Source organism: Hyperolius riggenbachi, chromosome 5 (assembly GCF_040937935.1).
Source record: "Hyperolius riggenbachi isolate aHypRig1 chromosome 5, aHypRig1.pri, whole genome shotgun sequence".
Classification (NCBI taxonomy): domain Eukaryota; kingdom Metazoa; phylum Chordata; class Amphibia; order Anura; family Hyperoliidae; genus Hyperolius; species Hyperolius riggenbachi.
The window spans coordinates 241,525,838-241,597,926 of NC_090650.1; positions in this window are offsets into that span (position 1 = coordinate 241,525,838).

Below are 72,089 nucleotides of genomic sequence, written 5' to 3' on the forward strand. Positions count from 1 at the left end.
CGGCATACAATTTCACTGGAGAGACATAGATAGGAGGATTGTTTATTTTATACACATAAATGTATTTACCCCAATATTATTCTCCGTTATACTGTGCAATATTATTTGTTATTTGATGTGGCTGATGACCATTATTGTATGTGTCATTTTTGCTGTGCCAGCAAGCCTGTATCCCTTGCTATGTGTTTTATTTGGTTTTAAAGGGATAAGTCCCTAATAAACGTGTTCATATTTTGTTGGTACCTAGTGTATGACAATTTATTATTACTATTATTTGCTATATGGATGGCTTTCTCTTTTGTTTTGCGTTGTAACATTAATCATCCATGGCACCTTTTTATCTAATGTGGCTCATTTGCTGTTATTTGATTTTAAGATACATTCATACAAAATAAGTTTAAAAAGCTCAAAGTAACAGCGCATTATACTGTATATAGTGACAGCGTTGATTAACCCCTACCTAACTAAATAACCCCTTGTGTCACCTATACTTGGCCTTAAGATTCATGGACACATATGTATGGCTGCTGCCCATAGCAATTGGATGCGATAACTAAGGTGATGCTTTAGGGACCCAACTATGTATAGGTACATAGCTATGATGTTTCCTTGCATTCTATCTGTACAGCATTAGGGTCCACAAACTGTTTACCATAGTGATCACATCCCGTCGCTACAGGCACACAGACTGGTGATAATGGTATGCTGCGTGCTCACCTAGTCATGAAATGTGGCATGTATGGTATCATTTTAGTTGGAATAAGCCAAATAAGTTTTATAATTTCAGCTCTTGTCATATGAAGATTAGCAAGGTGAAAAGGAAAACTTTGCATTGTTTGCAAGTTTCCCCTGGAAAATGCTAATAAGATTAACACAAAAAAGGAATAAAAAATGGTACCCAAAGAAAGATAGACCCCTCCCCCCCCCAAAAAAAAACAAAAAACTAAACAACAGAAAACATATATATATATATATATATATATATATATATATATATATATATATATATATATATATATATATATGTATATATATATATATATATATATATATATATATATATATATATATATATATACATATATATATATATATATATATATATATATATATATAAACACTGGCTTGCAAAAGTATTCGGCCCCCTTGAAGTTTTCCACATTTTGTCACATCACTGCCACAAACATGAATTAATTTTATTGAAATTCCACGTGAAAGACCAATACAAAGAGGTGTACACGTGAGAAGTGGAGCAGAAATCATACATAATTCCAAACATTTTTTACAAATAAATAACTGCAACGTGGGGTGTGCGTAATTATTCAGCCCCCTGAGTCAATACTTTGTAGAACCACCTTTTGCTGCAATTACAGCTGCCAGTCTTTTAGGGTATGTCTCTACCAGCTTTGCACATCTAGAGACTGAAATCCTTGCCCATTCTTCTTTGCAAAACAGCTCCAGCTCAGTCAGATTAGATGGACAGCGTTTGTAAACAGCAGTTTTCAGATCTTGCCACAGATTTTCGATTGGATTTAGATCTGGACTTTGGCCGGGCCATTCTAACGTATGGATATGTTTTGGTTTAAACAATTCCATTGTTGGCCTGGCTTTATGTTTAGGGTCACTGTCTTGCTGGAAGGTGAACCTCCACCCCAGTCTCAAGTCTTTTGCAAACTCCAAGAGGTTTTCTTCCAAGATTGCCCTGTATTTTGCTCCATCCATCTTCCCATCAACTCTGACCAGCTTCCCTGTCCCTGCTGAAGAGAAGCACTCCCAGAACATGATGCTGCCACCATCATATTTGACAGTGGGGATGGTGTGTTCAGAGTGATGTGCAGTGTGTGCAGTGCACGACTAATAGATGTCCTATAGACAGATTCCCCCACCTGAGCTGTAGATCTCTGCAGCTCGTCCAGAGTCACCATGGGCCTCTTGACTGCATTTCTGATCAGCGCTCTCCTTGTTCGGCCTGTGAGTTTAGGCGGACGGCCCTGTCTTGGTAGGTTTACAGTTGTGCCATACTCCTTCTATTTCTGAATGATCACTTGAACAGTGCTCCGTGGGATGTTCAAGGCTTTGGAAATCTTTTTGTAGCCTAAGCCTGCTTTAAATTTCTCAATAACTTTATCCCCGGCCATGTCTGGTGTGTTCTTTGGACTTCATGGTGTTGTTGCTCCCAATATTATCTTAGACAACCCCTGAGGCCTTAACAGAGCAGCTGTATTTGTGCTGACATTAGATTACACACAGGTGCACTCTATTTAGTCATTAGCACTCATCAGGCAATGTCTATGGGCGACTGACTGCACTCAGACCAAAGGGGGCTGAATAATTACGCACACCCCACTTTGCAGTTATTTATTTGTAAAAAATGTTTGGAATCATGTATGATTTTTGTTCCACTTCTCACGTGTACACCACTTTGTGTTGGTCTTTCACGGGGAATTCCAATAAAATTGATTCATGTTTGTGGCAGTAATGTGACAAAATGTGGAATCTTCAAGGGGGCCAAATACTTTTGCAAGCCACTGTATATATTTAGTCCTCGGTTAACGAATGAGATAGGGACTGTCGGCTTGCCCTTAATCTGAATCCGTCCTTAAGTAGGGACACCACCTTTGCCCCCATTTTTAAAGCAGAGTAGGCTCAGCGGAAGGCAGATTTGGGACATCTCACCTGTTCCACGGCGGTAGAAGGTCCCAGTGTGCTGCCCGGAAGCTGCGTGGCCCGTCCTCTCTCTCCGTCCACTGTTTCCCCGGCGGCTTCTCATGCATCGCATAATAACGCATCAGGAGGCGCCGGCACTAGGGGGCTTTTCCTGATTGTGTCATTATGCGACGCATAAGAAGCCGCCGGGGAACAGTGGAGGGAAAGAAAGGATGGGCCGCGCAGCTTCCGGGCAGCACACTGGGACCTTCTACCGCCGTGGAACAGGTGAGATGTTCTCTATCTTCCTTCCGCTGTGCCTACTCTGCTTTAAAAACGGCAGCAGAAGAGGTAGTCCGCGGTTGCGTGACGTCATTGTGGCGGGTTGGCGGGCGTCCGTATCGGCGGGTCGTTCGTAAACCGGGGACTACCTGTATACTGTGTGTGTGTGTGTGTGTATATGTATATATATATATATTTATATATATATATATATATATATATATATATATATATATATATATATTGTATATATATATATATATATTGTATATATATATATATATATACATATTGGGGTTCTCCAGTGCTGCCTGCATGCTGTATAACCACGCCCACCTCTAACACTGTTAAGCATATAAATGAGCGGAGCTCATAGTTCAGTTAATAGCTAGTAGAAGGCGAGGTGTTTTTTTTTTTGTTTGTTATACTTTTGTTTATTGAAAGCTTTTGAAACATACAAAAGTTTGAGTTTTAAACACTATAAAGAAGTAATTTCAATAATAAACAGGGATAATCACATATATTGACTCTGGTTCATTAATAAACAGTTTATGGGTAGTCAATTGTTGAGAGACATTGAGTTCCATGAAGGTTAGGGATTTAACGAGACCGGGTTAGGGTATATAAATGCCTAACCAAGAACTGGAACACATAGATAATCCTGTTTAATTTATCGGGTAACAAACATACAGTACTACAGAACAAACGGATATAACCTAGTTTAAAAGGTGTAATGATTCTGTTAACCTAAAAATTGATGGGCGGGTGGGGGTAAGCTGAGAGGAATCACACCAAGGATCGATGGCTATTGAGGTGGAGGCCTATAAGTAGCAGGTAGGAGAAGAACATCAATGACCTACAGGTGATATATGGATTGAGGTAAATGGAAGCAGGGGCTTAAAGGGTGAGAAAATGGTGAGATGGGAAGCAAAAAAAAATGTGATGAACTAGTTTTGTCAATACAATAAAGGGAGGTGGGCTCATCTGAAGTAGTAGAGCGGCTACTACAAGTTAGGGGGGGGCATGAGATCAGGGGAGATTGAGGACCAGGGATTCCAAACCTTGTGGAAGTGGGATTCAGTACCTCTTAAGGATGCAGTCATTTGTTCCATTTCTTTGGTCCATTCTATATTGAGCTTGACATCTAATAAAGTTGGGGGAGCAATGTTTTTCCAGAGTGTAGCTATTGCCAGGTGTGTAGCTGTCAGAATGTGAGAAATCAAATGTATGGTGTGCCTGGGGTTGTCTGGAGGGGGTTTACCTAGAACCATATAAAGGGGATCTAGGAGTACTAGTATTCCCGTTTTTGTCAGAATGAGTTGTTGGACATTTGACCATAGTGGGGAGATCAGAGGGCAATACCAGAAGATATGCTCTAAGGTGCCTTTTTCATTTCAAAGCCTCCAGCAGAGATGGGAGGTACCTGGGAATATTTTCAATAGCCTATCAGGGGTGAGGTACCACCTAAATATAATTTTGTAGATATTTTCTCTTATTTGTATACACATAGAAGAATGTTTAGCATTTCCCAGATCTCTTCCCAGTTATCTAGCTGTATAGGTTGAGAGAGGGCCGAGGCCCATTTGGACACATATGGGTGATCAGGGGTGCAGAGACCAGATTTAGTATGTAATAGGTTGTAAATCTGAGAAATCAGACCTTTTTGGTAGCCCTGGGATTCACATATATGTTCAAAGGGAGTTAATGATGGTATAGAGGGTAAGTCCCGCAGTATGGATTGAAGGAAGTGTCATATTTGGTTATGTTCCAGCGTATATAGAGGTGTGGAGGGTAATCTATCTTCTAGAGTAGACCTTGGTAGGATTAGCCCTGTGAGTGGGTCCTTCCAGTCATATAGATTAAAAAGTTTTAGACTATACCATCTATACATGAAATCTTTAGACATTCCAGGGCAGAAAGCAGGGTTACCTAGGATTGGCGTTAGTGGGGGGGAAGATTTTAGATTAGCTGTGGCAGACGTTGAACGCTAGATTTGGAGAGTAAAGTTTACAGTGTGTAGAAGTGGAGCTGAGGATAATTTAGATGGGGAATTTGACCATATCAGAGAAGCTAATGAAGTAGGGAGTAAGCTAACTGCTTCAATAAAACCCCATTTAGTATGTACTTTAAGTTTGGACCATTCTCTCAGCTGGCGTAAATGAGCTGCTTGGTAGTAATATCGGAGGTGAGGTAACCCTCAACCTCCCTTTTCTCTAGGAGAAAGGAGGATTGAGGTACGAAGTCTCGGTCGTTTATGGCTCCAGACAAATTTAGAGAAAGCTGATTGGAGTTTCGACAGCTGAGAGGAGGGGACCAATATTGGGAGGGTTTTGAAGAGATAAAGCAATCTAGGGAGTGTATTCATTTTTAAGGTGTATATTCTTCCTATCCAGGAGATCTTATAGGCGGTCCACTTATGAAGATTTTGCAAAATTTGTTGAATAGGGGGGGGGGGGGGGGAAGTTATATTTATAGAGAGTAGAATACGTGGTTGTGAGGTGTATGCCTAGATATTTCAGGGTATGGATTTGCCATGTGTAGGGATAATGATGTTTTAAAGAGACCAGGTGTTCACGTGGAATTTGAATGGGTAGTTGTTATGCCAGCAAAGGATGCGGATAGCGGCGCAGCCTTCGCTTCCGCATCAGGCATCACGGCGTCTCCCGCCGTGGCGTCTCCGGGCCTCTCACTGGCATCTGGGAGGTCCGGGCTGAGTGGTGGTGTGGGCACTTATTCATTGAGGAAGCGTGTCAGCTGACCCGGTGGTCAGCTGACAGTTTTCTGCTTCCTGATTGGCTGGGCTTCTGGGCGGCGCTGGTGAGTGCTCCTCAGTATTTTAGGAGCTGCCTGTCATTTGCTCCTTGTCTGCTGTTGCAAATACTTAGTGTTAGCACTCAGACCTTTGATAGCTGTAATTTGTAGCATTCCATACCATTGTATTTCTTATTGTGTTTGAACTCTGCCTGTTATTTTGACTATTCTTCTGCCTGCCGATTCTGTACTTTGCTTATCTGATCTGTTGCCGATTTCCTGCCTGAAACCTTTGATTCTGCTCTCTGCCTCTTGATTTTGTACTCTGCCTATCTGATTGTTGCCGACCCCGGACCGACCCTGACTCTGATATTGCCTCCTGATTTTCTACCTTCCCTCATCTGACCTGTTACTGACCTTAATACACATATACTGATTATTACTAGAAAAACACAAAATGGATTGATTGAAGGATGCCTGTTTAAGCTGGAGAGCACAGCTCTCCTTTTCTTGTTTTTCATATGTTGTGATTGTGATTTATAAGATATGCACTTTGCACCCTAGCACTTAGCACTTTTTATTCCCTGACGACGGCTCCAATTAGGGGGCTGAAACATGTCGGATTTGTGGTGGGGGGGATCTTTATAGCACTTTAAACAATCTTAGTTGGGAATAGGACGATCAGACATAGGAAAAATACTGACAGGGGTCTGATCATGGAATATTAGTCCATCCCAAATAGTAAATAATGCATATGAAATTTCATTTTAATTGGTCTAATAAAAGTTATATTTTATAGATATATATATGTGGATACTCTAGACAGGAATCAATTTTGTGTTTTTCTGTTACTGACCTTGCCTGTTTACCACTACACTTTTGTCTAACGATTTTGTATTGCCTCTGACCGATCCGTTACCAACCTTGCCTGTACGACCAATCTACCAGTGATAGTTCCTACATTTAAAGGCTATCACGTAGGAGTCCTCCTGTATTACTGTGCACCAAAAAACACATGTGATCACACTCTTATTAAAGTACTGAAGTTTGAGCTAGTGCGCTGTACAGATCTTTACATAACAGCAGACCATTAGTATGGAGGCACAGGTCCAGGCGTTAACTGCAGCTGTCGAGCAGTTAACCGCCACTGTGGCATCACAGCAGGCTCAGATTAATACCTTGGCCAAAGCTGTTAACCAGAGAACTGTACCCCCGTTGCCTCCCTCATCTGTCCGCGAGCCCAAGATGGATCTTCCTGAAAAATGTTCTGGTCATAAGTCTGATTTTCGTAATTTTAGAAATCGATGTCTTTCATACACTGAAATGAGACCCGTGTCATCAGGTTCCGAGTCACAACGGGTTACGCTCATTAAAACACTTTTAAGTGGGGACTCACAGACCTGGACTTACAATCTCCCTGTGGGTCATGAGGCCTTAGGGTCAGTACAGGCTTTCTTTGATGCAATGGCGGTCATATACGATGACCCTGATGTGGCCACCACAGCTGAAAGAAAGTTAAAAAGACTCCGTCAGGGGCAAGGTATGGTAGAGGATTACGCATCCGAGTTTCGGAAGTGGGCGGTTTCTTCTAGGTGGGAATATTACGCTTTACTGGACTGTTTTCTCTCGGGGTTATCTGAGTCAGTTGCTGATATCATGCTCAGCCCCCCTGAACCAAAGACATTTGACGAGGCCATTTCTTTAGCTGTCAAGATAGACCGCAGAGTACAATTCCTATAAACAGAACAGGTCTCGCACCACCTATAGAACAGCCTCCTCCGGTCCCTCGACTTCAACTTCCTCGGATGAACCGATGCAGATTGGTTATTCGAGGTTGTCGGAAGCTGAAAAGTCCAAGAGGAGGAAAGAGGGGCTCTGTTTATATTGTGGGGAAAGAGGTCATTTTGTGCAGAGCTGCAGTAAGAAGGCGGAAAACTTCTCCGCCTAGGGTTAGTCGGAGGTACTACCCTAGGCGAACCTGTTTTACCTCCCAAAATTTCAAAAATTCTGTTACTATGTTCCATTTCATGGAAAGATCAAGTTTTTTCTAGCCAGGCCTTCATTGAATCTGGCTCTGCCACTAATTTCCTAGATTTTGACCTGGTCTCTAAATGGGAAATTCCTATTCTGCCCATCAAGAGACAGATTTATGTTACAGCAATTGATGACTCCCCACTACAGAATCAACAACCTCTCTCGCAAACTCTGTCTCTCACATGTCATGTTGGGGTGTTACATAAGGAGGAATTATCATTTTATGTGTTAAAGCTGTCCACCTCTATGATAGTTTTGAGGCTTCCATGGTTGTGCCAGCACTCGCCGCAGATAGATTGGAACACCAGGCATTTATTGTCCTGGTCTCCCGCCTGTCAAGTTACCTATTTAGATAAAATTACCCTGTGTTCCACTGAGGTTCAGGTTGAAAGGGTTCCCTCTCCGTATGTAAATTATTCAGATGTTTTTTGTCCCAAGGCCGCTGACAAACTGCCTCCTCACCGAGAATTTGATTGTCCCATAGATTTGAGACCGGGTACCATGCCTCCCCAGAGGCATCTGTACAACCTCTCAGGTCCAGAGTAGGTAGCCATGAAAGAATATATTAAGGAGAACCTGGAAAAAGGATTTATCCGTCCGTCCAAATCCCCAGCAGGAGCAGGTTTCTTTTTCGTGCAAAAAAAGATGGTGGTCTCAGACCATGTATTGACTATAGAGCCTTGAACCAGATCACTATTCCCAACCGTTATCCCCTGCCACTGATTGATGATTGATTTATGCAGGTTTCTGGTGCTCAAATATTCTCCAAACTGGACCTGAGAGGGGCGTACAACTTGATTCGAATTAGACAGGGGGACGAATGGAAAACGGCCTTCAACACACCCGATGGGCATTATGAGTACTTGGTAATGCCCTTCGGGTTGTGCAACGCCCCCGCAGTTTTTCAAGACTTTGTTAATGAGATCTTTAGAGAAGTCCTGGGTCACTTTGTTGTCGTATATCTAGACGACATACTGGTCTTCTCCGAGAACCTCAGGGAACATGGAGAGCACGTCAAATATGTTTTGGAAAAACTGAGTGTAACGATTGTGGAATTCTATCCGTGATCAGCGAACAAGACGTGTGTGCTGACACTGCGGAAATCCTCCACAAACGTATAATTTGCTGGAACCCAGCAGAAGGTGCAATGCACCTGTAGAGGGAAATTCCTGTCGACAGGGGGAGCTGTGGAGTGCAGAGGAACAGCTACTCTGCCCTACCACACACGCCAGACAGGAATTGCACGAAGGGACGGAACGCAATCGCAAGAGAGGCGATTGAGAATGAGCACAGAGACAGATTGTATGTGTGTGCACCAAACTAGTCGCCAACCCGCGACGGTGCACACACCACAGCAGATATGAAGTAAGAACGCGATCACGAGAGGTGCGATCGCCAGACGTGACACAAGGTTACAGCAAGGCAGAGCACGAGAGTAGCAAAGGCACAGCAAATCATACAATGAGGAGATACGGAAAATAACAAACGCTAGCTAAACGCGAACACCGCACTCATTCGCAACAGTGCACACGTTTATGCGCGGTCTCCATGTGATAAGCACAATAGAGACAAACACGCCTAACTAACCACCGACCGACAAACATGAAACAGAGGACGCGAGCGCTTGCTTAACGGTTACCTCACCGAGCCTCCAGCAAGCGTTTGTAGCAGACAAGACAGACACACGAAAACATGAATAAGCGAACGATAGGATCCACAGCACTAGCGAAAGTGGCTAGCGCGATCCAGGAAGACAGAAAAGAAGGATCCACAGCACTAGCGCAAATTATTATAGAAAATGTATTAAAGGTTTTTCTACTGTGGTGTCGCCTCTTACCAACCTCACTAAAAAAGGGGCAGATACTTATAACTGGTCAGAGGAATCCAGCAGAGCATTTGTACAGCTTAAGACACTATTTTGTGCTGCTCCCATTTTACATCATGTAGACGTGACCCGTCCCTTTATAGTAGAGTTAGACGCCTCTGAGGTTGGAGTAGGGGCTGTACTGTCTCAGTATTCAGGTTCACAGGGTCGGCTGCACCCATGTGCATTTTTTTCTCGCAAAATCTCACCAGCAGAAAAGAACTATGACATTGGTAACCGAGAGCTGCTGGCTATAAAAATGGCATTTGAGGAGTGGCGACATTGGCTGGAGGGGGCAGAACATGTAATTACAGTGTATACTGACCATACACATTTGGAATATATCCTAGGAGCAAAGAGACTCAACCCAAGACAAGCTAGATGGGCACTTTTCTTTTCACGATTCTGATTTATAATTACTTATAAACCTGGTCACACTAACACTTGCAGAGTGTGACTCTCCGCTTTCAGGCAAGGCATGTCTAACACTGCGTGACACCGTCGTACCTGGCATGCAGCATAGGCCCTGGGGTGCTGGGGCTGTGTAGCTGGAGAGGAGATCATGGCACCAGCCAAGGAGGAGGAGGAGGATGACGACAGCGAAGCGGTGGTAGCAGGTGGAGAGGAGGTGGCTGGAGGCCTGCCTGCAAGCCGTGGAGGTGTGACAAGTCGGTCCGCTGCGCAGCCACGTACTCCCTGCTTGCTGCCATCGGTCACCAGGTTGACCCAATGGGCTGTGTATGTAATGCAGTGGCCCTGCCCGTGCTTGGCAGACCAGGCATCCGTGGTCAGGTGGACCCTTGACCCAACGCTGTGTGCCAGAGATGACACCACTTGCCTCTCAACTGCACGGTACAGTTTGGGTATGGCCTTTTGTGAAAAATAATTGCGGCCTGGTATCTTCCACTGCGGTGTACCAATGGCCACAAACTTACGGAAAGCCTCCGACTCCAGCAGCTTGTATGGTAATAGCTGGCGAGCTAATAGTTCCGCCATGCCAGCTGTCAGACGCCGGGCAAGTGGGTGACTGGCAGACATTTGCTTCTTACGCTCAAATACTTCCTTCACAGACAGCTGGGTACTGCTGTGGGCAGAGGAGAAGGAACCGCTGAAGGGAAGAGGCAGTGTGGAGGAGGGTGGCTGTGAAGGTGCAAGGGAGAAAGTGGATGAAGACGATGCACCTGAAGGAGGAAGAGGAGAAGGAGGGGGCTTGTCTTTTGAGGGGTGCTGCTTTTCCTCAGGTGTTCTTGCCATAGCTGTTTGTGCCTTCTCTCCAGGTGCCTTCGTAAGGCACTTGTCCCTACGTGAGAGTTGGCCTTTCCACGGCTCAATTTTTGCTGGCAGAGACAACAGATGGCTTTGCTCCGATCTGAGACACACACGTGAAAAAATTTCCAAACCGCTGAAACCCCCTGGGGTGATGGCGCTACGGTGGCATCAGCAGCTGACGTTGAAGGGCATGTTGGCTGGCTGGCCATAGCTGGTGATACATGGCGCCGGACACTGCCCCCAGCTGTTTCTGAGGACGAGCTCCCTCTGCTTCTATCATGGAGTCGTCTCCTCCTACTCCTCTCTGACTCCTCCTCTGAACTGTCCCCCTGGTCATCTCCTCTACCGGGAACATATGTGGTATCCGTATAATCGTCATCATAATCCTCCTGGCCACCTCCTCAAGTGCACCAACTTCAGGTGGTCCACCATCATCCCCATCCACACACGTTACGTCCATACTATCGCCACCTAACTCAGACGTATGAGGTGGTGTACCTGCGCCTTCTTTTTGTTGTTGCAGTAGTGGCTGGGAATCAGTGATTTCACCACCACCACCAAATAACTCGTGCGAAGTGTCAAATGCAGCAGATGTGGTGCTTGTTGTAGCGCTGGTGGCTGCGGGAGATGAGGTGTTCTGTGTTAAATACTCAAGCACCTCCTCACAATTTTGGGAAGTGATAGCACGTGCCTTCTTCTGAGCACTGTATTTTGGGGCAGGTCCACACAAAATCACAGCAACACCACCTCGCACAGACCTGCTGGTGCCTAGTGGCCTTCCTCTGGGTCTGCCTCTACCTCTTCCTCTACCTGGTTTGTCCATTTTGTCCATCTCTGGAGGATGCTAGCTATATGCAGTGAGGTGGGTTCTCACTCAACACAACAGCTAGTTAGATGCAGTGAGCTGGGTTCACTCAACACAACGCTAGGTATATGCAGTGATGAGGTGGGTTAAGTAAACACAACAGGTACTGGGTAGTTAGATGCAGTAAGCTGGGTTTACTGAACAGTAAAGGTACTTAAGATGCAGTGAGGTGGGTTCTCACTCAACACAACAGGTAGTTAGATGCAGGGAGCTGGGTTCACTCAACACAACAGGTAGTTAGATGCAGTGAGCTGGGTTCACTGAACAGTAAAGGTACTTAAGATGCAGTGAGGTGGGTTCTCACTCAACACAACAGGTAGTTAGATGCAGTGAGCTGGGTTCACTCAACACAACGCTAGGTATATGCAGTGATGAGGTGGGTTAAGTAAACACAACAGGTACTGGGTAGTTAGATGCAGTGAGCTGGGTTCACTGAACAGTAAAGGTACTTAAGATGCAGTGAGGTGGGTTCTCACTCAACACAACAGGTAGTTAGATGCAGTGAGCTGGGTTCACTGAACAGTAAAGGTACTTAAGATGCAGTGAGGTGGGTTCTCACTCAACACAACAGGTAGTTAGATGCAGTGAGGTGGCCAGGTGGGTTCTCACTCAACACAACAGGTAGTTAGATGCAGTGAGCTGGGTTCACTCAACACAACACTAGGTATATGCAGTGATGAGGTGGGTTAAGTAAACACAACAGGTACTGGGTAGTTAGATGCAGTGAGCTGGGTTCACTGAACAGTAAAGTTACTTAAGATGCAGTGAGGTGGGTTCTCACTCAACACAACAGGTAGTTAGATCCAGTGAGGTGGCTAGGTGGGTTCACTCAACACAAAAGGTAGTTAGATGCAGTGAGCTGAGTTCACTCAACACAAAGCTAGGTATATGCAGTGATGAGGTGGGTTAAGTGCTTAGTGTAGGGCTGGCTACACTAAGCAGGGCTTAGTGTAGCCTGCTGACTGTGATGCAGAGGGTCAAAGTTGACTCTCATAGTGCATTATGGGGCGAATCGAACTTCCGCAAAAGTTCGCCTGGTGCAGGCGAACGCGAACCCCTGGCGAACTGTTCGCTACATCTCTACCCACCACCAGGCAGTTGGAGCAGTTTAAATCTTAATTGAAGGGTCCTCCCACCACTCCTCACTGCCTGTGGGACCTCCCAGGCAGCTGCCGCCACCATCTTCTTCTTAGTGGGAGCCCCAGCAGAAACATCTTTAAATGTCTCGCTGGGCTCCCCATTTATACACTAGGTGGCCCAATGAAAATCATTCTGATTCTCATTGGTTCAATGAGAATCAGGATGATTTTTATTGGACTACCTAGTGGCTAAATGGGGAGCCCCAGCAGGACATTCAAAGATGCTTCTGCTGGGGCTCCCATTAAGAAGAAGATGGCGGCGACAGCAGCAAAGGTCATGGTGAGTCCCGTGGGCAGCGACAAGCGGCGGGTAAATGTTGCGGCCGATGTCAGGTGCGTGGCCATCTTGCGGGGGAGCAAGGTAGCAGTGCCATAGTGTTGATGGATAGCTCCACAGCATAAATGCCTCGCTCCTTATGGCATGGAACACAGGAGCATCGCTCAGGCGAATACCTAGTACCTAGAGTTATGCTCCTTCACGCTAGGGCATTGCTCAGGTGAAACTGGCAATTGAATTTGCCGGTAAATCCTGAGCAATGTGAGTTGATCAGAATCTTGCACATTTTGAGCTTCTTATCTCCTCAAATTGTATATGGCCCCAGGAGTGCTATTTTACAGTTGTTGAAAAGGTTAGTGTTAGCCAAATGGATGAGGACTAGCATGGATTTGCCTAATGAAAATAAGTGTTAAAATCCCATTTTACCATTTATCTTGCTATTCGTTTGACTCACACCAAACTGAAAACACAAACATACAAAATGTACAGCTAAATGCAGACCAGAAGGTGACCTTGTAATTTGCTTTTGGCAAAGGGATATATAAATAAAGAACTCTTAATATTCATAATTATAATTAGATGGGTATTGTATGACAAAGACCAGACAAGGGAATTTATGTCACAGTTCATTGATAGGATAAGGAGCAACATTGATAACAACAACATTTATTTTTATGTGAGATAAAGTTAAGTGTACAGTATATGACCAGGAATATACATTATTTTATAGATCTGCATATAAAGGAACACTGGCAGTTTCACAAGAATTTTATTCTATTTCTTCTTTCTTTAACCAGGGTGATATAAAAAGATTTAATTGTTGCTTAAATGCATTTTATACAGTAAGTCACTTGTCACTGCAAGCTATGATTTGTAATGAACTAATATCCTAAAATGTTAAAATCTCAGCAGTAATTCCATCTACTTATACATTGCTGCTTGGGTGTTAAAATACATTATTGATTAGAATTTTTACATGCTTTGATAATGGTGCACAGATGTTAGGAGTGGGAAGTTAATGGACTGTAGATTAAGTAGATGTAGTGTAGTATTATAAAAGTATTGTTCAATGAAGTTCATAAAACCTCTTTAGCTATAACAAACCATTCAGTCAATATGAAATCAATCATTAATACATATTAAAGTGTTGAAATCATTTACATACTGTAGAATGAACAAGTTGAAAATTTATGTGCTATGCCTTAAAAAATTACTTCATACGGTTAGTTACTTTGCTAAATTTACTTACTAGTTAATGATAGTTTTGTTTCTACACACACACACACACACACACACACACACACACACACACACACACACACACACACACACACACACACACACACACACACACACACACACACACACACACACACACACACACACACACACACACACACACACACACACACACACACACACACACACACACACACACACACACACACACACACACACACACACCTGAATTAATCATGTCCTTTGTTTGAGTTTCAGACTCTAGTAGAATTTCCCAGATTTCGATGAAGAGTCGATCATTTATATTAGGTTTAGTGTTTGGGTTCCTTCAGGTGTTGAATTTGAACACCATTTATATTCCTGGAGGAAAATGTCCCTGGTCCCTGGAGTGCTTGGATAACAGCCAAATGCAATAAAAAAGGTAGGGGGAGACACATACATTTGAAAAGGGGCCTGGAAATAAGGGCACCTGATGTAGCTGAGAAATTTGGTTACAAAGGGGTGCTGGATATAGCCGAGAAATGTAAATTTGGTCCTAAAAGGGTGCTGGATATAACCAGCTAAAGTGCTTTCGATTATAAATGGGCACCGGATATAGCTGAAAAAAGTGATACGCTACCTGATATAGCAGAGACAATTTAGTTTGGTTAAAAACAGGTGCCGGATATTGCTGAGAAAAGTGACTCCGGTTATAAAAAAGATGCCAGATATTGTCAAGAAAAGCGATATAGTCGAGAAAAGTGATATAGTCAAGAAAAGTGATGACTATGACCTAACTTCGCCTCCTGGTGATGCCTAACCCTAAGACTCACGTGGTGGTGCCTAACCCTAAAACCCCCCTGGTGTATCCTGACCCTAAGACCCCTCTGGTGGTGCCCAACCCTAAGACCCCACTGGTGGTGCCTAACCCTAAGACCCCCCTGGTGGTGCCTAATACTAGCCCCCTGTTCTAGTCTTATAACCTCTGACTTCCATTATCTATTCTGCCATGTCCACTTTAATCTCCCCTGCTTTTCCCCCAGGTTCTACTTTAAAATATCCTTCAACCTTCCAACCATCTTCTCTTTAAGTATAGCTGCATTTTCTGCTTTATGTACATGCTGACATAATTGTAGAGCGGGTAACTAACTGAAAAGTCTGCCATAGTTTCCGAGTATACAAACCCCTTTTTATAACCAAGTACTCAGCCTTTCAAGTGGAATTTGAAACTGGAGGCATTTTAGAAAACACCACCTTGAAGGTTTTAAGTTTCACAGGCGTGACCGAGCCTGGTTACAAGGACTGATACCAGCCCAGGAGAATGGAGGCACTCGGGAGGACGATGAGGGACACATCGCTGCTCATGGGGCTGGAGGAAGCCCTGGCTTTTTATTAGTCCATCTCAGGTTTTTTTTCAAAATTTTCAGCCTTATTTCTTCTATCCTATAAGTTCCTATACCTGTTCTGATGTGGTCTGGCTTACTGCAGCCTTTTTTAGTTGTACTGTCTCTGTATTATATCTACTCTTCTTTCCTTTGTCGAGCCTTGTCAGCCCAGAGAGGAATGTGCTGTGATAGGGAGAAGTTATGCACACCTCCCCCACACCCGCTGCTGTGTGCTTTGTTTATTAGTCACAGCCAGCATCTCTGCTCACAGCCAGCGTGTCTGTGACCTTGTGAACAGCTGTGAGTGCAGAAAGATCAGTTCAAAGCCCAGATAAGCAGCAAAGGCAACAAGTGGGAGAAATATTACAGCAGTGAAGTCACGTTTAAGAGGAGCCTCTGCAAACGGGCACCTGCTCTGATGATGTATTTCCTGTTTGGCGACCATCTTCATTGTTTACAAAAACAATGACTAAAACAGTGATTTTATCACCAAGAAAGCAGCAGGAGCAGCGAAAATGTCACAGAGGGGGCTAGGAGAAGACTACAAACAGGTTGGTACTTTTATTTATGTAAGATTTTAACAGTACAGATTCTCTTTAAAGAGAAACTTTTACCCAGGATTGAAATTCATCCCAATCAGTAGCTTATACCTCCTTTCCAAAGAGAAGTATTTACCTTTTCTCGAATAGATCATCAGGGACAGCGACATCTGTGTGGTTAGTATTGTAGTGGTGAAACAACTCTCACAGTGTTTTCAGCAAGGCTTGGTGTACAGAGGCGCCAGAGTAGAATAAAAATGTTTAAAAACCGACAGAGGCGCTCACTTCTGCATCTAGACCCATTGAGTTATACTCCTGTTTGCCTGATGAAGCAGGACCACACCTGCGAAACGCGTTGCACTAAGTGGAGTTAAATAAAACGTTTTTTTTGTATTGATATATTGTGACTCAATTGAGTTCTATATTTTTGAGGGAGGTAAGTCCACCTGAACATCCCCCTCTTTTAGACGGTTTTTAAACATTTTTATTCTACTCTGGCGCCTCTGTACACCAAGCCTTGCTGAAATCTTGATTCCACCCTCGGTGGAGGGGTGCTACCCCGTTTCCTATCTACAGAGAGCGACATCTTAATAACCTGAGTGGGGTCAGGTTCTAATACTCCCCACCTGCATTTGAAGTGGTTGCCTATGGGTAACCCATGTTTGTGAGTATATCTTAATATTTTGCTTTAAACCACAACCAACTTAACAATACTACACCATATTGGGCTCTCGATTTCTCTTTGTTCTTCCAAGCACAACTCTCACAGTGTGATGTCAAGGCCATGGTACTGACAGTTTCCTGTCTGTGAACCTTTGCATTCATTGCATTGTGTAAATTAACTGCTGTTTCCAACTGCCAAGCAAGCAGTATCTCCTTCCCTCAGTCTGCAGAGATCATCTGGCTGGACTAAAGATGTAGCAATCTGTAATACATTTAAGAATGTAACTCAGAGTGAGGAAAGATTTTACAATGGGCAAACACTGAGTAAATAATTTAAGTGAATATATTAAAATATAAGCAATTTTATTCATTTATTTTCAATACAGTCCCTCTTTGTATCTACATGTGCCTGTGCAGAGGCATAACTACAAACCAAGTGGCCCATCAGTAAAAATGTGTAGAGTCCCTGTGGTGGCCCCTGGTCATTTATAACAAATGAATCCATCATAGCCTTCCAAACCATTGTTTACCTCTCCCCTTAAAAATATTTTGCTAGTTATGTTTCTAGGCTAAATAGCTATCAGTGCGGTTGTATAAAAAATTCTTCCCGGCAACCCATAGCAACCCTTTACAAATATTTGTTTGAAACTAGATGAGAGTAGGTCTTGTAACTATTATGTAATGAGTTGTAACTTGTGTTATTAGGGTAATCCTGAAAGTAGCAGCCATTTGCTTTTATCTGTCATGCAAGTTATTCTTTCAGTGTAATTTAACTTGCATCTGCCAGGTTAATCTCTTCTTTCTCTGCAGGCTTGTCACGTGACTGAAGAATGCATGTAATTGGTTGTTCAGCAGCATTTACATAAATCCCTCTATCTCCAACCAGGTGAACGTGCATCTCTTGGGGGAGCCAAGCATCAGTGGCACAAACTCTCACCTGGTATACAAAAGCAAAGCTCAGGTGAATGCTCAGGAGAATAGTCACTATTTATAATGCTCTCAACCCTTGGTGATTGAATTTGCTGTTAATCTTCGTGCAATAGATAAGTAGCTTGCACACTCAAGAAATGTATCACCTGGAATTGGATATGGCCACTAGTGCTAGACCATAACATGCATTAGAAAGTAGTTGCCACTAGTGTTGGACGAACACCTAGGTGTTCAGGTTCGCGAACGTTCGCCGAACATCGCCGCGATGTTCGGGTGTTCGCGCCGAACTCCGAACATAATGGAAGTCAATGGGGACCCGAACTTTCGTGCTTTGTAAAGCTTCCTTACATGCTACATACCCCAAATTTGCAGGGTATGTGCACCTTGGGAGTGGGTACAAGAGGAAAAAAAATATTTAAAAAAGAGCTTATAGTTTTTGAGAAAATTGATTGTAAAGTTTCAAAGGAAAACTGTCTTTTAAATGTGGAAAATGTCATGTTTCTTTGCACAGGTAACAGCTTTTTGTCGCCATGCAGTCATAAATGTAATACAGAGAAGAGGTTCCAGGAAAAGGGACCGGTAACGCTAACCCAGCACCAGCAGCAGCACACGTGATGGAACAGGAGGAGGAGGCGCAGGAGGAGAAGGCCACGCTTTTTGAGACACAACAACCCAGGCCTTGCATAAGGACAAGAAGCATGCGGATAGCATGCTTTTTACCGCCATGCAGTCATAAATGTAATAAAGATGAGAGGTTCCATAAACAGGGACCGGCAACGCTAACCCAGCAGCAGCAGCAGCACATGTGATGGAACAGGAGGAGGCGCAGGAGGAGAAGGCCACGCTTTGAGACACAACAACCCAGGCCTTGCAGGAGGACAAGAAGCGTGTGGATAGCATGCTTTGTACCGCCATGCAGTCATAAATGTAATAAAGATAAGAGGTTCAATAAACAGGGACCGGGCGGCAACGCTAACCCAGCAGCAGCAGACGTGATGGAACAGGAGGAGGCGCAGGAGGAGAATGCCACGCTTTCAGGCGCAACTCAGGCCTTGCATGAGGACAAAAAAATGCGTGCGCAAAGCAATGCAATGAGTAGTTTTCAGGACACAATGGGCTATTCGGAGGAGCTATTCCCACCCCCACAATTTTCTACCTGTGAAAGGTCAATGGAACAGCCACAAATGTTGTGCCCGGATTCACAACCTTTTTCTGTGGAAAATGCACCTCGCACTGAAATGCAAGGCGAGGCCGAGGATGAACATGATGTCAACAACTCAACATGACGCAAAATGGGGGCGGAACAGAAAGCTGCTTTCAATGTTTTGAAGGCCTTAATTGCCTTCGGTGGCCAGTTAGATGCATCATTCATTACACCCAAATCCCAGAGCAATGTGTGCAGGAATTTGAATCGCAGGAGGTGTACCGAGATCATCTGGACAAGTGACCAAGTGACCAAGTGACCAAGTGACAAGTGACCAAGTGACAAGTGACAAAGTGAAAAGTGACAAAGTGACCAGTGACAAAGTGACTGACAAAGTGACAAAATGACAAAGTGACAAAGTGACAAGTGACAAAGTGACAAAGTGACAAAATGACAAAGTGACAAAGTGACAAAGTGACCAGTGACAAAGTGACAAGTGAGAGGTTGTTCTGGGGAGCTCTACTCCACTGCACACAGTCACATATGAGGAGAGGTCTCGTCGGGACTGCTGATCCTCCTCAGCTTGCTCAAAGCCTTGAGGGTTCCTGAAGATCCTCTGCTTGGAGTTCGCCGGGGTTCAGCTTGGTGTCGGGGTCGGCGGCGTCCTCCTCACTCCAACGTGGCAGATCTTCTGTTGAAGGAAAAAAAAACATTTTTTAAAGTCCAGTACCGCTTCTGAAGGACTCACCAAGAGATGCAGGAGCGCTTCAATCTAGCGCACCATCGCTCGCTGGGTGATGTCCCTCCCTACGCGCTGGAATTCTACGCTGCACATGCTAGCACGCTTTTGCGCAGTGCCGAGGCGCATTCCAGCAGCTAGCTACCAAGCTTCTGTGGATCTGATTGGGCCACCATGTTGGATCTCTGCCAAGTCCTCCAAAATTTTGAGCAATCCACGTTGCTTGTGACTGAGCAGTGACAACTCTACAGTCAGCATTACAATACCACTGCTGTGTTTACTGAAGAAATCAATGTTGAAGATGGAAACCGCTGGCATGATGCAAGTGGGGGAATCTGAAGATGAAAACGATCAGCGTGATGATACCAACATCAGGCAACCTGCCTCAGGAAACGCTGGTCCCAGCTATGACAAACAACAGGACGAGGAACAGCTGGAGTTGGAGCAGGAATTGGATGCCCCCACTGCCGAGGGACAGAGCGGTGCACGTTGGACTTTCACAATTTAGCGGGAATGGACAGCAGAAGAGGAAGAAAGTGATGCTGGTGACGAATATGGTGCATCACAACAATCACAACGCTCACAAGAACATGAAGACAGAGGAGTCTGGCAGGATTCTCTGGCACACATGGCTCAATTCATGCTAGACTGCATTGAACGCGGCCCGCGCATTATTCACTATTCATTATTATTCATTATTCTGGACAACACCAATTACTGGGTTTATACCCAGTTAATACAAACACAATGTTAAAAAACTGATTGAAGAAAGTGTCAGACAGGTCAAAAATGGAACAATTCCAGCAGGCCCTTGAGGATGGAGACTTTAGAGAGGAGATTGACATCCTCCTCCTTCTCTAGCCAGTTGTACGCCGACAGACTGACTTCAGCAATCCCAGGAGGACCAGGAGGGCAGCAAAGAACACAAGCTGCTGCTAGTGCCCAAAAGGGAATGGTATTGGCAGTGTCCTTGGAGTGGGAACATTTTCTGACACCCATGCAGCAGCCCACAGAACAGCAATCGGGCAGTTCCACGTCCTCCAACACCAATCGCCTGGAGAAGATGGTCAAGGACTACATGTCAGATGGCGTAGCTGTGTTGAACAATCCATCTGCAGACAGACGGTGAGTGTGACAGCACAGAAGGACCATGGCAACTCACTCATAGTACCACAGTTTGATAGTGCTGCCCAAAAAATTATATGGATCCGTGGACCCGGGCAGTACTGGGAAGTGGGAACGCAGATTTTAGTACCTAAACACACGATACAACATGTTTTCCGGGGTCGGACTCTGAGGCACATACAGATGGTCCCGATCATCATCCTCATCATACAACTCTTCTCCTGAGTCTGACCCACCCACCACCTCTGCCACCCCAACATCCCCAGACACAGACCCCTCATCGTCCTCAACATTAACTTGGGATGCTGGCCTGAGCCCGACCTCCTCCTCCACATCAGGCCCCATCATCTCCTCAATGGCAGCCCTCAATAATCGCTCTGGCGCCGGACCGATGGACACAACATTCTCCTCCGGGGAGGGCTGCTGCTGACCACTGGCTGCTGGGGTGGATGTTATAGCTTGCGTGGGGCATTGGCTGTTGCTGTTGTTGGGAGTGCTGCTCACAGCGGAGGTCTCTGAGGAACTCATGGTGAGCTCATATAGTGGTTGACGTTGAGTGGAGTATTACTGATCCCAGCAATATACACACTGACTGGCAGAGTACGCAATGCTATATAGTAGTTGACGGTGAGTGAAGTACTACAGATCCCAGCAATATACACAGTGACTGGCAGTACAATGGTATGGGTGGGTGAGCAGAGTACTACAGATCCCAGCAATGCTATATAGTAGTGGGGTGACTGAGTGAGCGGCAGTGTACTACTGTTCCCAGCAGACACAAAGTGGCAGTAAACACAATGCTATATAGTGTGGCTGAGCGAGCGGTGTACTACTGTTCCCAGCAGACACAGAGTGGCAGTAAACACAATGCTATATAGTGTGGCTGAGCAAGGTACACAGAGTGGCAGTAAACACAATGCTATATAGTGTGGCTGAGCGAGCGATGTACTACTATTCCCAGCAGACACAGAGTGGCAGTAAACAGAATGCTATATAGTGTGGCTGAGCGAGGTACACAGAGTGGCAGTAAACACAATGCTATATAGTGTGGCTGAGCAAGGTACACAGAGTGGCAGTAAACACAATGCTATATAGTGTGGCTGAGCGAGCGATGTACTACTATTCCCAGCAGACACAGAGTGGCAGTAAACAGAATGCTATATAGTGTGGCTGAGCGAGGTACACAGAGTGGCAGTAAACACAATGCTATATAGTGTGGCTGAGCGAGCGGTGTACTACTATTCCCAGCAGCGACACAATGACTGGGGGGACCCTGGCTAGCGTGGCTGGAGCGCGAACTACCCTGCCTGCCTACCCAAAGCTAAACCCACAGACAAATGGCGGAGATATGACGTGGTTTGGGTATTTATTTACCCGAACCTAGTGACAGTTCAGCCAATCAGAGCGCGTTCGGGTCCGAACCACGTGACCCGTTCGGCCAATCACAGCGCTAGCCGAACGTTCGGGGAACGTTCGGCCATGCGCTCTTAGTTTAGCCATGTGGCCGAACGGTTTGGCCGAACACCATCAGGTGTTCGGCCGAACTCGAACATCACCCGAACAGGGTGATGTTCTGCAGAACCCGAACAGTGGCGAACACTGTTCGCCCAACACTAGTTGCCACCCACGTGCTGTTACACTATAATATCCAACAAAGGTACTTACTTTTGTCTACTGACTTTTTTGACTATTGACTGACTTTTTTGACTATTGTAAAATTTTGCACAATTTTCACGAAATTTTGCGTAATTTTGTGCCGAATTTAGAGGTTAATAGCAAAGCCCACGTACATGCTATTGCTAACAAAATTGCAACATATGTTAAGCAGAATAGTGGGTATAAGTCACAATTTTTACAAAAGACCTTGTAGTTTTGGGGAAACCGATGTTAAAAATGCAAACAAAAATGGTTTTTAAACTGTCATTTTTTAGTTTTTAAAAAACATTTTTTACTTGCATTTTTAAAATCGAGTTTCTCAAAAACTATAAGTTCTATTTGCAAAATTCTTGTTTCGTCTTGTACCCACTATTCTCCTTAATATATGTAGCAATGTTTGTGTAAAGATGGCTCGAACCTCCGATTTTAGGTTTGCGAACCTCAAACGTGAACTTCTGCAAAAGTTCGGGTTTGCGCGAACTTTGCGAACCCGCAAAAGACTTCAATGGGCAGGCGAACTTTCAAAGCTTCAAACAATAATTCTAGCCAGAAAAGTGATGGGAAATATGTTTCAAGGGGTCAAACACCTGGAGGGGGGCATGACAGAGTGGGATAAACACCAAAAGTCCCTGGGAAAAATCTGGATTTGATCACAGCAGCGTTTTAAGGGCAGAAATCATATTGCATGCTAAATTGTAGGCATAAAGTGCTTTAAAACATCTTGCATGGGTATACATCAATTAGGGAGTGTAATTAGAGTTCTGCTTCACACTGACACAACAAACTCACTGTGTAACGCACCGCAAACAGCTGTTTGCGTAGTGACGGCCGTGCTGGACTGGTGCGCACCGTGGCCAGAGTGTAGGCCATGGCGTTTTTCAAGCCCATATGGTAGCTCAATGATACCTTTATTTTCATTTAATCAGCCTGCCAGCTCTGATTGCTGGCTGGCAGGCTGTTTGCAGCAGCCCCCTGTGTTGTCTGCAGGGAACGCACGCTTCTGCTAATCTTGTAAGGAGTGAGATGATGCTATCCGGCATCAGCCGGTCCCCAGAGAGCCACGCTCCCACCACTAGAGATGTTGCGAACCTCCGATTTTCGGTTCGTGAACCGGGTTCACGAACTTCTGCGGAAGGTTCGCTTCGCATAAAAGTTTGCGAACCGCAATAGACTTCAATGGGGAGGCGAACTTTGAAAAATAGAAAAAATTATGCTGGCCACAAAAGTGATGGAAAAGATGTTTCAAGGGGTCTAACACCTGGAGGGGGGCATAGCGGAGTGGGATACATGCCCAAAGTCCCGGGGAAAAATCTGGATTTGAGGCAAAGCAGCGTTTTAAGGGCAGAAATCACATTGAATGCTAAATTGCAGGCCTAAAGTGCTTTCAAACATCTTGCATGTGTATACATCAATCAGGTAGTGTAATTAGTGTACTGCTTCACACTGACACACCAAACTCACCCTGTAACGCACCGCAAACAGCTGTTTGTGTAGTGACGGCTGTCCTGAACTGGTGCGCACCATGGCGAGAGTGCAGGCGATCATGGTTTTCAAGCCCATATGGTCGCCGGGTTGAGGTAGCTCATTGATAGAACAACAGTGACTGTCCAGCTGATTGAATTTGGTGAAGCAACGACTTTATTATCTTGGGTGTGCCCCCCAACACTTTCATATAGCTGGTGGTCATTGCTTCATTGTAATACGCAAGCCCCTTCACCGCAGCAAGGTAACGATCACGAAGGGGAATTGACACATGTACATGCCTTTTGTTTTGTTGTTGCAGCCCCAGTGCATCCAGAAAAATTAGGCAGGCATGTACACGCACCAGAAAAATTATTATTCTTTTTGTTCAGGAATAGAGATGGCCTGAACGTTTCGTCGGCAAACGGTTCCTGGTGAACTTCCTTGATTCACGTTCGCGGAGAACCGCAAACTTTTTCGGAAGTTCGATTCACCCACATAGTGCATCATTAGGGTCAACTTTGACCCTCTACATCACAGTCAGCAGGCACATTGTAGCCGCTCAGGCTTCACTCCCTCCTGGAGGCCCCCCCCCTTATAAAAGGCAGGCAGCGTCAGGCATTGGACTCACTCGTGTGCCTGCAGTAATTAGAGAAGGGAGAGCTGCTGCAGACTCTCATAGGGAAAGCTTAGTTAGGCTCTTGTAGGCTTGTTAGCTTGCTCCTTGCTGATTCTTATTGCTAAAAAAGCACCCCACAACAGCTCTTTTGAGAGCTAATCTTGTTCTTGTGATCTATTTTTTTTGTGTGTGTGTGGCCCAGTTGCATTAAATACAGCCCTGTCAGTCAGTCGCAGCTGGCCTTTGGCCCCTTGGTGGTAATTACTACTGTGCCAGGTGCAGATTTGTAATACCCATCACTGCATATAACTACCTGTTGTTCACAGTGCACCCACTTACCTACGTGAGCGCAAGCAGTGTCACTGTGCCTGTCCGGTACCTGTCTGAGTGTGACAGGTGCACATTGTAATACCCATCACTGCATATACCTACCTGTTGTTCACTTCAGTGCACCCACCTACCTATGTGAGCGCACGCAGTGTCACTGTGCCTGTCTGGTACCTGTCTGTGTGTGACAGGTGCACATTATAACACCCATCACTGCATATACCTACCTGTTGTTCACTTCAGTGCACCCACCTACCTATGTGAGCGCACGCAGTGTCACTGTGCCTGTCCGGTACCTGTCTGTGTGTGACAGGTGCACATTTGTAATACCAGTCATTGCATAATTGTTCACAGTACCTGTATGACCGCACTCTGTGTAATATACCACTCCGAGCATACCTGTTAACTGCACCTGTGTGACAGCTGCACATTGTATTGTAATACCAGTCACTGCATACCTTTCACTGCATCGGTGACTGCACATTATATTATACCTGGCAGTCAGTGCATACCTTTCACTTGAATGAATAGCAGACTTCCCCTCCATAACAGATTCTCGTGAAAGGATTTAAAATTGATTTGTCTCATATACAGCAGGGCCTTAAAAGTCCTCCTGTATTTTTATTTTTTGTCAGTACCTCGGGACTTGCATGCCATGCCTGCTGCCTTCCTTGGATGTGGGGTAGTAGTCGTTTCTCAGGCTCCAACTCCGGACCGGAATCGAACCCTGACTCCCCAGCCGTACGCTTTCTTTAACAATGGTAGAGAAAGAACCATCGACAGTATGAGCAGCAATGGACTACTGGGTGTGCAGGCTTGACCTGTGGCCAGAGTTGTCACAATTTGCAATCCAACTTCTGTCTTGCCCTGCCTCAAGCGTCCTGTCAAAAAGGACCTTCAGTGCAGAGAAGTCACCTAAGTCACAAAAGTGTTAAGTACCTCACCTTTTTCAAAATAAATGAGGCATGGATCCTGGAGGGCTATTGCCCGCCCAAAGACTAAGTCAGTCCCCACACACAGCTTCTCTGCCTGCATGCCGTGTGACTGGCTGCCTGCCCCAAGACTAAGTTGCTCCCCACACAGCATCTCTGCCTGCAGGCCACTTGACTGCCTTCTCTGCCACCACCAACAGAGTCCAGGACTCCAGGCGGATTCCTGAATTTTTGCCGCTATAATAATTTTTCTGGTGCGTGTACATGCCTGCCTAATATTTCTGGCTGCACTGCAGCTGCAACAACAAAACAAAAGGCATGTACAGTACATGTGTCAATTCCCCTTTGTGATCGTTACCTTGCCACTGTGAAGGGGCTTGCATATCACAATGAAGCAATGACCGCGGCTATATGAGTGTCTCGGGGGGTGGCACACCATTGCTTCATTGTGGATAGACCAAATTCGATCAGCTGGACAGTCACTGTTGTTCTGTCATTGAGCTACCTCAGTACTCTAATTACACTCACTGATTGATGTATACACATGCAAGATGTTTTAAAGCACTTTAGGCCTTCAATTTAGCATGCATTGTGATTTCTGCCCTTAAAACGCTGCTTTACGTCAAATCCAGATTTTTCCCCGGGACTATCCATGCAAAAACTCAGATGTTAGACCCCTTGAAACATCTTTTCCATCACTTTTGTGGCCAGCATAAATGTTTCTAGTTTTCAAAGTTCGCCTCCCCATTGAAGTCTATTGCAGTTCGCGAACATTCGCAAGTTCGCAAACGTTTGTGGAGGTGCGTGAACCCAGTCCGCGAACCTGAAATCGGAGGTTTGGGCCATCTCTATTCAGGAGTCCACCTCGAGTCCTGGACCCTGTTGGTGGTGGTGGAGTCTTGGACTCTGTTGGTGGTGGTGGAGAAGGCAGTTAAGCGGCCTGCAGGCAGAGATGCTGTGTGGGGACTGACTTAGTCTTGGGGCAGGTAGTCACATGGTGTGCAGGCAGAGATCCTTTGTGTGTGGGGACTGACTTAGTCTTTGGGCAGGCAGTTGCCCTCCGGGATCCATGCCTCATTCATTTTAATAAAGGTAAGGTACTAAACACTTTTTTGACCAATGGCGGCTTCTCTTCTCACTGACAATGCCTCCAGCTGCACTGAAGGTCCTTTCTAGGACACTTGAGGCAGGGCAAGCCAGAAGTTGGATGGCAAATTGTGACAGCTCTGGCCACAGGTCAAGCCTGCGCACCCAGTAGTCCAGGGGTTCATCGCTGCTCACACTGTCAATGGTTCATTCTCTACTATTGTTAAAGAAAGGGTACAGCCAGGGAATCAGGGTTCGATTCCGTTCCAGAGTGGGAGCCTGAGAAATGGCTACCACCACACATCCAAGGAAGGCAGCAGGCACGGCATGCAAGTTCTGACTCAGGGAGGTAGTGATGGAAAATAACTCTTTCAAGGCCCTGTATAATTGATGAGTACACTTGAAATCATTTAACGGGAATCTGTTATGGAGGGCAAGTCTGCCATTCATTCAACTCTGTGGTCAACTCTCTTTGGTACTTTCTGCACCATGGGACCACGGGTAATGGCCGGGAAATCAGGGTTCGATTCCGGTCTGGAGTGGGAGCCTGAGAAATGGCTACCACCACTACACATCCAAGGAAGGAGCCAATGTGCTGTATAAGTAATGTACCTGCCCTGACCGTGCTTTGCAGACCAGGCATCTGTGGTCAGATGGACCCTTGACCCAACGCTGTGTGCCAGAGATGACACCACTTGCCTTTAACGAGAATCTGTTATGGAGGGCAAGTCTGCCATCCATTCAAGTGAAAGGTATGCACTGACTCCCAGGTATAATACAATGTGCAGTGACAGATGCAGTGAAAGGTATTCAGTGACTTCTGGTATAACAATGTGCAGTGAACAGGTATACAGTGACTGGTATATAAAACTGTGTGCTGTTACGTAGGTGCAGTGAACAGCTATGCAGTGACTAGTATTAATACAATGTGCAGCTGTCACACACACAGGTGCAGTGAACAGTTATGCAGTGACTGGTATATAACACTGCTTGCTGTCACGCAGGTGCAGTGAACAGGTATGCAGTGACTAGTATCAATACAATGCAGTGACTAGTATATAACATTGCGTGCTGTCACGGAGGTGCAGTGAACATGAACAGGTATGCACGGTCGGACTGGCATTACAAATGTGCAGCTGTCACACACACAGGTGCAGTGAACAGTTATGCAGTGACTTGTGTATAACAATGCATGCTGTCATGCAGGTGCAGTGAACATAAACAAGTATGCACGATTGGACTGGTATTACAAATGTGCAGCTGTCACACACACAGGTGCAATGAAAAGGTAAGTACTGAATGTGCTGGGCCTGGCACAGTATATCAATTAGCAAGGGCCAGCTGCAACTGACAGGGCTGTATATGCAAGTGTCAGTGGACCGCACAAAAAAAAAACAGATCACAAGAACAACCTTAGCTCTCAAAACAGCTGTTTTGGGGTGCTTTTTAGAAATAAGTATCAGCAAGGAGCAAGCTAACAAGCCTAACAACAGCCTAACTAAGCTTTCTCTAATCTCTGCAGCAACTATCTCCCTTCTCTCACTAACTACACAGCACACAGAGTGATATCCTGGCTGACGCAGCTGCCTTTTATAAGGGGGGCTCCAGAGGGAGTGTAGCCTGATTGGCTGCCATGTGTCTGCTGACTGTGATGTAGAGGGTCAAAGTTTAGCCCAATTATGTAGTATAGGGGGCGGGTCGAACTCGCATAAAGTTTGCGATTCTATGAACCGTTCGGGCCATCTAAATTTTTGTGTCAATAGCATGGATGGGGGCTTTGCTATTCACTGCTAAAGCTAGCAAAAAATTAGGCAAAATTTCGCAACATTGTATGCAAAATTATGAATGACTACACAAAATCAATTGAATTTGCAAATTTTAATTACGTATAAGCGTAATTGCGAAAATTAACGTGAAATTTTGCAAAATCGTAACTTGTTGATTACAATGATCACTACTTGGAAGGTAGCAATGCATTACATCTCAATGATGCCCCTGATGAGTTCTATTGCACTAAACGTGTAGGGCAGAGCCACAGTGCTGTGACATCACTAGAAAGCAGACAGCCGATCTGGGAGTTGCAGGGAGCGTGCCATCCAGCGGGGACCAGTGTAACTAGATGGAGCAGGATGCTGCAAAGTGGTCCTACACAGTGCCCGGGTGGATAGCCTTGTGCAGGCATACATGCTTTTTGCTTTTAAGACTATGTAAGTGCAACACTGGCGCGAGCGTGGTGAAGCCGCATCCAAAATGTTATTACGCTATGATGTTCTGTTCTGGTGTCTTTTTTTGCAAAACTGGATTAAAGAGAGGATCTTTTCTACTGTGAAAACAAAGTTGGCCCTCTATAGTTGAGTGATAGTGTATTTACTTGTATTGAGCGTTAGATCCACCTTAGTTTGAGGTGGCAACAATTCAGTGAGCCCCTTCACTGTCGGTCGGGGGGGGGGGGGGGGTTGTCCACACAGCATGCAGTGGTGATCTGGAAGGACAGCTGCACTTTTGGTGTTTGTGTGAAATTTGACTTCACTAGTACAATACAGAATTACGCTATGTCAGTTTATGTTTACTTCTAGGTTTATAGCATTGGAGAGCGCAGATGGAAAATTGACTCATATCAAATACACCACAACTCAAAAAAACTCCATTGCACATTGACTCTGCAAAAACAGAAATATCATACAGTAATCCTTAGCTTAGGAGAATGAAGATGCTAACAGTGCTTTACATGCCTATGTAAGGAGAGCAAGTGACTAGGGGAATTCCTCCACTGCCATCTCTGCACTGTACTAATGATAGCAGACCACCTTACTGGTGATATGAGCAACTTGTGACAGAACTGACAAGAAAACTGAAATGTCAGTAGAGCAATGGGGGGGAAGAAAAAAAAAACAGTCATTAAGCCGTTTTTGCACATTCTCTCAGGTGAAAATAGAGAACTGGGATTTATATATTATTACATTTAGGTATATGTGGCACATCTGAAATCAAACACCTTACACTGACCTAGCTGTTGTGTATATAATTTGAATTATAAAAAATAATGTATTTGTACCTTTTCTGTTAATGTGATAAACAACTTTAATTGTTTAACGTATTACAATTTGTAAAAAAAACATGTTTAACTTTTAAAATATTGTAATTTGCCTCTTTTGAAGTCATTCACGTCATAGTACTTTCTGCAATTAACTAGACTTGTAATTAAGGTTACACAGTATCTGAGATCTTTTATGGCTTGATTGACACCCAGTGCTAAATTGTAAGCACCCCTGTAAAGCCTAAAGGTGCTCATTGGACTTTGGACCCCTTAGTGCAGTTAGGCTGCAAAAAAGTGCCACACATGTGGTATTGCCGTACTCAGGAGAAGTAGTATAATGTGTTTTGGGGTGTATTTTTACACATATCCATGCTGGGTGGGAGAAATATCTCTGTAAATGACAATTTTGTATTTTTTTTTACACACAATTGTCCATTTACAGAGATCTTTCTCCCACTCAGCATGGGTATGTGTAAAAATACACCCCAAAACACATTATACTACTTCTCCTGAGTACGGCGATACCACGTGTGGCACTTTTTTGCACCCTAACTGCGCTAAAGGGCCCAAAGTCCAATGAGTACCTTTAGGATTTCACAGGTCATTTTGAGAAATTTCGTTTCAAGACTACTCCTCACGGTTTAGGGCCCCTAAAATGCCAGGGCAGTATAGGAACCCCACAAATGACCCCATTGTAGAAAGAAGACACCCCAAGGTGTTCTGTTAGGAGTATGGTGAGTTCATAGAAGATTTTATTTTTTGTCACAAGTTAGCGGAAAATGACACTTTGTGAAAAAAAACAATAAAAAGCAATTTCCGCTAACTGTTGACAAAAAACTGTCCTGGCAAGTGGGCGGGGTGCTAAATTGTGAGCACCCCTGTAAAGCCTAAAGGTACTCATTGGACTTTGGGCCCCTTAGCGCAGTTAGGGTGCAAAAAAGTGCCACACATGTGGTATCGCCGTACTCGGGAGAAGTAGTACAATGTGTTTTGGGGTGTATTTTTACACATACCCATGCTGGGTGGGAGAAATAACTCTGTAAATGGACAATTGTGTGTAAAAAAATCAAAAGATTGTCATTTACAGAGGTATTTCTCCCACCCAGCATGGGTATGTTTAAAAAAAAAATAAAATCTTCTATGAACTCATCGTACTACTAACGGAATACCTTGGGGTGTCTTCTTTCTAAAATGGAGTCATTTGTGGGGTTCCTATACTGTCCTGGCATTTTAGGGGCCCTAAACCGCGAGGAGTAGTCTTGAAACAAAATTTCTCAAAATGACCTGTGAAATCCTAAAGGTACTCATTGGACTTTGGGCCCTTTAGCGCAGTTAGGGTGCAAAAAAGTGCCACACATGTGGTATCGCCGATCTCGGGAGAAGTAGTACAATGTGTTTTGGGGTATATTTTTACACATACCCATGCTGGGTGGGAGAAAAACCTCTGTAAATGGACAATTGTGTGTGAAAAAATCAAAAGATTGTCATTTATAGAGGTATTTCTCCCACCAAGCATGGGTATGTGTAAAATTACACCCCAAAACACATTGTACTACTTCTCCCGAGTACGGCGATACCACATGTGTGGCACTTTTTTGCACCCTAACTGCGCTAAGGGGCCCAGAGTCCAATGAGTACCTTTAGGCTTTACAGGGGTGCTCACAATTTAGCACCCCGCCCACTTGCCAGGACAGTTAACAAACCCCACAAATGACCCCATTTTGGAAAGAATACACAACAAGGTATTCCATGAGGGTAATGGTGAGGTCATTGAAAATTTTATTTTTTGTCACAAGTAAATGGAAAATGACACTTTGTTAAAAAAAAAAAAAAAAAAAAAATTCTGCTAACTTGTGACAAAAACTAAAATCTTTTATGAACTCACCGTGCACCTCACATAATACTTTAGAGTGTCCTCTTTCCAAAATGGGGTCATTTGTGAAGTCTGTCCTGGCATTTTAAGGTCTCTGCAATCATTACATGTATGGCCAGTATTAGGAGTTTCTGCTATACTCCTTATATTGGGTATACGGGTAATGCACTCTGGGCTGAAAGGAAAAATGAACAGCAAACATACCTTGCTCCACATCAATGGCAGATCTTCCTTCACATCAATGGCAGTGATAACCTCAGGAGAGAGACACCCCGTGCCACCCTGCACTCAGGGTGAGCCACCAACTTATGTGACTGGGCCTCAGAACTTTAGTATACAGCATTATGCCTGTAGGATAGAGCAATATGCCTGCCAATAGAGATGACTCTGTGTGGCATTAAAGCATCATCATAGGCCCAAAGTAAATCACATATAAACCGGGGGTGTCCACACTCAAGGGAAATTCAAACATGCCGTCTTATATCGCCAACCCAGGACAGATCAGCAATATCAAGCATGGAAACCGATCCTTCTTCCAACTTTTATGCTTACCCGTTTGGTTTTCAAGCTTACCGCTCCTCTCCCTGCGACAATGTGCGAAAGACCACTGAGTGTGTGCCTACTCCTGTGTCTGGAGTTCCCTAGGTTCTAATAGTGTACCTGCTCGTGGTACCTCTCAAAACACTGCCCTACGCATAGGCCAGGCTGGTCAGGACAGCGGGGACAATAATAAACGGTGTCAGTCCTTGTTCCAGCCCTGCTGTAGACACGGCAACGTTTGGATGCGTTGACCTGGGGCACACGGAAGCTGATAGGCGTAATGCCTTCCATGCAGTCGGCTAGTTGCATTTGGGGGGGGGGGGGGGGTCTGGCACCTCCTGGATACAGGATGTCCAGAATGATCTGTTCCTGAAATTGGAGGAAAGATCCAGTTCTCCCAGCCTTACTGTAGAGAACAAAGCTGTCGTAAACTGCCAATTGAATCAGATAAAAAGACACTTTCTTATACCAGCCTCTTGTTTTCCGGGAAATTAAATAGGGCGCTAACCTCTGGTCATTGAAGTCCACCCCTCCCATGTTGACATTATATTCGTGGACGACACGGGGCCTTTCAATGACCTTAGTTGCCCGTTGAATTTGGACTGTCGTGTCTGTGTGAATGGTGGACAGAAAGTAAACGTCCCTCTTCTCCCTCCATTTCACCGCGAGCAGGTCTTCAGTACGCAAGGCGGCCCTCTGCCCCCGTTCAAGTCTGGTGGTAACAAGCCGTTGGGGGAAGCCCTGGCGACTAGGCCGCGCAGTGCCACAGCATCGGATTCCTTCTAACTTTAAGTGCTGAAAGAGGGCCACACTTGTGTAATAATTGTCCACAAAAAGATGGTACCCCTTCTGGAACAAGGGTGACACCAAGTCCCACACAACCTTTCCACTGCTCCCCAGGTAGTCAGGGCATCCGACCGGCTCCAATTTTGAGTCTTTTCCCTCATAGACCCTAAAACGACATGTATAGCCTGTGGCTCTTTCACACAGCTTATACAGTTTAACCCCATACCGGGCGCGCTTGCTTGGGATGTACTGTTTGATGCCAAGGCGCCCGGTAAAGCGTAAGAGGGACTCGTCTACGCAGATGTTCTGTTCAGGGATATAAGCATCTGAAAATGTTGATGACAGGTGGTCTATGAGGGGCCGAATTTTGTGGAGCCGGTCATAAGCAGGGTGGCCCTTTTCATGACAGGTTTCATCGTCGTTGAAGTGCAGGAAGCGCAGGATGGACTCAAATCGTGTCCTGGACATGGCAGCAGGGTACAAGGGAACATGATGTACTGGGTTCGTAGACCAATACGACCGCAATACATTCTGTTTCATTAGTCCCGACTCCCAAGTGAAGGATAAGGGCCAAAAAGATTTTAATGTCGGAAACTTGGACTGGTTTTCACCCGAAAGGCTGGGCATACATGCTCTCCGGGTGCTCGGTGATGAATTGTGTGGCTTTACGGTTGGTCTCAACCACAATTAAGTCCAAGAGAACCTGGGTGATGAACAGCTGCAAAAAGTCTAGGGCCGTTCCTAGATGAGCTGTCGCCACCTGGACTCCAGACTGGGCGGTGAAAGGGGGCACTACGGGTGCGGCGGAATCAGGGGATTGCCAATCTGGTTGTGCTAGCACCTCTGGGAGTCTATGGGTACTACGGGCCCGTCTTCTTCTTGGTGGCTGCGACGGGGGTACTACTGCACTTGCCACCGTACCAGTTTCAACTTCCATGCTGACGCTCACCACTTCGCAAGGGTCTACAGAAGTACTGGTACTAAGTCCAGGAGATGCTGCGCTGCTGGTGCCTGCCTCACCAAGAAAACTATCATCAGCGCTAGCACCACCCTGCTGCCCTTGAGGCGGATCCTGCGCCACCTGCGGTCTAACGACATGGGGTCTGGTACGCCTGGCTCTAGCCGGGACCAAAGCCTCGTCATCACTTTCGGTCAGGGAACCACTGCTTTCTACAGGTTCAAATTTGGACCCGGAAGATTCGACAGATGATTCTTCCCAAAAGAACTCATCCGACTGGTCCATGTACCTGTATACCTCGTAATCGGAAAGCCCCCTTCTTGCCATTGTGGATTGCTAAATCTATGGGGTTTTCCTCCGAGACTACCCAGAAAAAAAGAGCACCTACCTAGCAAAAAGGGAGTATTTGAGAGGTATTGGGGTTGGTGGGAAGTGGGGTCTCAGAGGCAATCAAACAATCACGGGACAATCAAATACAATTACAGCACAATCGACTCCAATCACAGCACAAGCAAATCTGATGCACTCGGAAGGTAGTGGTTGGGTGTGGTGGGGGGGAGGGTGAGGTTGGGTGTGGCGGGGGGGAGGGTGGGGTTGGGTGTGGCGGGAAGTGGGGTCTCAGGCAATCAAACAATCACGGGGTGATCAAAGCCGATCACGGGACAATCAAATACAATTACAGCACAATCGAATCCAATCACAGCACAATCAAATCTGATGCACTCGGAAGGTGATGGGGGGAGGGTGGGGTTGGGTGTGGCGGGAAGTGGGGTCTCAGAGGCAATCAAACAATCACGGGGCAATCGAAGCCGATCACGGGACAATCAAATACAATTACAGCACAATCGAATCCAATCACAGCACAATCAAATCTGATGCACTTGGAAGGTGATGGGGGGAGGGTGGGGTTGGGTGTGGCGGGAAGTGGGGTCTCAGGCAATCAAACAATCACGGGGCAATCGAAGCCGATCACGGGACAATCAAATACAATTACAGCACAATCGAATCCAATCACCGCACAATCAAATCTGATGCACTCGGAAGGTGATGGGGGGTGGGGGTGGTGGGGGGGTGGGGGTTGTTGGGAAGTGGGGTCTCAGAGGCAATCAAACAATCACGGGACAATCGAAGTAGATCACGGGACAATCAAATACAATCCCAGCACAATCGAATACAAGCGCAGCACAATCGATACAATCACAGCACAGTCAAATACAATGCACTTGGACGGTGATTAGGGGGGGGGGGTGTCTGAGGACGATTTGAGGGGGTGGGGGGTTGATCAGGAGCCCGCACGGGACAGACTGAGTCCTGATCTGATGAGAGGCAGACACAGGGGGTTACTGATCAAAGATCAGTTAGTGATTGCTGGGGAGGACAGATGTAAACAAAGAGCAGGGGATGTAATCAGAAGGGGGGTATGAGGGCAATCGAGGGCCTGGGCAGGTGATCGGTTACCCCCGTGGGGCAGTTAGGGTCTGCTCTGATGGGTGGGGGTGCTGAGGGGTGATGGACAGGTGATAGACAGGTGATCAGAGGGGGATCAGAGGGGGATCAGGGGGTAAGGTAGCTGTATACAGATGTATACAGTATACAGGGGGGTAGTCTGGGCTGGGATGGCCCCAGCAGGTGCAGGGGCTGCATCCCCTATTGTTACGCCCTTGTCGGTCATACAACTTAGCATCCAAATTAATTTTACCTCCTTTTCATGTCACGAATAGAGCTTTCTTTTGGTAGTCTCTGATTTCTACTGCAATGTTTTTTGTTATTAATTAAAATTGATTATTTTTTAAATAAAACAACCTAATTCTTTTAACTAACCTCCCTAAATTAGCCCTAGACTACGTACATACACTACATGATACATAGACATATGTCTATGGCAGGGATTAGATTGTGAGCCTCTCATGGGCTAGTTAAGTGACAGGACTTTCCTCTATACAGTGTTGTGCTAGACCGCAGTGCTGTACACATGTTTTGTTGCTTTTTTGTGAAATAACAGCCTGCCAGCTCTGATCGCGGGCTGACAGGCTGTTCTCTGTCCCCTGCTATGTGCAGTGCAGTGAACGCATGCTCTAGCGAGTGATCATTCCCTGCTAATCTTGCGAGGAGCAAGTAGATGCCATTTGGCATTAGGCGGTCGCCAGAGAGCCACCTACTGCCGATCTGTTTAATATTCAAGAGTCTAGCATTTTATTGTAACTAAAAAAAAAATACTCTTCATGACGGCCCCACGATGCATATAAGAAACATAGTGATGGTAACAAATGAAAATTGAGGAATTACACAAGTGACCACAAAGTGGAGTTAACTGTTGTCATTCAAGCAGGACAGCCTAAAACTGCACTTACCGTATATTACTCTTGCCCGCACACAGACAAATAAACTCTAGCAAGCTGACGAATATGTGTGAAAGGATATATATCCTTTTTATTTTTGCCTTTATGATGAACAAGTGAAATGCTATTTTGAACAAAAGTATAAACATTTGATGTTAGACTATATAACATCTTCACATTTCATGGAAATCATGCATATACAAAGTATCCTTGCAAGAGTCTCCATCACAAAAAGAGATGTTTAGGTGCTTCATTAATTCTACTAAAAATGTAAGAATGGTATTGCTGAAGATCTGTGATTGATTACTAGCAGATGGAACAGTGGGCTCCCAATGGCGTAAAACACACAGTAGCATGTAGCTGCGATTAATCATACACAGCCAGAGCATTGTGTGATCATATCTACAGTTAATTGCCTGTTATTGCACTATTAAGAATGGTCAACTTCTGTAGCTCAAACCATAAATTGTTGGATTTACACTTAAGAGCTAAAACTCACTTAGAAAACTGGTAAAATGTTGTATTTATTCTGCTATTAAAGGGAAACCAATATGAGAGTGTTATTGAGGCTGTCATACAAGCATGTGGTTAATCTAGTTGGACCTGAGTGAGAGCACCTCATTCACATGCAGGACTTTTTTTAATTGCATCAAAAATCAGAATTGCATGTAAAATCACATCAAAATTGGAATCGCATGTAGTGTAAAAGAGCCTTCAGTCTGGCGCTCAGGAGAAGTTAAGTATAACTCACTAAAAGAGTTATTTCAGCCAATCTTAGAGACTATAAATTGGAAGTAATGTGTGCAGAGGAGGGAGGGATGAACTTGGTGTTCTTGAGGAGGTCTTCAGTGTTTACACTGAAGTTAGGTTAGGTATTAACAGCAGCGAATAAAGCCAGTGCTCACCACATGGGCTGTATTTGAATGACTCGTCACCTCATGTGCACCACTTATATAGCTCAAATACACACTCAGCAATCAAACAGATGCAAAACATATGCATAATTAAATACTTACCATGCAAACAGGAAAGCACTATGGGAGCTGCTAACCTGGTAGTTACAAAATTATGGAAACAAATACAGGCATCCCTGACCTAATACTACAATTGAATGGGTAATTGCTGTGGCATACACCGCCCCTCCTGGACTAAAATTGCACGCCCCGCATCCAAACAATGCAATACTGGTTTATGGAGAAAGTTTAGCTTCCATTATAGTTTGCATGCAAAATACAATCTACTAGACATCTGCACCAACGTTGAGGTAATTCTTCGGAGCAGATGTCCTCCATAAACCAGTATTGCATTGTTTGGATGCGGGGTGTGCAATTTTAGTCCAGGAGCGGCAGTGTATGCCACAGCGATTAACTATTCAATTGTAGTATTAGGTCAGGGATGTGCAGCCTTTTACCTGTATAGGTTAGGTATTAAGGAATACAATTACATGGCTTATTTCATGTAGTTCTGTCTTCTAGAAATTTTGTCTTCTGTAATTCATCTACCTCTGTAAATTAATTTAAGGCTATATTAACTTTATTTATACCCTCATTTGTATTGGTAATTCTTTAGCCAAAGCACACCTAGAAAAGGGTTGGGCAAACTATGAGCCGCAGGCCATATCCAGCTCATCAGTGTTTTGAATCTGGCCCACCAATAGAAGGTTGGATTCCTCTCCTTCCTCCCTGCAAATTTCTGTGCAGTGCATAATGAGAGTTAAACTCACCCAATTGCACCTTCCAACTCCACTCTCCATGGCCAAGGTGGCATCATGTGATCCACCGTCAGTATGTACCAGCGTGTCACATGACGCTGCCAAGGCTATAAATATTGCCGTTTTTGAGATGTAATTAGGTAAGTTAAACCTATAATTATGCATGCTCACTTATGCTATTTAGTCAGTCAGGACAGAAGATCAGCTCTAGCTGGGAGTCACAACATCCTGTACTGATATCCGGCTACATAAATACAGGACTTGTGTCTTTCACAGAGAGATTCTTGTTAAGCTGGTTAGAGGCAGGATTTATATGATTTTTAAATACTCATGTCATGTCAATTTGTGATGGAGTACTTTTAGTTGGCCATAGACATCACAGAAGTATTCATTTGATTTATGCCTGCATGATCCAGTCACCCTCAGTATTTTTAGTTGGATAACCGCTACATACATTTGACCACGCAGGCCAGCTCTGTTTTTAAAATTATAATTTTTGTGGAAAAACCTCCTTGTGCTTATGTACTTGATGTGAAACAATAGTGATTAATAAGACTGGTGAACATGTTTAATTGTGTTGACCCTCTCCTCTTCGAGCACCAGCGCTTCCACTCTTCACCCCTGCGAGCATGGCAGTGCCTACACAGAAGCATGGAGCAATTCGGACATCAGTGACTCCATCTTACTGTGCCATTTTCACACAGTCACAGTATGGTTGTGCTCATACTTGAAATGGAGTGTAGTCATGGGCTTGGAATCCAACAAGAGCTTGTCAGTTTCTTTTGGGAGGGTTCGTGTGCAGCAACAGTGGTCCATGGGTTGACACCGGAAGCCTCTGCTGGATTTCCCTTTTAACCCAAGGTTCACCTTGTGTCAATTTTAAGGATTGATTGTTGGCAGATGTTGTCACTTGCCCATAGTCATGAGAATATTGCCTTACCCAGGCACAGACTAATAATATTAAATTAATCAATAGTCTAAGCACATCTAGGTCAGATACAACTGTTTCTTTATCAGGCCGCATCACGAACAGGCCACCCACGTGGAGAAGCCACTGGAGAATTGCCCCCGAAGCACTATCATGGATCAGGCCACCCACGTGGAGAAGCCCCCGCTGTACATCCACCCATCGGAGGAGAGCCTTCCACGAAGAGAAGTCCCCCAGACTACCGCTCATCAGAGGAGTGCCACCCACGTCGGCAAGCTCCGGATCACCTCTCCTCGCAGTGGAGTAAGCAGGCCCAGCCCGTTGCGCAGCCGAGCCTCGGATCCCCCACGGCAGGCCAGGCCATCGCCGGCCAGTCACCGAAGGGCCACGAACGTCGGCGAGCAGGAACCGCCGGCTGCACTCTGCCCCCATCCACAGCACACGCAGCCGGGGAAGTCCCGACTGCATCCACCGCTGCCCCCGCCTTGGGTCTTCTAGGCCTCCCACATGGGGAGGTGGAAAACAAAGAGGGGCTACACTCACCGACCCTATCGTCGCACCAGAATGCCCAGACCATCCGAGCAGCCACTCAGCACTGGTAAGAACCCTGCTCCCATCACCTGTGTGCTGCCTGCACACATTGAACTGTTACTGCTGCCGCTGCTGCCCTATCCTGACTTGTCTGTGTTATGATTGCTAGGGTTGCTACTATCACTATTTTTTGCTGACCCCAGGAATTGCTGACTAGTACTTCTATGCTTGCTAGGGCTACAACTGTTACTTGTGTATATATACATTTGATGATCCCAGGAACTGCTTGTCCAGCACTGTATATCTTATGTTCTGCCACTGGCATCTGACCTGCCAAACTATAGCAATGCCAGAGGTAGGCGCTCACAGTGCCAGCAAGGTAGCTTAGTTTCACCTACCTAATCTAAAGAGCGATTGAAAAAAACCTTATATATCTAAGTATAATTATCAATTGCATAAATGTACAAATAAATTCCAGATTGCGGGGACAGTGCTCCCAACAAAACACACAGTTCCAGTTCAGGAGTCAAGGATCTACACACATAGCATCACTCGCTCCACGATGTTTTCAAAACATGTATGCTGTCAGCAGCACAATGAGTTCTAGTCCTTAGGTGGCTATGAATCTCCTCTCAGGTACAGAAAGACCGTCACCACACCCCTGTGAGATACACTCACCGGATAAAAGGACCTACTAATAGGTCATAAGAAGCCTTGGGACAGTCACCGGGTCGTCCCTCACCACACTGGCAAGATTTAATCCGAGTCCAGGCAGCTTCAATCTGCTTTAATCTTCCTCAGCCTCAAACCTCAATAAAAAGACTCCACATAGCGTAATACTGTTACTTTAATAAAACCTTTAAAAATCAGTTGCACTTACAATTTCCATGAAGTAAAAACAGCGTAGAGTTTTTTCATGCGGGCTCTCCCCCGCTATGTTGGCCGGCTGGCACAGGTATCCCCCTGCTCTGGTGGGCTTCCGACCGCCGCGCGCTCAGTCAGTTCCGTCCTCCCAGCTGCGAGACCCCGCCGTCTGTGGAGTCTTTTTATTGTCTTCAGCGCGAAGTGTGTTTTCTTCCTTTGACCTGCCAAACTGCCTGATCTGTCCTGCTAAACACGATCAGTGCCTGATTCCTTACTGCTGAATCCACCGATCTGTTTCCGACCTGTACTATATCTGATCTGTGTGGCTGGCGACCTTGTGAAATGCCATGCTCCTCCACCCGCCGCTGGCGCCCCACTCCCGCCATCGGGCATGCCCCCCACGCCACCACACGCACCATGTACTCCAGGGAGCAACTTCTTTGGTGGGAACAACGTGGCCCATCACTCCCTGAGGCCAATTTCCTGCCAAACCTGGTCCAGAAGTACATCCAGCAAGTCCTGGTCTCTGCTCCTTGGCCCAGTGCAGGCTGGCGGCGAAGGGGCTGTCGAGCTGGGGCTCGCGTGAGACTTAAGAGGAAGGGACTAAGGTCAGCCATCCCTGCGGTACTCTTGGCAAATGTCCGCTCTCTCCCTAACAAACTGGACGAACTACGTCTCCTCTGTGGCAGGTAGGAGCTCAGGAAGAACACCCCAGTACTTTGCTTCATGGAGACTTGGCTACATGAGAACATCCCTGAGAACGCCCTACACCTTCCCGGCTTCAGCCTCATACAGGGGGAACGCGACCCTACCCTCTTCGGAAAGAAAAGAGGTGGTGGCATTTGCTTCTACATCACCTCATCATGGTGCCCCACCCCACCAGTACTCGACAGGAGGTGCTCCCCAGACCTAGAACTTCTACTGGTGAATTGCAGGCCAGCATACTCACCACGGGAGTTATCCTCCTATGTTGTTGCTGACATCAAATCTGCCCTGAGTACCCTCAGTCATAACATTTGCCGATGACACCACCATCGTCGGCCTCGTCACCAAGGACAACATCCAGGATTACCAGCAGCAGGTGGAGAGATTATGCCACTGGTGCAAGGAGAACAGTCTGGTGCTCAACGCGGCCAAAACCGTCAAGCTAATAATGGACTTTAGGAAGTTTGCTCCCACCCCACCTCCTATCTACATCGATGGCACCGAGGTAGCCAGACTGCCATGCGCTCGCCTTCTGGGCACTACCATCTCCAGCGATCTTAGTTGGAGGGCCAACATTACATCAACCCAGCGGAAAGCCCAGCAGAGACTCTTCTTTCTCCGCCAACTGCGGAAGTTTGGCATGGCGCAGGAGATCCTAACTTGTTTCTACTCTGCCACCATTGAATCAATCATCTGCTCCGCCATCTTGGTCTGGTATGCGGGAGCCACTGCCAGCAACAGGCACAAACTACAGAGGACCATCAGGTCGGCAGAGAGAATCATTGGGAGACCTCTGCCTCCACTTGACTTTCTGTACACTACAAGACTGCGTGCCAGGGCACTGAGGATCGCAAATGACCCCTCACACCCGGGCTACTGCTTTTTCACCCCACTTCCATTGGGCCGGAGACTCCGGGCTATCCCCATCAAGACCACCAGACACAAGAACTCTTTCTTCCCTATGGCCGTTAGCCTCCTAAACTCCCTTAATATTCTCCCACCCTCCATTAGTGCCCTACCACCTGCATAGCAACGAACTGGAAAATATCCGGCACCTTTGGTAGACTTCAGCAGCGTTTCCTTGAAAGGCGCATACCGATGTGAATAATGCATATTTAATTTGATGTTGATTGTTTATCTGTGTATGTAAATATTGTCTTGCTTATTCTGATGCTTTGTCCTGCCTTTCTGTCTATGTACCGCTCAGTATTGTGCCAAACCCAGTTCCGGGCATGACCCAGTCATGCTTGGCAAAATAAAACGATTCTGATTCTGATTCTGATAAAACATCACAATTCCACTTCTAGAAGCGGTACCAGCATGTGCAATTTTCCTTAGTGGTAACACAATCCACCACCAGGGCACCCTTCAAGGAACTCACTCACCCTATTGGTGTGTCCCTTGTTGGTCAGAGTAGGCTCTATGCAGATCACATCCAGCAGTTCAAGCTTCTACCACTTTAAAGCTTCTTTCGGGGTCTCCTCCCTCTCCAGATGGCTCTCTTCTTACTGCAGCTGCTACAGGTCCTGGGCCAAATAATATGCACCAGAATACATAGTGCAAACTTGTATTAAAATAGCATAAACAGTACAGTATGTCACAGTAAGAATTGTATTAAATTAAAACCCTCTCTGTTTATAAGTATGTTAGGGTCGGTGCTCTGGTTAATGCATGACTATGTCTTTTTAGTCTAAATTATTGTTGGAAATAAGCAAAATGTCATAAAAACTTTCAAGCATTTCTAAATGAAACGAAATAAAAATCTGACTGATCTAGTTTATTCATGTCAACATATTGATAAAAATAATCAGCACACTAGTTACATAAATTGACCTGCTACAATAAAAATTGCTCTCCAAAGTTGACATTTTTCTAATGGGCTCTATTCACAAAACTTTTCATTCATGACTTATTTATCACCTATTTGATAAAAATAACATTTCAACACATTTAGAAGCAAAATAATCACTCAAGTAAGTTGTTCCTGATTCACTTCATTTCAATATTACATTTCTTACCTTACTTATATTATATTTTGCTCTTTGTGAGCTTTAAAGTAACATAGATAAGGTAAAAACAGAGAAAAACAGGTGAAAAAGCTTTGTGAATAGAGCCCATAGTGTGTGTGTATATACTGTATATTTCTGTAAAAATGTCTTTAATCTTGCTGTGTATATATATATTTCTGTAAAAATCTCTTTAACCATGCTCCTTAAAAGGCTCATTGCAAAATGATAACTTCTATTTTCACTTTTAGCCTGCTGATTTCTTCAACATTATTTTATTTTCTTCTGTATTTTAGTAGATTTTTTATCACTCCTAATTTAATAAAGGTGCACATGCCTCTACTGGCAAGTGCCTTCATTTTTATCCTTTTTCAGTTCCTTGACATGAATACTTCTATATATCACAGTGGAGGGAATAGAATTAAATTAACTTGTTCTCAGATTTAAGCAATATCTGGTTTATGTGATTTAGGTCCTTCACACAAAGCAAAGGTCAGTTTCAATGTTCCTGTAGAACTGCATTTCTAGAAGACTTTATATGATGCCCGGTGCGAAGAATGTTCTGTAAGGCTAGTGACACTGTTTGTCTCTTAGTAGCTGCATAGTATAAATCTAACAATGCTCTTCATGAGTTCTAAAATACATAATGAATATTATTATATTTCATTAATGAAAAGGAAATTAATCTACTTTTATTCCTGAGAATGTTTCTGTGTAATAGAAGCCTACTGCTCAGAGACAGTAAAAAATTACAATGTTCCCTAAAATATGTAGAACAACTTATTAAGTAAAATAAATAAATAAAAAGATTCAAAGTGCATGGAAACCAAATATTTCAGAACAAAACGCTTATAAAGACACACACTACAGTTGAACAAATGTAAAAATCTGTTCCACTATTCTTATATTTCCTATAGTATTACATTTGTCTTAAATGAAATATTTGCATTAAATCATCAAATTCTGTAAACAGTGTACCTAAGTTATTTTACTGTATATATAAAATGTATATCAAATGTGTGCCAGTGGATTTAATTAAAGGAAAATAAATATTAAACCAAAGCGGTATAAAACCCTGACATAATAGTCAATAAAAACATGTTTTCCTACTTTTTATATGCCATACGGTTATCATAATTGCTGTTGTGCATCAGTATTATTATTCATTTAGAAATTACACATTTCCAAAGTACACTTTTTTGTTTGAGAGCTGCCTTTGCATTTCATTCATAAATAATATTTTTTTTTCATCTTGAAATATAAGCAGAAATACTTTCTGACTGTCTGTCTTTGTTCAGGAGACTCTGCAGTGTCAGAGAAGTGTTTGTTTGCATTCCTCACTTGATACAATTAAACACAAGATAACATTAATTATCTCTAGTTTGGATTCGTCCAGCTTTCCCGGCATTGAACTTTTCTGTCCTGTGTTTAACCCTTTGAATGCTGTTCTAGTTTTCACCAAGGAAAGATTTTCAAACCTTACCAATAAAATACTTCTAAAGTTCCCACCATGCAAGAAATTATTTACAATAAGTTTGAGATTACCTTTCTACCTACTTTGTTGTTTCAGTTACAGATGTGTGATGCTGTGGATGGGACCTGGTAGCTGAGTTCTAGCCTTTTTCATCCACCAGAATCTTGGCTGAATAGTATATATTGCCATAGCACATTTTTATCTATTCACTGGGCAGATGTTTAATTAGCAAACTGTTGTTTTGCTTTCAGAAAACATATTTTTAAAAATGGACATCTATAAAAGTTACAGTATATGCTTACTACTATATCAATGTCAAAATCAGTTATTTCCATTTCTTTCCCTCATTGCTGGGCTAGCTACCTACTATTTTCCTCTGCACAATTCCCCCTGTAATGACACTTGTATAATGCACATTGCAAACTACTACTAAGAGATAACAGGAGAAATGTTTCTTTAGAAACAAATTCACAGAATTAATTCAGTAGAATGTATTCATAATCATGATCACTTGTACTACTGTCTTTAGATGTACAATAAAGATGTATAGATGTGAGTGACACTGATGGGTTAATGGTCAGTGCATGGTCAGTGCCACTGTACTAGTAACAGTGCAATTGCCATTCGCTCCCTGTGCTTAGCACCTTTGCTGGTCTTTACAGCATCAGGCCCATAGAGAGCAGGATGGCTATTTCATGATTGACTGATGAGGTTGTCTGCATACAGCTGCACAATCCACCTCTCCTCCTGCTTCTCCAGCCCAATCCCCCTCTGTCAGTCTCTTCACTGGCTGCCAGTTACACAAAGGATACAATTTTAAATTCTTACTCTCACCTACAAAGCTCTCCACAACAGAGCTCCTTCCTATTTCTTATTTCCAAATACCATCCTACACGCAATCTCCGCTCTGCTAGCAACATCCTTCTGTCTTCGTCCCTGATCACCACTTCCCACTCCCACTTGCAAGACTTCTCTTGATCCTCTTCCCTCCTCTGGAACACTCTCCCTCAACACATCCGCCACTCACCCACACTTACTATTTTTAGGCGCAATCTGAAAACTCACCTCTTAAGGCAAGGATACTCTCCTACCTAAGACACTGCCCACTAATCACCATTTCTACCACTCCACACACAGCTTTCCTTTACCTACTGTCCTATACCTTAAATGTTTAGACTGTAAGGCCTTTTGGCCAGGGCTCTCTCTTTCCCTTTTGTCTCACAATGCTGTGTAATGGGTGTACATACACCACACCTTTTGTAAAAACATGTAGTTAATTTGTTCACTGTATTAGCTGTTATACCCTCTTGTCTTGTATCAAGTGTTGTATTGTATACTCTGTATTGTTATACCTTGTATGCTATTGTACAGCACCACGGAAGATGCTGGCGCTATATAAATTAAAAATAATAATAATAAAAACAATAATAATAATATGATGTCAGATATAGCTGGTGATACCTGGGAACATTCTACTGGCTATTGGGGAATGTATCGCATGGCAGAATTGAGATGCAGACATCAAACCGACAAACGTTGATTCCAGAAATACCATTAATAAATAACTGTGCTTTAACTGTCATTAGAGATATTAATAGAATCAATACTTGTTGGTTTATTTTGTGCATTTCTGCTCCTCAACTAACATCGGACCATATTTCCCTTACTTTACCGTGGAAGAATTGAGAAAATATTCAATGAAATTCTAACCATGGCAGAAAAACAGATTTCCATGCAGAATCAATTCAGTACAATCTGCCCATGTATTCCAAATGATCACTTTTATTACAATCTTCAGATGATAAAAGGTAAGAATATGCTATACAACTTGTTTCAACTTACTCAATATTCTTGTTTGATTTAACTGTTGAACTCTTGCTCTGTCGAGATTTGCTTTCTTTGTCAACAAAAACCCGAGTCACACTTTAAGAAGAGTTATTTAACTATTAAAATGATAAGTTATATCAAACTTCTACAGATTTTCGTATTTACTGAATGTCACTCTATGATATCATTATTTTTCTTACAAGGAAAAAAAATTGTGCCATCAATGTATGTCCTCTTATTTTCATCTAGGATAAATGTAATTTACTTCATTTTTTCTAATGGCTGATGCACAAGGATATGCTAGAGCAATTTTCACTAGAATACGATGTTACATTTGCAATAAATAATATGTCTGCTTGCAGCATCTATTGAAATTTCTGTTGTTATTGATTCTACAAACTTTATTATTGTCTTTGAAATAAAAAATGATGTTTTCATGGTTTATTTTATATTCACTTTTTGAGGTAAGGATGAAAATAACTTAATGTATTATGTTCCTAAGTCCAAGCACACTGCTTTTATCATTTATCATTTTATAACAACTTTGGAACAAACTACCATCACTCCATGAAAATAAGTTAGACTTTGGCATGCTACATTTCAAAGAATACAATATTAATTCAGTGCCCTTGTCTGTGATACCAGAAATTAGTTTTTGATCGAATCCACAAAGTAAAGATATGTGTAGCCCCTTAACTCTGGTTCAGTAAGCTAATCTAATAAAAGTTAAAGAGAGCCCGAGGCGGGCTCATATAATTTAAAAAACCCTATGCTGCCTGATCCTGGGTCTGGGCGGGTCAGGTACCGCCATCCTCACTGCTCTCCACTACTCCGTTGGCCTGCAATAAATCACTTTTGTTTCCGCGACCTCTGGGTCACGATGCTGGAAGTAAAGAGATCTCTCTCAGCATGCAGGGAGGTGGAGGAGCGGCAGGAGCGCAGCCAGGGAGAGAGAGTCATTACCCGTGGAGATAGTGACAAATATTGTTGCTAATTTTGGAAGGCTATAGCGCGGCTGGGGGGGGGGGGGGGGGGCAGAGAGGCGACATCTGCGGGACACAGGGGCATGTCATGAGGCAGAGAACATGCCCCTGTGTCCCATCTGCCCCCCGCCCGCACCGCCTCAGATTCTCTTTAATTTAAGAATGTAGAGAATCTCTATGATAATTTTGTGGGTTTGGTAACCCAAATCCTCCTAATTTGCTTGGGGTGAAAAGCGTCTTGAGGGAAATTCTATGTTTTTTCTTTTTCCATATATATTGTGATATTATTGAGTTAAGGTCAGTAAAAAAATCTTTGAGGTAGTGTAATTGGGATGGTTCTAAAATAATATAACATTTTAGGGAAAACAGACATCTTATATGCAGCAATTTTACTGGAAATTGAAAAGTCATAAGGACTAATTTTGCAAGATCCCCTTTTACTGATTGTAATAGTTTAGGAAAGTTGGCAGAGTATATTTTGCTGATTGAAGGCAGAACAGTTATCCCCAAATAGTCAATACCCGTTTTAGCCCATGGAAATGGATATTCTTTAGAAATTTGTGTTTTTAATGATTCAGTGATATAGATTCCCATTAGTGTGGATTTGTGTTCGTTTATTTCGTACAGGGAAACTTTTGAAAAATCAGAAAGCGCTGAGTAAACAGCCGACAAAGATGTAGCTGATTACAGTAAACCTTAATAACAGATTATTATAAGGTGAATATATATATAAATATATATATATATATATATATATATATATATATATATATATATATATATATATATATATATGTGTGTGTGTCAGAAAAAGAGAAGAAGATAAAACAAGTAAAATTACAGTGTTGTTAGAGAGCAGTAGGTCACACTGAGATTCAATCAGCGTTGAGAGTAAGACTGGTAAAATTAGGAGGAGGGAGGTTAGTTTAGGGCTAGATAGGATATGATGAAGGGAAGGATGTCAATCTGTTAAGATAAACCGGCTACATAGAGTATAAGTATTCAAATTGCTTGGTTATGGTGGCTGGTAGGTGGGTGATGAGAAGGGTCAAGAGTCCCAGACTTTGTGAACATTCTGTTCTGTGTCTTGAAGGGAAGCAGTGAGTTGTTCCATAGATCTTGTCTAGTTAACTTTGAGAATGACTTCAGAGATGTCTGGAGGAGCAAGCTTTTTCCAGGAAGAGGCTATTGCTAACCTAGTGGCTGTCAGTATGTGAGTGAGAAGGCGATTGGTATGTCTGTTTAATTCTCAAAGGGGTTTACCTAATAACATAGGTAGGGGGTCAAGTGGGATGGTAGATCCAATGGAATAACGTTTTAATCAACTACAACTCCTGCAGACTTCCAAATACATACCATGGTATTAATAATTGTGTACTTAGGGGTTGAAAATAGTCAATCTGATATTATTGCAACCACATGATTGTACTTCCAATAATTAATTAACTGTGAATGTGTGGGCACAACTAAATGGAGCTTTGCCTAGCAGCCCCCAGTACTCACAGACCCAGGGGATAGATGTTACATTGGTAATCCACATCTGCTTGGCTCCGCACCATGCCTCCACTCTTCTCCTTGACCATGCACCAAACCAAGCCAGCTTGAACTTGCCCTCACTGTAACACCACCACTGAATCTTGAGATGCTGCCATTACCCTGATACAGAGCTGGCCATGTGAGTTGCCACTGTATGGCTAATTGCAAGTGCAAACCGGACTGGCAGAGTCTATGGGGTTTCACATGGAAATATGTGCCAGTAATGAATGTATCAGTCCATGGTTGTAAATAGGATCGATACATAATGATCAATTAGGCATGAAAACAATTCACTTTTAAACAGTTCCTTTGAAAGTTGCACTCCATTAGGTGCTTAGATATTCTTTTGGCCATGTTTGATTGCATGTGTGAATGGAGTTGTGTGTGATTTTATGGGGGTTATTTTTATACATTGTGACATCAGATGCATTTAGCCCAATGTTGTTATAAATAACAAAGTTTAATATATTTGCTAGCTCTAGGCTCCCTTATCTTTGTCTGTTCAAGATGTTACACAAGGAATTCCCTTACAGATGGTGCTCAGTAGCCTCCCCTGTAGTTTTATGGAGCTACGTAGTGTGAGCAGATCAGTTTGCTATTGAACATACTGTATGATCCACACTGACAGCATCCTCTTTCCCTTTGTATCAAACAGCTGATAATTAAAGGAGTGCTGTAACCTTAAAAAAACCTTAAAAAAATTGAGTTCAACTTACCTGGGGCTTCTACCGGCCCCCCACAGACATCCTGTGCCCGCGCTGGTACACTATGACCATCCGGTCCCCACCACGATTCCCTTCCGTTTTTTTTTTGTAACTTTAATGTCGCAAACAACTGCGCCTGCAGATCAGAATGCAATGATTCATCTATGTTTTCCATATAAGGAAGTAGTAAAAAAGAACTTGTGTTTTTCTCTTCTTCTTTAACATGCTGGTAGGGTCATGATTGTGCCATTGGGCACAGGATTGTGTTTGATAAAAGCCTAGTGGATGACGGATTGCATTTTGGAAAGGCATAGTGTGATCATTTCCACCTTGCTCATATATAAACTTCTGTATGTGACTCTGCTAATTCCCTGTTGGACCCCTTCCAGTTCGGCTTCCACCCTCAACACTCTACGGAAACAGTTCTCACTAAGGTTGCCAATGACCTCCTAGTTGCTAAAGCCAAAGGCAGATTTTCGGTACTAATACTCCTAGATCTGTCCTCCGCATTCGACACTGTTGATCATACCCTACTTCTCCAGACCCTGTCAACACTGAGAATTAAGGGCCTAGCACACTCCTGGATCAACTCTTACCTGTCTGGATGTTCCTTCATGGTCTCCTTTGCCAATAGCAACTCCTCTTCGCACCCACTGTCTGTGGGAGTACCACAAGGGTCTGTGCTTGGACCCCTCCTCTTTTCCATTTACACCCATGGCCTGGGACAAATAATACACTCTTTTGGGTTTCAATATCACCTCTATGCTGATGACACCCAAATTTATTGCTCTGCCCCAGACCTCTGCACACTACTGTCAAAAGTCCCCGAATGTCTATGAGCAAAATGGAGATTGTGATATTTCCACCTTCACTCTCTGTTCCACCTCCCACTGTCACAATCAATGTAGATAACACCCCAATTGCATCAACCCCTAAAGCTCATTGCCTGGGGGTAACTCTGGACTCTGAAGTCTCCTTTATACCGCATATCAACACATTAACTTCCTCCTGCTACTTTCATCTCAAAAACATTTCCAGAATCCATCCCTTCCTGTCACAAGAAGCAACTAAAATGCTGGTGCATGCCCTAATCATCTCCTGTCTTGACTACTGTAACACCTTACTCTGTGGTCTACCAAAAAGCAGACTGGCACCTCTCTAATCCCTACTAAACTCCGCTGCCCATCTCATCCACCTCTCTTCGAGATCCTCTGACACAGCCCCTCTCTGCCAATCCCTCCATTGGTTACCAGTTGCCCAAAGGATCCAGTTTAAACTTCTCACGCTTGCATACAAAGCTCTACACAAGCTATCACCTCCCTACATTTCCTCTTTAATCTCCAGATACCTCCCCGGCTGTACCCTCCGTTCCTCTCAGGAGACCCTTTTATCCTCCAGCCTAGTCACCTCCTCTCACTTTCGCATCCAAGACTTCTCACGGACTGTCCCTTTCCTTTGAAATGCTCTCCCTCAACCGGGTTGCCATGCCATGAATCTGGAAACCTTCAAGGGTACTCTGAAAACACACCTGTTCAGACAAGTCTATAATTTGCTATAGGCAGCTCTGAAGGCACACTGGCTCACCCACTAACCCCTGTGTTTCCTTCCCTGTTGTTTCCTTCCCACTACCCTCTAGATTGTAAGCTCGCAAGGGCAGGGACCTCCACCTAGTGTTTCACATATCGCTGTAATTTTAACATATGCACATGTACCAACTACACATCAACTATGTATGTATTTGTATTTATACTATTCAATGCCATGTCTGTACAGTGCATTTTACTTCTCATGTATATTTTTTCCCCATTATTTGTTTGTACTATGTACAGCGCTACAGAAGATGTTGGCGCTATATAAATAAAAAATAATAAAATAATAATAATAATTACTTTTGTACAGATCTGATCCAGCTATGTATCATGCCTGAAGAAAAAACTTGAAAATTCAAAAGCTTGCAAAGAAATCTTGTACAGTTAGTAATTAAAGATGTCACCTAAACAGCAGAAGGGTCCAGAAGGAAAAAATGATCTTCCCAAAAATTACTATCCCTCCACACAGCCCTATCTAAAGCTCAAAACCTATACAAATTAAATCCAACTCAGCACCACTTCTATCAGCTTCAACAGCTTCAACAAAATATTCACTCTTTTCAAACCGCTCAGATTGAAAAAACCCTCCGCTGGACTTAACAGCTTTTCTATGAAAGAGGAAATAAACCTCACACAATTCTGGCCAGAAAGTTAAACCCAAAAAACTCCCAAAAATTAATTTATGCGATGAAAGACTCAGAAGGCCACACACACTACAACCCCCAAAAGATTGCCCAAATCTTCACAAACTACTACGAACAACTATACAACTTACCTGACCACAATAAGGAGCCTACCTTTTCATCTACAGTTGACACATTCTTGGCACCCTTAAACTTGCCCCAGCTCACAGTCTCAATGCATCATACTCAACTCTCCTATAACCATAATAGAACTGGCAGAGGTTTTAAAATCACTTTCTTCCGTAAAATCCCCTGGACCAGATGGACTACCCTATTTCTACTACAAAAAGTTCCAACACATTCTACTCCCCCACCTAGCTACCCTTGCCTCTAAACTAATGGATGGACATATCCCCCTCCCATTATGCTAGCTTCCCTCCTCACTGTAATTCCTAAAGAAGGAAAGGATCCCCAATTACCCCAAAACTATAGGCCAATTTGCCTTTTAAACTCTGACTTGAAGCCCTTGCTAACCGTCTAGATCCTGTCCTTACATCTCTAATAAACAATGACCAAGTGGGCTTCATCCTGGATTATCAGGCAGGAGACAATACCAGGAAGGCGATAGAATTCGTATCAAAACTGAATAGAGATGGAAAACCTTCTCTTCTCTTGAGCTTAGATGCTGAAAAGGCCTTTGATCGGCTTTCCTGGCCTTTTCTCTTCAGGGTGCTTCAGCATCAAGGTTTCACCGGTCCTTTTGTTACCCTTCCTAATTTGTGTATTCCTTCCCTACAAGGCTGCCCGCTGTCCCCCCTACTTTTTGATATCAGTATAGAACCTCTGGCCAGTGCTATAAGACTTAGCAATGACATCTTGGGAGTAAAACATGGTGAACACAAAGTTTTGCTGATGACATTGTACTCTCCCTCACTAGCCCCCTGACTTCCCTTCCTGCCCCCACTCAACTATATCCTCTTATAAAACCATCTCAGGGTTTAAACTAAATAAAGACAAGACTGCAGCCCTACCGATCAACATCCCCCCAGAGATGCTACTTGCTTTCAAATCCCATTTTCCCTACAATTGGGGATGGAGAACTCAAACTTTAAAATCACTAGGGATCAATGTAACCACCTCATACTCTTCTATATACAAACATAACTTCCCTTCTCTTATTCAGAAAATACTCCAAGATCTCTATAAATGGACGACTTACAAAATCTCGTGGACTGGGAGAATATATTCATTAAAAATGAACATATTACCTTGTATATTATACCTATTTGAGACTCTTCCGGTTCAAGTCCCTTCAATCCAGCTATCTAGACTACAATCTGCATTTTAAAATTTGTTTGGAATCACAAATGCCCAAGAGTTTCTAAAACTGTCCTTCTCTCATCTAGAGAACAAGGAGGGCTGGGCTTACCACATTTAAAACACTACTATCAGGCAGCACATTTAAGACAACTGACGGAATGGTCTGACCTAAGAGTCTTCTTCAAATGGGCTATAATTGAGGCCATGGAGGTTTCTCCTTTATCTCTAGCCTCCTTTGTATGGACCACAAACTCCCCTAAACTACCTCATAAGACCTTACTTCCTACTATACTTTTCACTCTCAATATCTGGAAAGCTACAGGATGAATAGCAGGCCTAATATCCCACCCATCTCCACTATTCCCTATATTGGGGAACCCTTTATTCCCCCAGGACCCGTCCCCACTTTCATAGCTAGATGGTACTAATTAAGCTACTTTGATCTAAAAAACTGGAAAAATTTTGCCTCTGGCAAACTTCTCACTCCATCTTTATGAAAGGAAAAAATACCCCTATCCCCTTCAACACTCATGGAATCAAATCAAATTTCCTACTTCCTGCAAAGCCACACTAGGGGGGCAACCTCATTAACTTCCTTCACCGCCTTTGAAAGGATCTTTCTACATAAGGGACATCAAAATGCCGAATTTCCCAGATATATTCTCTATTACAATCATACTCAGGCCCCCTAGAGATCTCCCTTCCTTATATGAAGAAATGGGAAAAAGCCCTCTCAACTAATATAAACAAGTCTGATTGGGAAGATATCTGGGAAAATGCCAAGCACTTCTCCATCTGTACAAAAGTCAAAGAGGATATTTATAAACTTTTTTTTAGATGGTACCTGACCCCAGAAGTCCTTGCAAACATTTAGCCCCATGCTCCTGATACCTGTTGGAGGGGATGTACCCATAAAGGCTCTCTAGAACACATGTTTTGGTCCTGCCCAATAATCACCTCACTTTGGGAAGAGGTCTGCCACCTGATACTATCAGTTACAGATATTTCAGTCCCACTGGATTCAATCTCTTTGTTACTAGGCAAACCCATCCCCGCTGTAACCAAATTTTCGATGCGCCTAATCACCCACATTCTAACTGCAACTAGGCTTTCAATAGCATCCGCTTGGAAGAATATAGCTCCCCCTAGTATTTCAGATATTAAAATTAAAATTAACTGGATCAAAGCCATGGAACAAATGACTGAGTCATTGAGAGATACTGAGGCCCTACACTATAAAATTTGGGGTCTGTGGTCACTGTATACACCGGACTACTTGCCTCCTTAATCTTTCAAAGTAGCAGACCTACTAAACAGATCCATTTTCATGGGATATATCTCCCTAGAACGTCGGGAAATCTGGATCCACACTCCCTCCCCCACCCTAACTAATCTCACGCCATCATCTCCCCCAAACCCCTCAAACTCTAGATCCTTTGCATTTCCACCTCTATTGATCTCCCTCTCAGCTTTCTACGCATTAGGATGTGGTTACTGAACACTGTACCCTAGCAATCGCCCCCCCCCCACTTCTCTTTCTTTCCCTCTCTCTCCATCCCCCCAACATACTCCTACCCCCATCCCATTCCTTTTAGTACCATTTCCTTTGGTTACACTTTACTGTTAAAGATTTGCACTTATGAACATAATACTTCTTTTGTTTTTAACAAAGTTCTAGGATACTATGTATATGCTCTCCCAACCATTTTAAAATACTCTTCTTCATTAAGAAACTATTGTTCCTATTATGCTCTACCTTTTTCACATCACAGGACAAAGGCAATGGTTTTTTATCAGTCATATCTTGGGACTCATACCTTTCAAGAACTCTCTTAGCATGAAACATGTTAGAGTCTGACAAACTCGGACTGAAGAAGTTGTTACATTTCGCATCTACGTATGACTTTTCTGAATACTTTAATGTTATTATTTGTACAGCATGTTATGTTCATCTCTATATTTTTCAATAAAAATAGTGTTACAAAAAAATAAAGATGTCACCTAAACAACTTTTGTTGTAATGTATTTGGATTCTCTTCATGACTAATACCAGACCACATGCAAATGGTTCCACCTTGCTGTGGCATGTTTGGATCAGATCAATATGCAGATCAGAATGCAATGATTCATCTATTTTTCCATATAAGGAAGTAGTGATTTTAAAAGTAAAAATGAACTTGTGTTTTTCTTTTTCTTTAACATGCTGTTGATTATTTTTAAAAATGTTTAGCATCTGCAATACTGTACTTTCTTATTTCTTACATTTCCTTGCTACTAATTATTCCATGGTCACCTGTTAGTGTATAAAGTGGGGAAACCATCTTTCAGAATTTCACCAATGTGTGAAATGTTTGTGTTTCACTTATACCGGCAGTGTAATGAGATAGCAGATGATTTCTGCTACTACAGCAGTAACACTCAGTCAGGATCAAAGATTAGACCTCAGGGAGGCTGTGGTCAGGGGTGGCTCTAGGCTTGCAGTGGTCCTGGACAGAGGAAGAATTGGCAGCCCTTTCACCCGCCAATGACAATATGGTATTTTATGCAAGGTAAATGGCCATGTCTATTGTGGACACTTTATTAGTGATGCACATGGACGCAGTGTCACTGTGATCCCTGACCTGCTGCACTCATCCCTCAGTGAGCACATTGGAATGATGGCCTTGTGCACGTGCACAGATAGCACATGCCTAAGGCCCCTATTGAGAAGAAAGTAATAGGAGCAGTATTGCACTGGGGGGTGGAAAAACTGAGGAAATCCACCTGCTGGCCAAGCAGCAAAAACCCTGTGTTATCACTCTCAATAGAAACCTGCAGAAAGTCTTTAATGTGAGCAGCAACATATGAGTACTGCTGCTTGGCCAGCAAGTGGATTTCCTCAGCTCCCAGTCCAACACTAAGTAGGAGGAAGGATAGGTAGTGTAGCAAGTGTAGCAAACCTTGAGATTGTTGATATTTGTCTACAATTTTGGTTCTCAAGTCCTCGGACGGTTCTTGTCTCCTCTTGCTGTTGTCCATGCTTAGTGTGAGGCACACAGGCACACAGTGCAAAGACTAAGTGAACTTCTTGCCTTTTATTTGCTTTCAGGTGTGACTTTTAAATTGCCCTCACCTGTTACTTGTCCCAAGTGAGCTTAAAGGAGCATCAAATGCTTGAAACAATCCTATTTATCCACAATATTGAAAGGGTGCCAATATATTTGTCCAGCCCATTTTTGGAGTGCTGTGTGACATTATGCCTAATTTGCATTTTCCTCCCTTTTTTGTTTTGTTCCCATACACACAAAGAGAATAAATATGTGTATAGCAAAAATGTGTCACTGCAATACCTTTCTGTGAGAAACACTTGATTTTCTGGAAAAATTTCTGGGTTGCCAACCATTTTAGCCATGACTGTAAGTGCCTGTATCTCAGTGTTTATAAAACGCTGTTTGTTTCAGTCAGGCACAAAGTAGTCAGCCTGCAGAGGGGAGTGGGGTGCTTCCTAGGAACTGCTGTGTGGCTCTAATGTGTTTGTTGAATTCTCCTCCCTGTGCCATGCTGAAGTCGGGACCCATAATCACTGTCTCCTCACTACCTGCACCACACTATTGCTGACAACTGTACACCGGAGCCAACATTAGCGTCTGCCAGCTACTGGTAACAGTATGGTGAGAGTGTGGATAGAATAAAGCTTGCCAGAACATTTTAGAAAATGACAAACTTGGGACGGAGCAGCTGCAGAGGAGATCATCAAAGTTCCTCAAGACCCCACTGTGCCTTTATCCAATGGGCAGAAGATTCCGAGTGCTGCATTTGCAAATAAATATCTGAGCAGTACAAAAACCACAACGATGGAAGTTATGCAACTTTTCTGGCAAACTTGGTACTTGGTATCAAGTTATACAACTTAGTGGAAATCACATTGAATTGTTTGGGCTATGTACAATTAAAGCACATTTTTATGGGATTTACTGGTTTCCGATGAACTTATAACTTGTTACTAGAGTTGGGCCGAACCTCCAATTTTAGGTTCGCGAACCGGGTTCGCAAACTTTCGCGGAATGTTCGGTTCGCGTTAAAGTTCGCGAACCGCAATAGACTTCAATGGGGATGCGAACTTTGAAAAGAAAAAAAAAATTATGCTGGCCACAAAAGTGATGGAAAAGATGTTTCAAGGAGTCTAACACCTGGAGGGGGGCATGGTGGAGTGGGATAGATGCCAAAAGTCCCCGGGAAAAATCTGGATTTGACGCAAAGCAGCGTTTTAAGGGCAGAAATCACATTGAATGCTAAATGACAGGCCTAAAGTGCCTCATTCATTTTGATAAAGGTGAGGTACTTAACACTTTTGTGACTTAGGCGACTTCTCTTCTCTGTGACAATGCCACCAGCTGCGCTGAAGGTCCTTTCTGAGAGGACGCTTGCGGCAGGGCAGGAGAGAAGTTGGATGGCAAATTGGGACAGCTCTGGCCACAGGTCAAGCCTGCGCACCCAGTAGTTCAAGGGTTCCTCATCGCTGTTCACAGCAGTGTCTACATCCACACTTAAGGCCAGGTAGTCGGCTACCTGCCGGTCGAGGCGTTGGTGGAGGGTGGATCCGGAAGGGCTACGGCGAGGCGTTGGACTAAAGAACGTCCGCATGTCCGACATCACCATGAGATCGCTGGAGCGTCCTGTCTTTGACTGCGTGGACACGGGAGGAGGATTAGTGGCAGTGGTACCTTGCTGGCGTTGTGCTGTCACATCACCCTTAAAGGCATTGTAAAGCATAGTTGACAGCTGGTTCTGCATGTGCTGCATCCTTTCCACCTTCCGGTGAGTTGGTAACAGGTCCGCCACTTTGTGCCTGTACCGAGGGTCTAGTAGTGTGGCCACCCAGTACAGCTCATTCCCCTTGAGGTTTTTTATACGGGGGTCCCTCAACAGTTGGCTCACCATTGATGTTAAAGCCTTATATTCCTGTATCCCACACCATCTGGCCCTCACGGCTTTACAGTATCACCTTGAGAAATATTCAGATTATTCTTCTGATCTCAGGGTGTTTATTTGTGCTGCCGTTGAGTACCTCCTGACCCGCAACTTCTTCATGTTCGATGGCGTCTTCTACCTCCAGGGGTGTGGGGCCTCGATGGGAGCCAAATTTTCCCCGTCCCTGGCCAATCTTTACATGGGATGGTGGGAGGAGTTCCATATCTTTGGGGGTGGGGGACGCCTTCGGGACAGGGTTGCGTGGTACGGGAGGTTTATTGATGACATTTTGGTTATCTGGCGGGGAGATCAATCCTCGGCAGATGCTTTTGTGACATCTCTGAATGACAATCGTTGTAATTTGAAATTCACACATATTTGGCAGCAAAATTGTATAGATTATTTAGACCTAACTCTGGTGGGCGATGTAGGTTCTGGGGGGATTCACACTAGATCTTTCAGGAAGACTTGTGCGGGCAACTCTACCCTCCAGGCTAGTAGTTGCCATCCGGGTCACACTGTCCGGGCAATTCCGGTGGGTGAATTTATTCGGGCCTGCCGAAATTGCTCAGATGAGGAAACCCTGCTGCATGAGTTCTCTGTGGTGGAGGGCCGCCTACGCGACAGGGGTTATCCCAAGTGGATGATTGACAAGGGCAGACAACGAGCCCTCTCAATTCCGAGAAGTAATTTAGTACGCGGCTTTACTTCAGGTGCAAAACCTATGGAAAAACCTGTTTTTGTCACTAACTATAGTGTCGAGTTTCGAGACATTAAGTGTATCATTGAGAAGTTTTTACCTATTCTGGAAGGGGACAGTGACATACGTCCTTTTTTGCAGCAAGGCGTCAGTTTTGCCAGCAGACGTGCCCCTACACTGGGTAATTTGCTGTCCCCTAGCCTTTTCACTACCAATAGGGATACCACCACTTGGCTCTCTACTAAAGGGTCTTACGGGTGTGCATTTTCCACATGTCATTATTGTGTAGTACATACCAACACTCAAACAGTTAGGTCACTAACAACAGGTTATGGGTCCCCTCTCAAACATTGTATTAACTGTAACACCAAGAACGTCATCTATTTGGTCACCTGCACTTTATGTTCTCTACAATATGTAGGATGTACCACCAGACCCCTAAAAGCTAGGATAGCGGAACATTATTTGGGAGCGTCCTGGTCTACAAATAACATCTCAAATGTAGCTAAACATTTTCGTGAGGTACACGGTAGTGATATGTCCGGCTTTGTATTCCAGGGCATTGAGAGGGTCTTTTTACCCAAGAGAGGTGATGACCTACTATCAATCATCCGAAAAAGGGAGGCTCTATGGATATTCCGTCTTGGAACTAGAGTCCCTAAAGGTCTGAATGCAAGGTGGGACTTGGCTCTAGTGACAGCATAATTGCATTATAGTGTATTTGTTTGCTCATATGTGGTTTCTTGTAGATAAGAATTCATCATATTTTTCCACACGTTGTTCCTACACTTGTTTTTAATTTTATGCTGTATGGTTTTAAATACAAACTTATGCATGTACAGGTGGTGACTGCCGTGTGTAGGGAGGCTGATTTTTGCTTTGACTCCTCCTCTAGTAGGAGTGGTCTGTGCCCCACCCCGGTTGGTCATCATCTACTTAAAAACAGTTGAGAGCATTTGTGATTTTTAGCTATGATTAAGGGCATCAACTTGGCCCGAAACATGTCAGCTGTGTCATCACTGATATGAGGATACGTCCTGATTAAAGAATTTGAGCTTTTGTCAAGAGACACTGTTGCGGACTCCATCTTTATCGTTTACTTCACTTGGACTGAGCTACCCAGGGTCCAGCACTGTCTCTGCTAGTCTGCAGTGTAGCGGTGTACCCATAAAAGACGACATCTGCACAAAGTCGGATCCAGTACCCTCCATCTCCTCTTGCTCTTCCTCAGTGACATCACGTAAGTCAACCTCCTCCCCCCAGCCGCGAACAATACCACGGGAAGGTTGAGCAGCACAAGCCCCCTGCGACGCCTGCTGCGGTTGTTCTCCTGCCGCCGTCCCTTCCTCCTCCTCCTCCCCCAAAGAAACACCTTGCTCATCATCCTCTGAGTCTGACTCGTCTTCTGCACACGACCTCTCTTCTTCCTCCTCCTCCCCCCTCTGTGCTGCCGCAGGTGTTGAGGAAACAGCTGGGTCTGATGAAAATTGGTCCCATGCCTGTTCCTGCCGTAACGGTTCCTGGTCAAGCTCATTCGCAGCTTCATCCGCCACTCTACGCACAGCACGCTCCAAGAAGTAAGCGTAGGGAATTAAGTCGCTGATGGTGCCCTCACTGCGGCTCACCAGGTTGGTCACCTCCTCAAACGGCCGCATGAGCCTGCATGCATTTTTCATCAGTGTCCAGTTGTCGGGCCAGAACATCCCCATCTTCCCAGACTGTTTCGTTCTACTCCAGTTGTAGAGGTACTGGGTGACGGCTTTCTTCTGTTCTAGCAGGCGGGAGAACATGAGCAGGGTCGAATTCCAGCGAGTGGGGCTATCGCAAATGAGGCGTCTCACCGGCATGTTGTTTTTCCGCTGAATTTCTGCAAATCGTGCCATGGCTGTGTAAGACCGCCTCAAATGCCCACAGAACTTCCTGGCCTGCTTCAGGACATCCGCTAAGCCAGGGTACTTTGCCACAAATCTTTGAACAACTAGATTCATGACATGTGCCATGCAGGGTATGTGTGTCAGCTTCCCCATATGCAAAGCGGCAAGCAGATTGCTGCCGTTGTCGCACACCACGTTGCCTATCTCCAGGTGGTGCGGGGTCAGCCACTCATCCACCTGTTTCTTAAGAGCAGCCAGGAGAGCTGCTCCAGTGTGACTCTCCGCTTTGAGACAAGCCATGTCTAAGATGGCGTGACACCGTCGCACCTGGCATGCAGCATAGGCCCTGCGGAGCTGGGGCTGTGTAGTTGGAGAGGAGAACTGCCACTCAGCCAAGGAGGAGGAGGACAGCGAAGAGCATGTAGCAGGAGGAGAGGAGGTGGCAGGAGGCCTGCCTGCAAGCCGTGGAGGTGTCACAATTTGGTCCGCTGCGCCCTGCTTGCCATCGTTCACCACCAGGTTCACCCAATGGGCTGTGTAGGTAATGTAGCGGCCCTGCCCGTGCTTGGCAGACCAGGCATCCGTGGTCAGGTGTACCCTTGACCCAACGCTCTTCGCAAGAGATGACACCACTTGCCTCTCAACTTCATGGTGCAGTTGGGGTATGGCCTTTCTCGAAAAATAAGTGCGGTCTGGCATCTTCCACTGCGGAGTTCCGATGGCCAAAAATTTACGGAAGGCCTCAGAGTCCACCAGCCGGTATGGTAACAGCTGGCGAGCTAACAGTTCCGCCACGCCAGCTGTCAGACGCCGGGCAAGGGGGTGACTGGCCAAAAGTGGCTTCTTCCGCTCAAACATTTCCTTCACGGACACCTGACTGCTGCTGTGGGCAGAGGAGCAGGAACCGCTCAAGGGCAGAGGCGGAGTGGAGGAGGGTGCCTGTGAAGATGCAAGGGAGAAAGCGGCATAAGCAGATGATGCACCTGAAGGAGGAAGAGGAGAAGGAGGGTGACTTTTCTTTTGTGTGCTGCTGCTGCTTTTGCTCAGGTGGCCATCCCATTGCTGTTTGTGCCTTTTCTGCAGGTGCCTTCGTAAGGCACTTGTCCCAACGTGAGTGTTGGCCTTTCCATGGCTCAATTTTTGTTGGCAGAGCGAACAGATGGCTTTGGTCCGATCTGAGGCACACACATAAAAAAATGTCCACACCGCTGAGCCACCCTGGGATGTGGGCACTATGTGGACCTCAGCAGCTGATGCTGAAGGGCAAGTTGGCTGGCTGTACATAGGTGGCGATACATGGTGCCGGACACTGCCACCAGCTGTTTCTGATGAAGAGCTGCCCCAGCTTCTTTCAGCAACTTCTCTCCTCCTACTACTCTCTGACTCCCCCTCTGAACTGTCCCCCTCTTCATCTCCTCTATTGGGAACATACAGAGGATCCCTATCATCGTCATCATCGTAATCATCCTGCCCAGCTTCGCTTGCCTCAGAAAAATCCAAACGTGTAGGTCCTTCATCCTCCTTACACGTTACATCCATAGTGTTGCCGCGTAACGCAGACATATGAGCTGGCGAAAATTCATCTGGCTGTAACAACAATGGCTGTGCATCAGTGATTTCACCACCACTAAATAATTCTTGCGAAGTGTCAAATGCAGCAGAAGTGGTGCTAGTAGTAGCGCTGGTGGCTGAGCAAGATGAGGTGTTCTGTGTCGCTAAATACTCAACCACGTCCTGACAATCTTGGGACGTGATGGAACGTGCCTTCTTCCGAGCACTGTACTGTGGGCCAGGTCCACACGAAATTACATTTACACGACCTCGCGCAGACCTGCCGGGTGGCCTTCCTCTGCCTCTGGCACTACCTCTTCCTCTACCTGTTTTGTCCATATCGGGTATGCACGGAGTGGTATATCACACTGCGGGCACTCATGTAGGTAGGTGGGTTCACTTAACTGCACAGGTATGCACACTGATGCGGTGGGTTCACTGAACAGTACAGGTATACAGTGGCGGGTTCACTGAACAGAATAGGTATACAGTGGCGGGTTAACAGAACAGGTATGCAGTGGCGGGTTCACTGAACAGGTATACAGTGGCGGGTCCACTGAACAGAACAGGTATACAGTGGCGGGTTCACAGAACAGGTATGCAGTGGCGTGTTCACTAAACAGGTATACAGTGGCGGGTCCACTGAACAGAACAGGTATACAGTGGCGGGTTCACAGAACAGGTATGCAGTGGCGTGTTCACTAAACAGGTATACAGTGGCGGGTCCACTGAACAGAACAGGTATGCAGTGGCGGGTTCACAGAACAGGTATACAGTGGCGGGTCCACTGAACAGAACAGGTATACAGTGGCGGGTTCACAGAACAGGTATGCAGTGGCAGGTTCACTGAACACAACAGGTATGCAGTGGCGTGTTCACGAAACAGGTATACAGTGGCGGGTCCACTGAACAGAACAGGTATACAGTGGTGGGTTCACAGAACAGGTATGCAGTGGCGTGTTCACTAAACAGGTATACAGTGGCGGGTCCACTGAACAGAACAGGTATACAGTGGCGGGTTCACAGAACAGGTATACAGTGGCGGGTCCACTGAACAGAACAGGTATACAGTGGCGGGTTGACAGAACAGGTATACAGTGGCAGGATCACTGAACAGGTATACAGTGGCGGTTCCACTGAACAGAACAGGTATACAGTGGCGGGTTCACAGAACAGGTATACAGTGGCGGGTCCACTGAACAGAACAGGTATACAGTGGCAGGTTCACAGAACAGGTATACAGTGGCGGGTCCACTGAACAGAACAGGTATACAGTGGTGGGTTCACAGAACAGGTATGCATTGGCAGGTTCACTGAACACAACAGGTATGCAGTGGCGTGTTCACTAAACAGGTATACAGTGGCGGGTCCACTGAACAGAACAGGTATACAGTGGCGGGTTCACAGAACAGGTATACAGTGGCAGGATCACTGAACAGGTATGCAGTGGCAGGATCACTGAACAGGTATGCAGTGGCAGGATCACTGAACAGGTATGCACTGGCAGGATCACTGAACAGGTATGCAGTGGCAGGATCACTGAACAGGTATGCACTGGCAGGATCACTGAACAGGTATGCAGTGGCAGGATCACTGAACAGGTATGCACTGGCAGGATCACTGAACAGGTATGCAGTGGCAGGATCACAGTACAGGTATGCAGTGGGCTGAGGGCTCACTGAACAGAACAGGTATGCAGCCAGGAAAAGCTAAGCCTAACTAATCTTTCTCTAGAGACAGACAGCAGCTCGCCCTACTCTCTCTAATGCAGGCACACGAGTGGCCGTAATGGCCGCCGCTGCCTGCCTTATATAAGGGGGGGGGGGCTCCAGGGGCTAGTGTAGCCTAATTGGCTACACTGGGCCTGCTGACTGTGATGTAGAGGGTCAAAGTTGACCCTCAGGTGCATTATGGGGCGAACCAAACTTCCGCAAAACGTTCGCGTGCGGCACCCGCACGCGAACCACCTAAGTTCGCGCGAACCACGTTCGCCGGCGAACCGTTCGGCCCAACTCTACTTGTTACAGCAGATACACACCATGCAATTTTTTCTGCCAGATAAATTGACTAATTGATAATTTCCAGCATTGATTTTGTGCTGAACTGATTTCAAAATCGATCACTTTCCTGAATGGAAGCAGATCAGACATGCAGATTAGAGTCATCGATCTGACAGGAAAATTGCAGGGTGTGTATCAGCCATTATAAATGATAAACAAATAATAAAGCAAGTAGCACACCAAATAAATCCACAGTTTAGGGGTTTTTTTCAGCTGCTATTCAACATGTTTCCACCAGGGAACTTCATATAAGGTGTGTCACATGTAAAATTGGGGGCGTGGCTAAATGTGTAACTTTTTATAAGGCTCCAAACGTTGTGGATATACTTTAGTTCCCTCTTTGGGCCTGGAGTTTCATTTTTTCCAGCTTGTTTTTCTCCTGAGCCTTTGAGAGGGGAGAAGATCTTTAGGATGTGGAAGCCTCGCTTGAAATGAAGAAAGGAGAATGGCTTGTGTAGATATAGGAGCTGAGCAGAAATGCACATGGAAGCTATACATTACCACATCATTGACAATGTTCTTGGCCATCCGCCTGTGTTACAATCCTAACAGTCTGAAAGTCCTTCTCTTTCATACTCTCCAGCATTCCTATACCAAATAACTTTAGAGCAAGGACTTAAACAGGAATGGTTTGAGTTTGTAACAAAACTGTTTACTGTTAATGTCACTATTATTAATATCTTTAAATTACACATCTCTTGCCTAATTAAATAGATTACAGCCAATGCACTGTAAGCAAAAGTTCATACCTTAAAATCAGTTCACAGACATCTATCAAGATATTGCAATTTTGTATTAGATACCATTGAATATAGGATATCTCCCAAAGGTGAAAAATGTACTCAGTAGATGAGCTTTGCATATTACATTAAGATATTTCTGACATGTTGTGGCATTATACTTAAATATTTATCTTCGGCATGCCAAAATGATGGATGTATACCTATATTAAATGATCTAATATCACATTTCCTTGCAAAACAATGCCTCACTGCATCGAAAATATATTAATGCTTTCTTTCTTTAGTGTATAGAACTAAAATAAATGATAGCAGAAAGCATCTACAATATGAAACACATTTTTTTATTTAACACTCACCTGTAAATATTCATTGGTATTTTTTTTTCTAGAAAACATTGCCTATAACAAAACGCATTAATAACTTATTCTTGCTTATTATTTTATAAGATTAGACCTTCAAGTTTTCTGAACAGTTAGAATAATAATTAAGGCGGTTTAAGCACATAATTGCTTTTATACCATAGGTCTAACATAATGCTTTCTGCTTTGTATATGCTGAGAAAAGATCATCTGTGCAATGAGCGGGGTAGTGCAAGAAAAAGAAATAATCCCTGAGGATCAGATCAGTCAAATAATATGAGATTCTGACAATATTGAGAACAAAGTCAAAAGCTTGAAATGGAAATAAGACCAGTAACTTGACAAGTACCTTTTTAAGTTTTCTTTACTGTGGCTGCATTGAAAAAAAATGCACACTAAAATGCTTTTATCTTGTCCATTTGAGTGAATTATGAAAACGTTATTAGGTACTATTTGATAAATGTACCATCATAGAGTGTTTTAGGGCATCGTTGTAAATTAAACTCCCATTATAACTGAAAGGATCAATCTCATTGCAATGATTTTACAACGTGTATTAATGATTATTGTAGAGAGGTAATCCATTAGTGAGTAAACTTGAAGAGCTGGGTCTTTTACCATCATGTAGTACTAAACATACAGTATTTTTCATACAAATGCCTTAGTTGAAGCTGAGCTCCCTTCACACAGCTAAATACTTAATTTAAACAGAGCATCTGTGAAATGTCTTACCTGTCAAAATAATTATTCGTATTTCAACTAGCTGGTCTTGTGATTCACATTATACAAAAATGTACCCTTAAATATGCACAAATTGCCAAACAAATAGAGAATTGGGTTTTTGGACAAATCATGCATAAAACAATATTAAAACATGACTTTTGATCTGACACTGTAAAAAATATGTATTCTAAAGTCCTGTATGAAAAAGTTAAAACAACAGTGTAGTCACTAGAGCATCTCCATAACTCAGAAAAGCCCGATGCATGTTTCGTGGCCAGACAGCCAATTCCCTAGAAACATAGCAACAAATAGGACTTTTGTAACATGTCCATCCATATATTAAAAATGTAGACATGCAAAGAGGATAATTTTGAATCACAGTGCCTTGCGGAGCAAATTATTTTGTCAAACTTTGTCCGGGATATATATATATATTTTTTTACAGTGTCAGATTAAAAGTTATGCTTTAATATCATTGTATGCATACACTGTCCAAAAACCCAGCATCCTACTAATAAATTCCTTGGGATCTGTGTCCATGGGCCGTGTCCGTATCAGCCTGAGTGGGCAGTGGGTTGTGTCTGCTGGGTTTCGGTGCATGTGCTCCCGGTTCGTGGGGGCAAGTGCATGGGGGGATGGGGTCACAGGTGTGTGCATGCATGGTGTTTTTTGTGCCCATTATGAAATGGACTTCAATCAGGATGAGTTTCATATAACACTAAACAGAATAGTCAACATCACTAGGATACACATGAATGGGTCTGCATATCTTCCTTAACTCTGTGAGTTAAGTGAGGTTAGTAATGCTGGGCATCATTCACAGTCCAATAAAAAAAAACGTTAACCAGCACTTAAAGAGACACTGAAGCAAAAAAAATATATATGATATAATGAATTAGTTGTGTAGTACGGATACTTACTAGAATAATAGGAGCAAAGAAAATATCCTCATATTTTTATTTTCAGTTATATATATATATATATATATATATATATTTTTTTTATAACATTGCATCATTCTCTAATATTTGCAGTTTCCCCACTACTCAGCATTCTAAATGATTTTTACAGAGCAGGCTGTGAACTTTTGACCTGTCCTGAACTGCTCTCTGCAGAAGAAAAAGCCTGACAGCTGAGATAATAAACTTCAGATAACAGAGCTCTCTGCAACTTTGAAAGTTGTGGAGCTGAATGGCTTGTTTGGCATAGATAACAACTAGAGTGTCTTAACTCTTCCTGTACTGGAAACCATATTAGACTTATGTCTCTGCTCCCAGTGTTTTATTTCTTAGCTGTACTACACATAAAAATGATTATATCACTTTTTTTTCGCTCCAGTGTCTCTTTAAAGTCAAATGAACCATAGTTAAATAAATCACCAAAGCTGTCTCCTTTACCAAGGTAACAACACAATAGAATTCAGAGTACAGTGCAACAAACAATGTATTTTTATATCTCCAAACTGAAGATTACTATGATGTCACTTGACATAATTGCCCATTGGACCTGGCAGGGACAAAGTATCTCATTCTAAATTTCTGTGTCAGTGTAGATCAGGATTGGATGCTGAACCCTCACCAATAAACATCCCCAATCACCCAAGTCTAATCTGATCGTCAGGAGTTCTCTGTCCCCAATGTTGTAGTTTTTCTCTGTTGGACTAAATTTCCTGGAGAATGAAGCAACAGGATGAAGGAGGGACCAAAAAATTAAAAGAGATCCGCTACGGCTGTTGTTTCCAAAAGCATCCACCTCAAAAACGAATAGTTGTGAAGGATTCACATGTCTCAGAATGGGCGCGGAGGTAAATAAGAATGGCCAATAATTGTGAATAAATGTTTGCAAATGTTACGTCAAAAATCTGTGAAAGAAACGTTTGCAACGAGCACTATTGACTTTAAGGGCAAGCAAACATCTAGAACCTTCAGGGCATCTCTGCAGCCACAATGTCTTTACAAAAGGTGTACAAAGTGTCCATAAACCCAGACAGTGGCATTGCAGAGGGGGATCAATGGTGAAATATTCATCAAAAATATGTATTTTATGCAAACAGTTTTTAATGGTTTTTAAAGAGATGGCAATTGTCGTCAATGTAACCCCCTTAGGTTCGCCTAACACCAATGGGCATGACCAAGGAGGCAGCCCCACAACTGCCTAACACCAATTGGCATCAAGTCTTGGGGCGGGTATTTGCAGGAGATCGCGTGCACCGAAGTGTGTGCGTCTCCACATGGATGACGGAGCTCAGCTCAGCCATCAGTCTTCCAGCGGCGATCTCCGCTAGGAGACTGTTAGACGGCAAAACAGCCACCTGTTTACTGTGTAATGCAATCCACAGCAGTGCTGTACTGGAGACAGCCATGTGACACAGCTGTCCCCCTTGGAGAGACAGGAGTGATCCGCTGTCATAGGTTGATGCCTATGACAGCAGATTGCTATGATTGGCTAATGGGGAGTGAGGGATGGATAGGTAAAATAATAAAAAAATAACAATATTTATTCAAATAAACCCCAATAAAATATTTATATAAATATACACAAACATGCGGCAGGGTAAAGACCCCACCAACATAGAGCTCTGTTAGTGGGCATAAAAGGAGGGAGGGGGGATCACTTGTGTGCTGAGTTGTACGGCTCTGCAGTGAGGCCTTAAAGCTGCAGTGGCCTATTTAGCAAAACATACCCTGGTCACTAAGGGGTGTAAGCCTATGGTCCTCAAGTGGGTAAACGGTTAATAGCAAAGCCCCCATACATGCTAGAATCACTAAATCTGCGTGTGGTGCTTACAATCTGCCATTAGTCATAGTCGTTGCTAGGCTGGCTGAATCTAGCACCAGTGAGTACTATCTTTGGGGGGCAGAGCATTTGGACTTTTCTCCATTGCTGTAATCCGGTTACTAGAATTTGAGCATTACCTTGCTAGAATGCAAGATAAGAACACTTGTTCAATTATTTGTGCACACTTTGGAATTGCATTTTTGGGGAGATTGGGATTTAAACTGGCCTTTTCCGATCCACTGAAAACTCTTGTGTTTCCCATATTTGATGGCAACGGCCAAAAGCACTCTAACAGCTTCCTCATGCAAGCTTTATTTATAGGTATTACAGCTACAGTATATACAACTAATTAGGCCTGTGACAATACACATACATTGTTTATGCTCTCCATACAGTGGCAGGACATTAAAAGAGGAAGTTCACATTATCAGTTTGTTTCTTAGAGCCATTACATTTGACTGTTGTTTTTATACAGTTTTTTACATCCGGGAAGGAAAAGGAATATCATTATAGAGAACACTAGAACATTGAAGTTCTGTAATGCTACAGGTCCAAGCACACATTACGTTTACAGGCATGTACACAATTTATGTAGCGAGTTATGTAAATTGTGTAACTTGCTTCGTATATGCATCTTTTACGTTACTTATGTACCAGATTATGTAATTGATGAATGTTTATAGCAAGTTATACAATATACAGTACATAACCCACCATGTAAATTGCATATGTGCCAGTAAAATGAATGTGTGTTGTCTGCAGACTCTGCACATATTGGGCTTGATTCACTAAGACAAATAGCATGCCTTATCACAGTTAGCATGCCTTAAGAAAGTTAACACGCCTTTATTAGAGTAGCACAGCAAACTTATGCCTGCTAATTGGCAATGACGAGAGCTCCACCCGTCCTGCCCCGAGCCTCTGCGGGTTGGTAGCAATCGCTATGCTACTCTGATAAGGCGTGTTAACTTTAATAAGGCATGCTAACTTTGATAAGGCATGCTATTTGTCTTAGTGAATCAAGCCCATTAAGTTTATTGAGCTTACTTGAATTTACTCAGTACTCTCAGAACATAGCAGCTAGCCAACAGATCATCCCTTGCCAATGCCACTGCAATGTGCTAATAAATGGCTGAGGAAGCACTTAAGGCTACTTTCACCTTGGGGTGTTGAACTGCATATTTTGCTAAAGCAGGATTGCAGTGCAATGGAAGGGAGAAGTCGCATTGTGCGCTATTTGTGCAGTGCAACATTTACAGTAAAGCATACAGTACATATCAAGCATGCTTCACTACAACTATTAACCGCAAGTGGTGCTGCATTGTACAATGAATTCCATCGCACAGCACTGCCAATGCATCAATGTGAATATAATTGCATTGCATTAGCAATTTTATTTAGTGGTTATAATGTCCAATACAATACACCCGAATACCCCATTGTGAATGTAGCCTAATTGGTACCAACATTGCATTATACAAGATGCCTGCGTCTATCCACCTGTATGAGGATGAGAGAAGAATTGAAGGGGGTTGTGTGAGATTGTGCCCCATACCTGACGGCTCAATTCAAAAAGGAGGAAAAAGCCTACATCACTGATGCACAGTTAGCTACCCTTCCCTGGGGAGACCTTTTCTATGCTTCATGTTCCCTGCTATTTACCTACAGTGTGCACTGTTATTTTCTGTTTAACCTCCCTGGCGGTCTGATTCCCGCAGCCGCAACGTTTTTTGCAAAAAAAAATTTCTACCATGTAGCTAGCCTAGCGCTAGGTACATGATGCCCCCTGCCCTGCGGCTTCCCTCCCACCCCTCCGATAGCCACCGGCGTGCTTGCCCATAAGGAAATCCCGTTCTGAATGGGATTTCCTTTAGGGCTTCCCCGTCACCATAGCGATGATCGCGATGACATCACCAACGTCGTGACGTCAGAAGGAGTCCCGATCCACCCCTCAGCGCTGCCTGGCACTGATTGGCCAGGCTGCGCATGGGGTCTCGGGGGGGGCCTCTAATGCGGCGGGTAGCGGCGAATCGGTGGCGAGTGGCGGCAATCGCGGTATACACGCAGCTAGCAAAGTGCTAGCTGCGTGTAATAAAAAAAATACGCAAATCGGTCCAGCAGGGCCTGAGAAATCCTCCTGCACGGCATAGCCCGAGCTTAGCTCGCGCTTACCGCCAGGGAGATTAAAGTTATGCTAAAGCAAGGTGTTATTCTTATACTGTGTGGGCACTAGATATCGTCAATAAGATTCTAATTTTCTGCTGCTGCAAATTCATTGCAAGTTGCATGCAGTTTGAAAATGAGCATTTCCAAGGTGCATGTTATGTGCAACAACTTTGAAATAACTCAAGAAACCAATATATCATTGTTGATATCTAATGGAAACCTTAAGATAATCTGATTTATAGCATGATGAAAACAGATTTAGGGCCTGTCTCCACTCGTCAGTTTTTCTGTGCATTTTCTACTCAGGAAAACCGCAATCAATGTTAATCAATGGGCTAGTTCACACTAGAATGCATTTTTCACATGTGGGAAAACAACTGACAGTAATGCAAAACTGTCGGACAACTCAGAAAAACTGACGAGTGGAGACCGGCCCGTAGACAGTAGATTCATTAAACTTTACTAAATTAAACAGATCGTCATTTGCAGGATGCATCCAGGACACTCTGGGTACCATTTTTGCACATGTTTTGCTTCAATTTTTATTTTTAATGGTTTTTATAAATCTGTCTTAACTTTTGTTTTGCCCTTGTTGGTAAACAATCTTATTTACTTTTACAGACTTGAAAAATAAGCAAGGAACTATGTCTGTTCACATAACTTGTAGGCTGAAAATATTTATTCAGTATTCAAACTACAAAACTGTAACCTCTTTTACGTGCAAAAGTGCAGAGAAAAAATATGTCTTGTTTCATATATAAGGAAAAGTGAGGACTGAGGAAGCGGCAGAGTTCTGTTAAAGGAAACCTGATCTGATGGGGATGGGGGAATTTTTTTACTTCCTTTTAACTCCGGGTTTCAAATAGGACACATGCAGAATTAACTATATTTAAATGGATT